The sequence below is a fragment of the Cynocephalus volans genome, chromosome 13, assembly GCF_027409185.1.
Source record: "Cynocephalus volans isolate mCynVol1 chromosome 13, mCynVol1.pri, whole genome shotgun sequence".
Lineage (NCBI taxonomy): Eukaryota > Metazoa > Chordata > Mammalia > Dermoptera > Cynocephalidae > Cynocephalus > Cynocephalus volans.
In genome coordinates, this window is record NC_084472.1 from 56,061,898 (window position 1) to 56,133,986 (window position 72,089).

General features: G+C 39.0%; 1 protein-coding gene across 1 annotated transcript; it reads left to right on the forward strand.

The window, feature by feature from the left end:
* The first annotated feature begins 6,605 nt into the window (after positions 1-6,605).
* CDH20 (cadherin 20) lies at positions 6,606-58,412 on the forward strand. Its single transcript, XM_063076971.1, has 11 exons — positions 6,606-6,851; positions 14,693-14,987; positions 15,545-15,664; positions 18,392-18,559; positions 22,674-22,861; positions 31,913-32,166; positions 43,209-43,345; positions 45,387-45,508; positions 49,184-49,301; positions 53,660-53,911; positions 57,907-58,412. Exons 1-11 carry the CDS (start codon positions 6,606-6,608, stop codon positions 58,410-58,412), a joined length of 2,406 nt encoding a protein of 801 aa, XP_062933041.1.
* The last annotated feature ends 13,677 nt before the right edge of the window (positions 58,413-72,089 follow it).

The following is a 72,089-nucleotide window of genomic DNA, read 5'->3' on the forward strand; positions in this document are numbered from 1 at the left end:
ACAAGATATTAACCATTTGCCAAACATGCTAGAAGTTTCATATATAGTTTCCCACTTAAGTCCAACAATAACCTTGAGAGACAGTGTATAATTACCTCCAGTTTGTAAATGACAGATGAAAGAGTTTAAGCCACTTGCTAAGACTGCACAGATAGTAAATGGTAGGGTTAAAACTCAAACTCAAACACTTTTGTCTGGCTTCACAATCCATTCTTTGATTAAATATATCTGATACTCAAGACCTAAGTACCTTTTCCTACCATAACAGTATCTGCAAAAAAAAAAAAAAATTAAAAAAATTAAAAACTATTAAGTCCTTAATTTTAGATAGAAAATTTACCTTTGCTAAAAATTCTTCATCCTATGGATTAATCCTCATGGCCCAGGGAAGACTACAGGATTGTTCTACTTTCCTAAAGTTCTGTACAAAAGCAAATTCATAAGCGAAAACACTGAGAAGCAACTGCTTGCAACTTCTTCCCAAAGAAAAATGTTAGCCAAAGGATTAAATTTTAAATGCATGTTTTTTTTTAATAAACAAGCACAAATTTAATGCAATTATAAATGCTGAATAAGACTAGAAATTAGTATGTGGGACAACTGTCAAAAATCAAAATTGATCATTCATGTCTAACTGGAGTCAGAGAAATTGCCCATGGACTGGGCTACAGTTTCATTAGCTTGATTAAAAGTGAAAACTGGAGGAAGGGTAAAGTAGGTCAAAAACTTCCTGACTGCTTGAGGATTAAAACATTTACTAGTTACTAAGTATATGTGAAAGGATCAGTAGAATCTATTTGCCAGTCTTGGAGTATATGAAAAGAAAGACAGGACACCCTTGACTGGAAAAATTGATCATAATGAGATTGAAAAGCTAAGAGGAACTGGGCATGATCTGTTGCAAAAGGAATGTGGAAATGCCTTTATTCGTGACCTGAGCTAGGGAATTTATAGCTAGAGGGTCAGAAGACACAGCAGGTTTTATTATGGGACGGACCAATCAGGTTTTTCAAAGCTAGCTTTGAACTGTATAATTTAAGCTTTCTACCACTTCTTTTGTTCTGTTCCTTCCACCCACAAGTGTGTGTGCACACACACACACACAAACACAAACACCCTTATGTAAAACTAGATATTGTTCCTAAACTGCAATTAAGCCACCCTATGCCTTCCCCTCACACATATCCACCCTGCAGTTCCTTTTACGAACTTCACAGTTCCACTTATAAAACAGCACTCCCTCACATAAACTGTGTGGTGTAGAGAGGAGATGGGGAGAAAGGAGTGATGGGAAAGGGAAGATTTTAGAGAACTGACAATAGCTTGAGTGAGCAATATAAGAGCTGCAATTTAAGACTCAGGATTTCCACAGTTTTTTAAAAACTTAGAGAAGAAGGAATTCATAGAAAAAAAAACCCAAAAATTAGAATAAGCAAGAGTGATAACCACCTTTTCTAACAAATCTCTGTGTAAACTAAATATACTTTGTTTTTCTTCTGTTCAATTAAAAAACAAAAACAAGCAAAAAAACCCCCATATTAATACCATTATTCCTCAATTCTAGACACACAATTAACTTATTAACAGCTTCTTTGTGGGGTGGGGGAAAAAAATACAAGCACATTAAATATGTACACACAGGTTTTAAGATACATCCCATTTCTGAAATGTTAAGTTGGGGGGGGGGGGTGTTGTGGGGCAGGTGTGGCTTTAGGCAGGAGAGTGGAAGTGAGAGCAGAACTCAAAATCCAGAGAATCTAGTACCTGGACTACCTCTGCTGGCTCTGGTGAGAGTTGGTTACTCATAGATGGGTGGCTCTGGGTGGCTGTAGATAGGCTGGTGAGTTGATGGCCACAAAAGAGGTATGGAGCGTCTACTCACCTAATGACTGCCCAGAAGGAAATTGTGATGAATGGAACCTCTGTAGGAAACAAAGACAACATCTGGTCAGAGAAGTGTCTCACCTTTTAGTGTACAAAACCATACTGTACGCCCTTTCCAAAACCAATCCCCAGTGATGGACTTTGGTCTGTAGCACAGATATGTGCACACAGATCCAGGAATGTTGAAACTCGATTTGTTTACAGAGGCACTGAAAATATTTTCTTTATGGAATTTCACAATGGGAATACTGTTACTTGTAAACCATACATAGTCAAATATATTGTCATCACATGAACTTTTCACTCCAATTTATACCCATGACCACCTGTGTTGTTCTCTAGGGGTTCTGTACTCTATACTGAAGGGTTTTGACTCCTATGTGAAATGGTTACGTCATATTTCACAAGAGAGACCCTTGATTAGGAGGGGGACTAATGTTATGACATTGAGATGTATTCTGATTTAATGCTGACCACTGTCATGTTTCATTGCAATATCTAAGATCTCCCTAAAGTCTCTCTTTTCTTTTTTCTTTTAAGTGCATTTTGAGGCTCTTTTTATAAGTAAAAATGATAGCTTAAGAACTTTAGCTGCCTAAAACCATGACATCACTGTCTACACATACCTCTGTAAAAGCATTAGGACACATCAGAACTTTAAAACACCCCCACCTTCATATGGGGGAGTCACTAGCAGAGTCGACTGGCTGCTTGTACAGAGATGTCATTTGAGCTTTGCTGAGTAGCACTTCCATTAACCAGAAAAGCTCAGGAAAACTGGAATAATGAGTAAAGAAATCAGAGGAAGACCATAAAAGCTCAGTTCATTTCAAGGAGAAAGCAGTATCCATCCCTCCCCCCTACATTTTAAATATCACAACAATTTAAGTAGCAAAATAAACAATTTACTGGGAGCACACTTTATGTACAACTTTAATTTCTTCCTACTGTGTTCATTACCAAGCTGTTTGCTTTCTTTAGGGAGGATGGGGGTAAAAAAAACTTTTAAAAGACTCATTTAACACAGAAGTCAATTTCCATTAATGTATTCTTCATGTGGCATATGTAGTCTTCTAAAGCAGATCTATATATACAAATATACGTATATCAGTATCTTCCTTTATAAAAACAGCAGCAATTATCTCACCCCTAAACACATAATCGCTATTTATATCCAGCAGGAAAAAAACATGACTATGAGAAACCTATCATTTATAATTATTGCAGACTGGTTAGTATTGCTGGTAGAACTGATTTTTCCTTTATTTGTATAAAAACAGCTCTAATCATGAAAAGAATAATGTAACTATTGTATAGCCCAGCTTTTAGTTTCTAAAAAGTTAAGCAGGGAGTGTTTTTCATGCATTCTTCCTTGGGAAAGCAGAAATAAAGTGTTCCATCAATTGTCACTATCAAGTTGTTTGACACAGAAAGAGTTTACAGGCACGGCAGTCTTTGTTACCTTGGGTTCATAAGGAGGAATCTGAGAGGGCACAGGGACCACCAACTTTTGCACAACCACCAAGGGCTGCACAGGCCCTAAAGACCCCCCAAAGCCACTTTTGTATGTGTTCAGTGAAAGAAAGAAAATGAGAACTTTGCACTAGTGTGCGGGAGGCCAAAATTGGCGAAGGAGGGAATGAGGGCTGAGACAAATGAACCACCCACAAAACATTCATCACAAGCTTCCAACAAATGCTTTTTGTCTTGAGTTCTTCAGATCACGCCTATAGGTAAAAATAGGAAGCACTGATTGGCAATAATACATGACTAGTTTGTAAGAAACTAGGAGAATGGGAGAATGTAAGTGTCACTCCTCAAAATCTCTCAAATTTTCCTTAAGTCTTATTCTGTCCATACAATTTAGCCAGTGGAAGCAGGATAGGGGACATTTGCACCCCCACCTCCCCACACACACATACACACGCACAAGCTGCAAAAACTAGCCAGAGAACATAATCGATATGTGTGCTTAGGCAAAATGTACATATATGAAACACAGACATAAAAGGAAATCGTTAAATAGATTTATATAGAGAGAGAGTTCTATCTTTGAGAAACACAATCCATGAAGAATTTTTTCTGACTGTTGAGTTTTCTAATAGGTAGCCCTTCATTAAACTTCCGCAGATGGAAAAACAATGTGTGGTTATTATGGAATTAGGCTGAGCCAGAATCTGCTATTGAATAGTAGTTATCACAGATGTAGAGACCTGTAAAATAATAGATGTACAAGGGTACTTCAGAAAGTTCATGGATGGAAAGATTCGTATTATCTTTTAATTCTACTTTTCCACGAACTTTTTGAAATATCTTCATACATTGGAAACCCTTTCAAATTTTTGGTCTCAAAGGTGGCCATGAAATAAATAAAGGTTTCAGGCTCAGCTCCATCATTTTTTCAGATGACTGAGGTAATTTCTGTGACCATTCAAACATCAGTTGACATCTTAGTCATTTACAGGACACTTTTATCTACGTTATCCCATCGGATCCTCATGGTAGTACTGGGAGGTAGGTGAGAGAAGAATGATTGTCTCTGCTTAACAGATGAGGAAAATAAAGTTCATAAAAGTGAACAGGTCAGAGGTCATGTAGAACCAGGAACCAAACTGTGTTTTAATCTAGTGCTCTTTGAGAAATTATACATGTTTGTGTCTTACAATATATGGAATATTCCCTTTGTGGCTTACTAATCACAGTATTCTGGCAATAGCTTTTTTTGAGCGATGCTCTTTATTTAGTTCACCTTCAAGGTCCCTACAACAGCATAGCTATTTCTCATCAATCTTTTTCATCAGTTCATCTCCCAGGTTAAGGTTCCTTCTTCCAGAACACCTCCCCTTAGACAGGGATCAGAGAAACATGAGCTGGGTTTCTGTCCAGTCCAAAGACAGAAGGAATTGCTAATATCTGGTAACCCACCTTCCAGCAGCACCATCGTTCTTTATTAACAAACGTGTCACTCTGAATAAGGTACACCTGCCTTGCTTTTTCTTAACATTCAATCTGCCTTTAGAGCTAGCATTCACAGGAGGCACAGCCTCCCATTCTGTTACAAAAATTCTATAGTCTCCTCCAGCTTTTTCCTCTTTATCAGTTCTTAGTGAAGTGATTTATTATACAGAAATGAAATGACATACTGTATGAAATGATTGTATTTTTAAAATTCTTTTGTTCATTTCAATAGTGAGTATTTGAGAGAAAGCTAAAACCAGTTCTGACGATGACAGGTGGAAGGTGGTGATTGAGTTAGCATCACTGCATTCATTTTAAACCACTTGTAGAAATGGAACATTATTTAGTTGCTCAGATCTGAAATCGTCAAATATGCACATTTGTTTTGAGAAGATGACAGCAATTCTTCAAATTAACAGTGAAAATGTTAAGCCCCCAGAAGACATTTCAGCTGTTTTGACAGAGTGGCTTGAGTGCTATGTCACCTCATTAAACCCAGTCAAGTAAGGGAAGAAAAGGTTGATGAGGTCATAGCCCAGGAGTGAGGTCACCAGCTAAATCTGACTTCATAGCAACAAAAATTTGACTGATGAAAAGTTGTCCCCAGGTTAGAGATTAACATCCCTTTGCCTAAATGAGTCTTTCAGGTCAAGGAAGGAAATTTGTAAGCTAGACTCTCTCAGCTTGCTCACAGTGGCATGTGACTAATAGCACTTTGTAGTCTGTTGTGAGGGATATAATAATTAACTGGCCATTCAAATCCTAGAAAGGTCACATTAGCAGCCCCTAAAGGTGCTTCAGAGCCAAAGCAGTGGAGTGTGAAATTTTAATTCTACCATGAGCTCAGAGAATGATTAAAGTCAGAAGTAGTGAAGTGGGGGAAAGTGGGAGGGGGAGGGAGGTTGGGGATAATTGGGTGGGGGGCATCGGGTACAATTGCAATTTGTGGTAATGGGCATGCTGCCAGTATGGATCTGGCTGTCACATCTTGGGCACGAGGAGTGACAATCAGCTTTATATCTCATGAATATTCATAACAAATAAAAAAGAAGGAAGTGATCTATGGATGCTTAAAAATGAAGTTCAAGATTCCTAGCATTATCAATAAATAACAGGGGTAGGCACATATAATTGTGGGTAGCCAAAAAAAAAAAAGTTTGATTTTGCTATTTTTTTAATAAGTCAACAAAAGTATAGTTGGGCTAATGAAAATACTAGTTATTAACTGTAAATTTTGAAAATGAATGCTATGTTTAAGAGTTCAGGAGGCTGTCTGATCATAAATACTTCAAAGAGCATGCTATTAATTCAGGCCAATCAATAATACAGCATAACCCTCCAGTTAAGTTACTATTGAGAAGAAATTTATGCACTAGTTTTATTCCCACTGAATCCATATCCAAAGGTTTGGAAATATATTATAACAAAATAGGTTGTCTTCTTTTTATCAAAATATTATTTATTACTCAAACATTTCTAAAGCAATAACCTGTTATGACTCTTTAACTGATTTAGTAGAAAACTGAATATTTACTGACATTTCTTGGAAACTTGCAACCAGCCCACAGGAAGGAATCCAACATCATCACTATGTGTTTTTTTTAACTTGACAGGAAGTCAACATCAAGCAGATTGACTTGAATCGGGATCCCATTTGGGAAGCACAAGTGTCCAATAAACTGTGTTATTTTTTTATTTGGAAAATAGTCGATTTCCAGTGTCTTATCATCCTATATTTTATTTTCTGAAAACCTGGCAATCCCATGTGGACTTCTGGTAGAATGAGCAATGCAAAGAGCTGGCTTGGACTTGGCATGTCCTTGTACTTCTGGGGACTGATGGACCTTACGACCACCGTTCTCTCGGGCACCCCACCACCACAAGGCGAATTAGAAGCTTTCCTTTCAGACAAGCCACAGTCACATCAGCGAGCCAAAAGGAGCTGGGTTTGGAACCAGTTTTTCGTTTTGGAAGAGTACACTGGGACTGACCCTTTGTATGTCGGCAAGGTAAGAAGGGCCAAGTAGAAAGGTAAATTGTTGGGGTATCAGATATTGAAATTGGATATGAATGGGAATTGAATATGAATGCTCACCTCACCTGTGTTTGAGGCCTGAGAACATTTCTAACTAGTAGCATGTTACTTGATACCCAGCTGAAATTGAACTTTTGCTTTGTCAGATACCAGTCAGAAAGAAAAGATCTCTCTCCTTGTTCATGCCTCTGTTCTGACCAAGAAAAACTAGGAATCGGGTTATGGAGGAAAAGCCTCAGATCCTGCAAGTGCCATTCAAGTCCCCAAAGATGCAGCACCAGCTTTCCGGGAATGACAGAATAGGGAAGAAAAAAACTGAGAAATGTAAATGGGGAAGTAGAGGCTTTTTTACTTTGCATTTATTTTTTTTTTTTTTCCTCAAAGCATTTCCACGTGTATATTCTAAGGGCCAAAGTTAATGGAAAAATAAATAAATAAAACAATCTTCGTTTCAGAAGATTCTAGCATGTGCTTTAGAATGATTGGAGACAATCAACAAATTTGTTTATAAACGTTATACTCAGATCCCCTCGATTTATCTATCATCATTTCATTTTTAATCCTGGCTTTCTCCTGTATTTACTTTATTTGGATGTTAATCAGAGACCATTTTGTGAAAGCAAGCAAGTGAGAGAGAATGGGAGACAAGGAACTAATTAGAAAATAAATAATTCATCCGAATGATAGCTTATACACTTATTTAGCACAGAGGCTCAGATTCAAACACATGTGAGTTCAAGCCTAGCCCAGCCAGTTACTTCCAGAGCAACTCTGGGCGGGTCACCAAGCCGCGTAGGCCTCCGCTTCCTCAGATGTTGCATGGGGAGAATACGACAACTCCTGCTACTTCTCAGGGTTGTCTACACAGCTCTTTCCTCAACGCCCACTCACTTCTTAACCCAGTAATTTGACCCTGTTTCCACCACACACTACAGCTGTGTTTTCACCACTCCTCAGGACCTCCCTGCCACCCAACCCAATGGCTTCACTTTAGAGACCCTCCAATCACACCTTGGACCCCACTGACTGCTCCCTGCTTCTTGACCTACTCCCCTCCCTCCACATCATGACCACTACCATCCCATTTTTCCCCTTTTTCCCAGCCTCCTTTGCTGGTCCTATCCTTCCACCTGACCCCAGTCATTGGTGGGCTTGGTGGCTTTGCCCTGCGCCTCTGCCTCTATGCCAACAAATGTAAAACCTTCATCTCTGGCTTAGACCAAGCTTCAGACTCATAAATCCTCCTGCATATGTGACATCTCCATGTTTAAGACTCAGAGGCTTTTCAAACGTTGTGTGTCCAGTAAGGAACTCTTGTTTTTCCTGCCAAACCCAGCCTGCCCCTGTCTTAGCACTGCCATTGCCCAGTTCCTAAAACCAGAGACCTGGTGGCCAGTCTCCCCTTTCCCTTGCTCCCACATTCTCTCCATCTGCAGTTCTTTTAGTCCTGTGCCAGAATAAATCCCAAATCCTTCACTTGTCTAATCTCCACTTCCACCATTATCTCTCTCCTGGGCAAATACCCAGCCTCCCAACCAGTGTCCTCAGGCCGCCCGCACCTCCTTCCAACCTATTCCACACACATGATCTTTTCAGAAAGTAAATCAGATCACATCACTCCTCTACTTACATCTCTTCAATGTCTTCCCATTGTATGAGGATACTTCAAAGAGTTTATGGAAAGATTTGTGCTATCTATCAATTCTGTTTTTTTCTCCAACATATGCTGAGCCCTCCAAGCTCCTCCCTGGGGCTTACAAGGCCATTCCTTTGTGGCCCAGCCTGCCTCCTCCGTCGGACCACACTCCACACTGCTCCCTCCCTTGCTCTCGAGCTCTAGGCACACGCCCTCATCCTCAGCAGTTCCTACAAGTTGCCCCACGGTGCCTTCGCCTTCGTTGTTCCCCCATAATGAAGTGCCCTTCCCCCGGCTTCTCTCATGGTTGGCTCCTCTTCGTCCTGTGGGGCTTGTTTTGAATCTGAGCCTTCCTTGACTATTCTCTAAGGTCTGTTAAACTCTCTCACCACCATTATTGCTTTCACAGATCTAATCACAGCCTACAATATTTAATTTAGTTTTTATTTACATGTTTATTGTCTGAAGCCCTGACTAGAAGCCCAGTGAGAGCAAGAACATTGCTCCCATTCCCCCTCGAGGCCTAACACAGCACCTATCACATAGAAAGTGCTCAAAATAATACTTAAAGAATGAATAAATGTATTAATATTTCATGGCTCAGTAAAGATTAAATAAGCTAACACATGTCCAGAGCTTAGCCCAGTACTTGGTCCAGAATAAGGCCTTAATCAACCTTACCCCATAGTAGTAAATGGTAGTGACAGCAGCAACAGTGGTACAGGCATATTTGTATAGTGTTTCTTCCAACTACACATACACACGTACTGCTAAAGTTTAAGAAAAGAATAGTTTTGTATTCAGTAATTGCTTTGTGTGCGTGTACAATTTAGGGCTCCCTTCCTCCCAAGGATAGAACCTGAGATGCTGCTCCCCGACCTTGTCTATACTTCCCCAACACTGAGTACCGAGCACAGAACCAGCCACACAAAAGTGCAGAAAGACAAGGGTAGTTAGCATTTACTGGCTACCACAGTGCTGTGTGTCATCATCTAATCTTTACAACAATGCTGTGAGGTAAGTATAATTAACTAGATTCACAGACGTTATGTTTATTTCCCAAAATTAAACCAAAGGTAAACAGGTGCATTAGTCCATTCCTGTTGTTTAAACAGAATGCCTGAAAGTGAGTAATTCATAAAGAAATTAAATTTATTTTGTGCAGTTTTGGAGCCCACAGTACAGGGGACACATCTGGTGAGGGCCTTCTTCTACAGCAACACAGGGTGTCACTTGGTGAGAACGGGCTGAGCAAGAGAGCAAACCTGCTCACTCGCTCTCCTTTAAAAGCCATCCCAACCATGCCCATTACTCCATGAATGGATCAATCCATTCAAGAGGGCTCAGTCCTCACAATCTAATCATCTCTTAAAGGCTCCACCTTTCAAATACTGTTATTGGATTTCCCACACTCTTAACACTGTTACTGTGGGTAAAAAGTTTCCAATACATGAACTTTTGGGAGACACATTTTACCCACAGTAGCAAGTAGAACCTGGATTGAAATATCCATCACTCTGAAACTGAAGCCATGGGTTTTCCTTTACATTGTTTTGCATGTGGTCTATGGCTTTAGACATAGCCCTGAGAGCACACAGAAGAGTCGATGGTGTTAAGGTGGGGACAGGAATCTAAGCAAGCCTGACCTCTTCCTGAACCCTCTCTCTGATGCTGGTGAGTACTTAACTATGTAGCACCCTCTACTACTCACGATTAGTGCTCAACCTTTCCTAATTACCCCAACCCAGGACACGGGACACCTATGCACCTCAACAGTCATCTGGTCCAATCAACACATTGGCAACCCTGCATCGGCTGTGTTAGCTCCACATGAATAATTATCTATTTTTTATATTGTATACTATATATTATATAGTTATATATTCACTTATCCACATATTTTTCCCCTTTACTTTGTTTTGAAAGAGAATCCATCCACCTTTCATTCTCTTTACCCCAGGGGCATTCAGCTTGTCACCTTGAGCTCTGGAAGATGTTTGTGTAAAGAGCCTGCCAAAGTATTTGCTTACTTCAGAAAGGAGTGAGGCAACAATTATCAGCCGTAATTGGTACGGCCTTATAAAATCCACATTGAGCTTTCCAGGGACAACTCGGTGTCCAGTTAAAGCTAGATTATATTGACATATGCAAAGGGGAGGATGCAGAGAGCTTGTGCTTGTGCATGAATCTGTGGGTCCGAGACATGTGAGGTTAACAACTACACGGAAGCTATCTAACCACAAGTCGTAAGCATCTATTGCATTCCCAGAACTATACGAGGCACTCCAAGAGATAATAAAAGGAGTAAAACTCACCCATGTCTTCAACATCCTGTATCTACTAAGGTTTTTCAGAACCTGCATGTATATCATTCATGCAGAAGAATGAAGATCTTAAAGACTAAAGAATTATTAGGATAAGTGAAATATTCAGCTGTCTTTTTCTGTGTAGGAGACGTTTGGAGGAAAAAAAAAATGCTTTCCCTGTATGTACGTAACTGTGCTACCAATTCCATTCCAGAAGCTTCTTACCTTCCTCCAAATAGCCGGTGTTGAGTGTTTGAATTAAATATGGATAAATATAAAACACATTTTTATTACACTGTCAATGTGCTGAGTGACTTGGAGAAAAGCTGTTAATGTCTCTCTTTTGCAATTTTCACAACAAAATGTGTATTCTATGGCTGGTAAACCCGCATGTTAAATGTGCATTACTGTGTTGGTTGCTAAGCTTGTCTCTCTCAGCTGTGTATTCACTTTTCCATACTCTGCTTTGTGCTGCTGGGGCTGGGATTCTGCAAGCCACAACTTATTTTCCAAGTGGCTCCACTTCCTGTTAGTCTCTGCACATAGAATGTACTAGAGGAGCACAGGAGGTAGGAAGAGGGAGAAGGGACTTGCTCCTTTTACCCTGCCAGCATTTGGTTCCAGTTTCTGGGTTTCTCCACACTCCCAGTCTCATCACATCCCCTCAGAAATACCAGCACCACTGGAAGGCACCCCGTTCTCAGAGCTTTGACTCCCAGGTCTGCAGTATTTGTGGGGGTGTAGAGGGTGCCTCCTGTAAGCTCCTGAAGCCCCAGTCCCAGGACACAGCACTCCCTCCACAGAAGTCTCAGGCCCAGCCTCGAAGGGCCCCTCCTGCAAACATTTAGATGCCAAGAGCCCCAACCTCCACCCTCTGTTCCTCCAGACAGAAGGGCCCTGGCTATTTCCTGGAGTTAATATCTCTCTGATACTTCAGTGTTTCCTTTTTGCCATTCAGTCCTCCATATTTAATTCTCTCTGTTAAAATACTGTGTAGATTCTCTTCCCTGACTAGATCCTGAACTGGTACAATTATATTCCTCAGAAATCAGTTCTGTGTGAGCAGATCCTGGCCCCTTCATAGCTGATAACTCTTCTTGCTCATAAGAGGACCCACTAGCCTTTCTGTGGGTGTCCTCTCTCTCCCTCCTCTTCCCCAGCACCCACCCAAAAGATGTTTTCTAGCTCCTTTAAAATGAAGACAACATGGATCTACAAAAAGCTTCAGCCCTATCTCTACACCATTCTTTCAATAACATTTTATTGAGCACATACTACATGTCAGAACCCACACTAAGATGAAGGTCACAAAGTCCCTGCCTTCAAAGAACTCAGTCCAGAGAGTTCCTCAAAATCCTGTCCCAATACAGATGAAAGGAAAGATAACAGATCTGAGCTTCAGCCCAGATTCTGTTTGACATCAGCCAACCTGGTTACCCTCAGGAACTGGGGTCTCCTCTTTGGCAGCAGTGCGTTTCTGTATTTATTAAGCACTGTCCATGGGCAGAGCACTTACACTTGGCCTGTGACACTTACAAGGGTGCTTAGTTTTTAAGGTTCACAAGACAAAACTTTTAGGTAATAAACAGAACTCAAAACAGTCCTGGGTATGTACTTTATGTCAGCTCCTATTTTTCCCCCTTAGGTAATCTGCCACGCCCTAAATTAACCTATTTCATTCTAAGTCCAATGTCACACACCTTATAATTACACATGTATTTTATATATATATATATATGTAAACACACACATATGTGGGGCTTCCTCAAAAAGTTTATGGAAAGATTCATATTATCTTTAATTCTGTTTTTCCACAAAAAAATTTTTGAAGTATCCTCATACAAGTGTTTGTGTGTATGCGTGTATTTTTTTAATTTAAAAAACATCCTGAGGTCCTTGTCCTTTGCCTCCCAATTCCATTCCTCTGCCTGGAAGACAGTTCCAAATGAAATGGATTTTCATTTCTTTGTGCCCGTGATCGAATAAAATGGCTTTCTCTTCTATGCAATAAGAGCTGGGCACCTCTGCTTTTTTAACTGCATAAATAGAAGATTTGGCTGTAAAATAATAATGATAATAATACTGTATATGGAATGAGGAAATGTGAGACCTTTATATTCTAAATAGAATACTTTAAGTAGAAAAAAATCCCCAGCTATTTTTTCGGTCAATTTTATTCTCATTTCCCTTCTCTAGATAAGACACAGCTGAGTTCCTCCAGGCAGCAAAACCATAGCCTGAGTGATTTGGCCATGAGTCAGTCTGAGATCAGCTCAAAGCCAGCCACAGCCTCCAAACCCATCCCTGTCTGAGGATGCTGTGATACATTTTAAGGTGTCTTCTTGGTGTCCCTCTTGTTTAATCTCAGAGTAGCACTGTCTCAGCCATGCTTCAGGCGCACTTCTGCAGTTTTACCATTGGACAATGAACAACAAAAAAGCCAACAGGTTGTTTTTTCCTTCTCTGCTCCACTCCTGGAGGTTTGAAGGGAGTAGAGAAGAGATGGGTGTGTTAGTAGCCTTTTCTCTACGCACGTATATCATCATCATAATCAGCCCCATTTTTAGCATTCCTATTATGGGAAAGGCACTGTGCTAGGTGCTTTACATACATTAATATCTAATGATCTCAACAACCCTTCAAAATAAGTATTAGTGTTGTTCTCCAGATTTATAACATGAGGAAATGAAGAGTTATAAACATTAAATAATGTGTCAAGGGCAATCAATTTATAACTGACATAGGCAGTGTTTGGCCCAGAGTCATTTGCCTTCCTGCCCTGAGCCTAACACTAAGCTCAGGAACTTCATCTCTGAACTACACAAAGTATTAACAACCCAGGCAGCCATAGAGTCAGTGGTGGCCCAAATTTTCTGTTCCCCCCTTTAAAAAGAGGCTGTTACCTTAGGATAGCACAAAATTTCAAGGTTGTTGCCACCCATATGCATTTCTAGGCCTGAGATAAAAATAGTGCTCCCTGGACTGGCCAGTTAGCTCACTTGGTTAGAGCAAGGTGCAGGTAACACCAAGGTCAAGGATTTGGATCCTTGCAATGGCCAGTGACCAAAAAAAAAAAAAAAAAGAAAGAAAAATCTGACAAATACTTTAAAAAAAAACAGTGTTCCTGGAACTCCTTTTGAGAGTTATTATTATAAAGGAGTCTGGGAGCGAATGTAGTTGGATGGGGAGATAAAAGTATGTCCCTAACTCAACCACCCAGATAAAGATTTGAACAATTCAACTATGAACACAAGAACTAGTTCCACCAAAAGGAGAGATACACTAGTGTGAAGAACAATAACCAGCAGTTCAATTCTATCTGACACCTGAAACATAAGCAAACATGGTCCTGCTGAATCAAATTATAGAGCTGGGACCAGAGTTGCAAGAGTCCCTGGAGGTCCTTTGGTATTCCCACTACAGTGACTTTAGCCCATTTATAAGTAACTGAATCAGTTTTTCAGCCAAACTGAATTGTCATAAAAATTTCTGATACTCGAAAAATTAATTTATAACATTTTTTAAAATTTTAAGTTGTTTAGGCTTGTCCGTTTTGTTTTTGTTATTTTTTTCTCAAATGGTAAAGCTGTGTTCCTCCTTATTAGACTGGCTTCTATGTCACATTGGGGATCTATACCTTCCAGAGCTCCTGTTTTCTATACTTCCCAGGGAGAGGAATTTTTTAAAAAATAATAGTAAGTTCAGGATACAAAGCATGATATGGAAAACTTTACTTATACATTAACTATATTTGCTCTTTGATACAATTCCTGTGTGAAGGAGGGTCACAGATTTGTACCAAACTGAAAATCAATTTATTGCCAATACCTGTTCACATCCATAATGAGATTTTGGTACTTTTCCCCCCACCAGCTTCACTCAGATATGGACAGGGGAGATGGATCTATCAAATATATCCTCTCAGGAGAAGGCGCAGGCCTCGTGTTTACCATCGACGACACCACTGGAGACATCCACGCCATCCAGAGACTCGATCGAGAGGAAAGAGCCCAGTATACCTTAAGGGCCCAAGCCCTGGATAGGAGAACAGGCAGGCCGATGGAGCCAGAGTCCGAGTTCATCATCAAAATCCAAGACATCAATGACAATGAGCCCAAGTTCCTGGATGGACCTTACATTGCCACTGTGCCAGAAATGTCACCAGTGGGTAAGCTGGTGATTCACCAATTTTCACAAGCAGCAACTGCTCTACAGAAGTCCTACATATCTCTGTCTGTGTATACATATATCTTTATACATGTGCAGAGAAGGAGAGAATGTGAGGAACAGCTCACAAATTATAAAACTGAACCAAAAATGATAACCAAGTCCTCCAGCAGAAAGGAAGCTACTTAGACATTGAAATCAGCTATAGTAAATAATAATAATAACAAGCCTGGTATTGTTTTTCATTCGTTAAAAACAAGAGCGGGGGGGGGGTTGGATAATGTTTGATTCAGAATGAAGTATTTTGATATTATCAAAGAGCAATGAAGAACCCAAAGGCCGTGTTGTCCTTCCTGGCTATTAAGAATTTAGAACACAAATAACTTTCGTTCCCACTAATAGGCACAAGGTAGGAGTTATGGAAGCTTCACTTAGAAAGGGGACTCTCCCAACAAAGCAAACATATCATCTGCAAATGCTTTCAGATTGACCATTCAGGACTGCATCTAGCCTTTAGCAATTGGACTTGAACAGGTCTCCACCACTTCTCTTCCTCAGGTACCTCTGTTATCCAGGTGACAGCCACAGATGCTGATGACCCGACCTATGGCAACAGTGCCCGGGTAGTGTACAGCATTCTCCAGGGACAGCCATATTTTTCTGTGGACTCCAAAACAGGTATCTGATGCAAGAGTCGAGTCAGAGGTGTTTGTTTTATTCCTTAATAATTTATAATTGCTACTTAGCCCAGATCCAACTCGCCTTTTCAAGGACTCTCCAGGGAGTGTATTAACCAGGGAAGATTTTTATAAGCTTTAGGATTAAGAGGACAAACTAGCACTGCCCTGATGGATAAGAGCAGCACTGTTCATAGACAGCGTGTAGTACCTGATTGGAGAGGCCAAAGGCCTGACTGCACAAAACTACCTCCTCACTAGGCTTCAAAAAATTCTATGCTTATATTTATTTCCAGTGACTAAGGTCTTTTATAACTCCAAGAAGACCTTAGAGGATTGACACATCCACCTGGGCTCAATACAGAACTGGAATCATTTATTTTGAAAGTAGAAAGAGCCTTTGGGGAATCAGCCAGTCCATTGCCATTTACTTAACAGATAAAGAAACTAGGAATTGAGAGCTAACAAAGTCCATCTAGTTGTAGATCCATCCCTTGTCGTGAGATCTGATGTCCTTTCCACTGACAGTCTGTACTAAGCAGAGAGCAAGGCCAGAGTGAGTGGTTTCTAGAGCAGACAGGTTTTGATGATGGAGGAAAGAGCACATGAGATGGGGCCCCCAAAATGGTTGGGAAGTTCTAACAGGAAGGACAGCAGAGAGAACTGAACGGGTAAGGAGCAATGTAGCAGAAAAGGATAAGCCAACAGAAGTTTGGTTTATTGTTTCAGTTTTACCTGAGAATTTTGATTACAGAATTTTTCTGTTTTAATATATGAAGGATTCTCTTTAATACTTTTTTTTTTTTTTTTGGCAGCTGGCTGGTATGGGGATCCAAACCCTCGACCTTGGTTATAACACCACGCTCTAACCGAGCTAAACAGCTAGCCCTCTTTAGTATTTTTGAGTTAAGCAGAGTAATTATTATTATTATTTTGCACATGTGCCAAGCTGTCTTTTAAAATACTTTCACAAACATTACCATACTTGAGCTGCCCAATAGTCTTGTGAACTATCTACATATATAGGAAGTATTATTACTCCCATTTTATATAAAGGACAATAGAGGACCTAAGAGTAATTAACGAGGAACTTAAGTAAAGAAACTTACAGCCACAGAGGTAAAGTCAATGGTGTATACTCAGCACCTTTATTTGAAAGAGAAAAAAAGCATTTTCTATTATTAGCAACCCAATAGAATATTGTTTTCCCAGAAGTCCTAAGAGGAATCAGGCATTTAGAAAATTGTATCATGAAAGGAGAAAGTGAGGGAGCGTAAATTAGTAGGAGAGAAGAAAAAAGATTGCAGTTAAGAACTTCTATAAAACAGTAACTTTAACAATTCTACTAATGGGGGGAGGGAGAATAAAAGGGCTCCCACAGGGAGGAATAATACAGGCAGGAAGAGGGCAATGTGTCCTTTGTATCCTAAGAAGAGTCACATTATTTTGACATCTCCCAGGGGGCATCTACAGTGTTAAGGTCAAAAATATATGAAAAGATAGTTATTGCTGTGCCCATGGTCATTTTTTTAAAAAATGCTGCATATTTCACTTTAGAATGTTACTACTATAATGCAATATATATGTTATAGGAGTAAGTGGGGGACAGGTGGTTGTTCCAATCCATTCTCTTTTTATGCAAAAGGTCTGTTTAGCCAAGGGCCATGTTATCAACCTGCAGTAAATAAGCCTTTAATCTTGGCCCAGAGGGTATAGAAGTCAACTTTTCTAAGTTCAAGTGTTAAAAGGGAGATAAAAGATTACTGCACGTCCCTGGCAGGATCAAAACAACATATTTCAGGGCCAACCCTGTGGCTCACTTGGGAGAGTGCGGCGCTGGGAGCGCAGCAGCGCTCCTGCCGCGGGTTCGAATCCTATGTGGGGATGGCCAGTGCGCTCACTGGCTGAGCGCAGTGCGGACGACAACAAGCCAAGGGTTGCGATCCCCTTACCGGTCACAAAAAAAAAAAAGAGAGAGAGAGAGAGAAAAAAACACTCACACACATTTCAGTGGATTTTGGTTTAGACCCTCTTATTAAATGAAACCATATCATCACACTGTGATGCTGCTACTTAATGTCTGGAAGAGTTCATCTCTTACACATGGTAAAAACAACTCACAGAACATCTTTCATGTCCTAGCTCACGAAATTCAGTGAAACACAGAAGTAAGCAGGACATAAAACAGAATGAATATAAGACAGGAAAACCAAATCAGAATTCCAATCCTGCTTGGGAAAAAGCAGAATAGGAGTGAGTTACCTAAAAAAGAATCATTTACACTACAAAGGGTCTGGGGGCTGAAGAGAGAAAGAGCTGAAGGAGAATTATCTAAAAATCACAGATTTGTAGACATTTAAGGCTTGGTTTTCTGGACCCAAAGGCCCAGGGTTTTTTGGTAGGCAGAGCAGTTTGAAATTGCCTTGGACTGCACTTGCCCAAGTCGGTCAGAGAACCACTGCTGCCACCTCCTGGTCTCTTTCAGTAATGTTGCCAAAGGAAATCAGCCCCCTGAGCAATTCCTGCCCGAATAGTATTTATTCACCATTTGTTTCAGCACAGCACTTTATTGAAGCTGGGATTTTTACCTCAAGTTTAATAAAACACAGGTGACTTGCATCTTGGCTCCAGGCATTAAAAGTGTACAATGGAGAAAGCTAGAAACCAATCTTTTAAACACTAGACTTGTGGTTTTGTTTTTAAAGACAAAGTCATTTCTCTCCTGCAGGTATAATTAGGACAGCACTCATGAACATGGACAGAGAAGCCAAAGAATACTACGAAGTGATTATCCAAGCCAAGGACATGGGAGGGCAGCTTGGAGGACTAGCTGGGACCACGACTGTCAACATCACCCTCTCGGATGTCAATGATAACCCACCCCGCTTTCCCCAGAGTGAGTAGCGAATCAACAAGAGCACAGATCTCATGCCAGAGGGTCGCACCTGTTACAGAGGTGCAGGGGAAAGGCCAGTCTGTTTCCTCATTAAGTTCAATTGTTCCCAAGTTCCTTTCCTTCATTCATCATGCAATTCCCTCATAACCATTTCCCTTCTAAGCCCGTTTCCCACAGCACTAAACCAGTGTTTCTAAAACTTTTTTATTATCTCCTCCTATGGAACCTTTTTAGACTTTTTCCCTGATCACCACATCCACCCACACACATTTGTTGGGTAGGGTTGAACTTTGGTGGGCCACAAACCATTGTAATAGCTAAGATTTTTTTCACCCTGCCCCCTGCCCTCAAACCCCTATTGCCCCCTAGTGAGCGATATTACCCAATTGAAAATACATGCACTTAAATTAAGCCAAAACTGTAGATGAACACACCCACCCATCTGACCATCTTAAGCAATCAAGCACCACGCATTGTAAGGGCATTGAGCATAAGGGGTGCAAGATGCTTAAAACCCAATCATTGCCCCTGCGAAGCTTAAAATCCATTTGGGCAGTACACACTCTATACACAGGAAAAGTTAACCAATAAGCAGCATTTGGTGGACCACTTGGATAGCACAAAACGATGCCTTCGCAATAAACTAAGATGAATGAAGTCTTCATAGAAGGATGAGACATCAGCAGCGGAACAGAGAATATAAAGGATTTATAGAGGCAGAAAATAAAACACTCCAGAAGGGGAAAACCATTCGTTCACGCAAAAAAATATTTATTGTGGGCCGAGCCCGTGGCGCACTCGGTAGAGTGCTGCGCTGGGAGCGCGGCGACGCTCCCGCCGCGGGTTCGGATCCTATATAGGAATGACCGGTGCACTCACTGGCTGAGTGCCGGTCACGAAAAAACGACAAAAAAAAAAAAAAAAAAAAAAAAAAAATTTATTGTAATCACCATTCTAGGTATGGGACACAGAATAATGTACAAAACAAACAAAATCTCTGCTCTCTTACAGCTCATTTGAGTTGAAACCTGCATGTAAGAAATGTGTGTATCTGAAAATAAAGTTGCTAAAGTCATTTTATATTCAAAGACCCCTAAAATAGAGACATGCTTTTTCAAATGTGTTTCATTTCTAATGGAAGACCTGAAAAGCTTTTGAGCAAGAGAGAGACACAGAGAAAGGCTAATTTGGTAACCATGTAAAGAATGGGTTGGCAAGGGCAGAGACCAGAAGGAGGGGACTCTGTTAGGAGGCTTTTAGAGTGGTCCAGAATTGAAATGATAAGGACTTAAGGAAATGGCAGGAAGAGTGGAGTGGGACAAATAAGAAAATGTTGGCTCCTGCCTCTTGATTTCTTGGCTAAGGAAGGAAGCTGAGGCCGAGGGTGGAGTCAAGGATGACAATGTTTTAAGTCTGGATGACAAGGAGGATTGTACTGATAGAAACAGAGGAAGCATAATGGAACCAGTGGCAGACAAGAAGGGAGACAAATTCAGATTTGAATATGAAGTGACAACAGGACAATCAGGTTGAATGTCCTTAAGGAAGGTGGAAATACAGAGCTATGACTGTGAAATGAAGCCCAGGAATAGAGACGTGAGTTTGAGAAACAGAAGCCTGAAGGGAGTAGTTGGAGGAGTGAGAGCAGCAGACACAATTCCATGTGAAAGATTTAACCAGAGAAATGGGTTTTAAAAAAACTAAACTAGAAATAGAAAGAGTCAAACCAGATTATCAGCTGAACAGCTGCATTTCGAATCAGCCAGACTAAGTGGGCCCTCCATTTCATCTGTGTAAATACAGCGAGAGCTCAAATATTTACATGCAACTGGTACACACAAAGTCCCCACAAGCATTCATGAAACAAAAGGCGGGATACTAGATAAGCATTTCGCAAGTGGTACAAGTAAAGAGGTTACTGAGTTGAGTGGTCCTACCATGCAGAACACTACAGCACCGTGGAAGTTTGTGAAATGCCATATGGATTAACTGTTGCTTTGCTGATCCTGTGGGTTCCATCGTTGTTACTTCATGAATGGCTCACAGTGTGCATGCTATAAACCAGATTCTTGAACATCCTGGAACTTTTAGGCTTTCTTCAACTTGGCACTAGAAAGTTAACTCTGATGGAGGCAGAAGGGGCAAAAGAATCAAGTTATTACAGGGTTTATAAGTATATGCATTTGGACATGTTGTAGGAAAGTCATGTCACCCCAAACACAGCAGCTTCACAATAGCATAACACCATACGATAATAACCGTGGTTTTAATCTTTCCCCCAAACCAACATCTTACCATTCTAAAGCATGCATTTTGAGTTGTCGTTTTTCCAAAAATATAGTAATAAGGGAGAATCTAAGACAGAGTGAAACTATGGATTATGTTTTATGGAAGACAAAATGGAAAATGTATAAAAGTAATTTAAATCTCTGTGTCTCTAAGCATTCTTCACACATTATCACTTCTTCCTCTAAAATGGTCATTATTTTGAACTTTTTAAAGAATTTGCTTTATCTCATCATTAAATATTCCCCCATCATTTGCTAAAGTTAAGTTTAGATGATCTCACTATACCATAAACTTATCATGGATAAACTCTTCTGGCTTATTAATCTTCTGACTCCTCATTGAAGGAATTCCATTTTCTTTCTTTTTCTCAAATATTACCATAACTGATTCTAGGATGTTGACAAAATGACACATCTACTATTTTACACTGAACAAGCTCAGTCACCTTTAATTGAACAACATATAATAGAATATCAAGATCTCAAGCTATTTACTATAAATAAATGCATCACATGTAGAAATCATGTATTTGTTTAAACACTTAACACAGCTTTCCTGGTGTGAAGAAAATTATAGACAGATGCTTTTTTGTTTTTCTCAAAAGTTCTGCAATAGTAAAGTATAATCCATCTACAGCTTTAGAAGTGAATGGAGAGAGATCATGAAATCCAAATGCCTTCCAGCTTAGTACAGATATTAGAGATTTCCCTGCTCATATTTGTAAAGGACAGTCATTATTTCTTCTCCTGCAAAACGTAGGGTGCTGTGAACTGGCTCAGTGCCATCAGCCTCCCCGAATCTTTGTGAAACTCAAGCCCTCATACCCCATAGCTTACAATACATATTAGAATAAAAGAAATCAAGTACTTATTGAAAATGTGATTGTGTGATTTTTCTGTTAGTCATTCACATTATGATTGACAAAATAACAAAGAATGAAAAAGTTGAGCCCCAGAGAAGGTAAGTTAGCAAAGATAAAATTTCATGGAGATGAAAATGAACTAAATTTGTGAATTCAGGATATCAAGTCAAAGAGGAGAAGGTTACCAACTCTGAGCTTATTCTATTTTGGAACAAGAAAACAAGCAGCATCATGGGTCTGTCCATGAACAGGCAGCCAGGGGGCAGTCTCGGGTGCAAGGACACATTGATGGACAATACATGGAGCCTGTGGAGCTGACTCTCAGTGCTGTTCCTCCTTCATAGATCACTGGTCTCTGTTAGCTCTAGGCAGGTGGTTGTAGATAAGAGGCACTCAGCACACTGGACAGGCCATGAAGAGAAAGGTGGGCATTTGAAATGTAAACAAAATAAACATGTATTTTGTGACTACCAGAAGGAATTGCCATTTGGGGAAATATTTCAGTTCATCACGAAGTACTAGAAAACTGGAAAGCAAGGTACTGCCAGACTAGCTGGTTAGCTCAGTTGGTTAGAGCGCAGTGTTATAATACCAAGGCAGTCAATTTTCGGATCCCCTTATTGGCCAGCCACCAAAAAAAAAGAAAGAAAGAAAGAAGGTACTTCCTACACTCTGAAGGCAGATTCACTGAGATGATTAGCTTTTATACTGTCTCACTCTTAGGATTATGGTCAAGCTATTTTGACTCCTCCTTATCGAACATCCAGTACAGATTATGATCTGTATGACTATTTGGTCAACCTCTCTGGACCCGTTTTTCATCTGTAGAACTCACATTTTAATTTTTGAACCAAGAAAAAGATGTTTTGCACAGCATGCCTGATATACTATGATAATGACAAGGCTTTTTTTTTTATATAGTGACAGATTATCAAGAACGCATATTCTTGCTTTTCTTTATAGAACATTATCAGATGAGTGTGTTGGAATCAGCTCCAATTAGCTCCACCGTAGGGAGAGTGTTTGCCAAGGACTTGGATGAAGGAATCAATGCAGAGATGAAATACACTATTGTGGATGGAGATGGTGCAGATGCCTTTGACATTAACACAGATCCCAACTTCCAAGTCGGCATTATCACTGTGAAGAAGGTAATCTAATTCCTTTTTCCAAATCGTTTTCATGGATGCTTTGAATATATATAAAATGCTAGTAAGAGCTATTGTACTATTGATATGTATTGCTTCAAGTCCTTTGATAAAAGCTCTTTCCTATTATTTAGAAAAAAAACTGATACTCCTTGTGCTTATATTCAAAACACTAGCTGTGCCATCATTTTACAGAAAAGGTATCAGGTCATAATAAAAATATAAATATGTCATTTCTCCAGCTTAGCCACTTAAAAAACTTGTAGCCTAATTCTCTGATATCAATGACTTGATCAATATTTGCACTTGAATACTTGAATAACACACATTCTTTACCATAATGTATCACAAATAGCAATAAAGCAAGACATAATATTATGTGTGAATCAATAGGTAACATGCAGGGATTTTTTTAATTGCTTCTTGAAGACCCATAAATGCTACTTAAACTTGAAAAAACTTTATCAAACATAGCAGTTGAGTTATTGTTATTCCTTGAAACTCCTTTGTTTCATGATAAGGTACCAGGTTTTCTGAATGTAAGTGATTGATCTTTTCTGTAACATAAAGAACATACGGATATATACTCAGCTGGAAGATAATTTTTTTTTTAAATTGAAGCTTTAACGCTCTTGTAAATATAGACCTGATGAAATACATCAACTAAAAAGCACATTAATGTAATCTTCCTTCTCTATTTTAAATGCATTTAAAAACTCAAGATATCCTAAATTATTTATTCAACAAATATTTATTGAGTGCCTACTGGTGCCAGGCATTGTTCTAGGCATTTAATGTAGAGAATAAAGAAAACAACCAAAAATCTCCACCCTCATGGAGCTTACATCCTAGTAAGGGGAAGAAAATAATCAAAATAGCAAGTCAATAAAGTAGTATTAAGACACTGATAATGGCTATGTGGCTGGGGCAAAACAGAACAAAATAAGTGAGATCAGGAGAACCAAGATGACTTCAACTTTAAATTGGACAGTTGGGAATGACCTCACAGAGAAGCGACATTTATGCAAAGATTTACAGTGAGCAGAGTCACATCATAGAGTTGGGCAGGTTAACAGTGCACAACCCTGGGCAGTGCTCTATAAATGACTTCTGGTGAGAAGTATACATGGAGAGGAGAGCATGGGCATGTAGCTATTGAGGAAAGTGTTCCAGACAAAAGGACAGCCAATGTAAAGGCTCTGAGGTAGAACCATGCCTAGTGTGTTTGAAGAACAGCAAGGTGGTTTATAAGTCTGAGTAGAGGGGGAAACTCTTAGGAGATGAGGTCAGAAAAGTAACAAACAGACCTTATAGCCTGATTGTATGGACTTTGGCTTTTACTCTGAGTAAAGAGGGAAATGACTGGAGGATTTTAACAGATGTGTGACATGACTGGGCTTTTATTATAAAATAATTACTCTGTAGGCTGTGTTGAGAAAAAACCATGAAGAGGCAAGAATGGAAACAGGAAGACCAGTTGAGAGGCTACTGCAATAATCTGAGTAAGAGATAATAGTGGCTTGGCCTAGGATAGTAGGAATGGAGGTGGTGAGAAGGGGCCAGAATCTGTATGTATTTTGAAAGTACTGCCCACAGGATTTCCTACAAGATTGAATGAGGATATGAAAGAGAAGAGTCCACTGACCAACAAGAAGAATGTAATTGCCATTAACTGAGACAAGGAAGTCTGCAAGTGGAGCAGGTGGCAATGGGTCTCAAGTATTGGGATTCAATTCTGGACATATGGCATTTGCAGTGTCTACAAGACACCCAAGTAGAGATGTGCAGTGGCTTTGGTTACAGGAGTCAGGAGTGTGGAAAAGAGTTCTGGGCTGGAAATATAAATTTAAGAGTCATAAGTATTTAGATGGTACTTATGGCAAATAAAATAGAATGAGATTTCAAGGGCCTGAGCAGAGACATAAAGAGGACATTCAAATGAGCCCTGAGGCACCCCAACATGAAGAGATCAGGAGAAAAGTAAGAACAAGCAAGGAGACTGAGAGACCGGGGAGGCAGGACGAAAGTCAAGGGAGCATGGTGTCCTGAAGGCATGAAGAAAGTGTTTCCAGGAGAAGGGAGCGATCACCTGTGCCAAACGTCACTGGAAGGCAAATAAGAACACTGAAAATTAACCATAGACTTTTGGAATATAGAGGATGTTGATGACTTTGACAGAAGCAAAAAGTTCATAACTTAAAATGTGGCATAAGTTAATGTGTGCTTGCAATCACTTTATTCTTTGTTGTTTCACAGAATTGAATTAACACTGCTTTAGAATAAAAGAAGGAATGAGTTCATATGCTTGTTCTGTATTTATTTAAGGTACAATCAAATACAACACAGGAACAGATATGTCCAGAATTCCACCAACCAGAAATCTTTATAATCAGCACACAGTGACCTCAAAACAGTGCAAAATGCTGAAATTAACTTCTGATTAGTCAAATAAATGTAGATGTAATTTAAGTATTATAATTTCTTATTTTATTCTCATTCTTTGAAAATTAATAACATACACTAGCATTATAAAAGGTGACTACAAATAATAACACCAATTTAGCATAAAACATAGGATTAAGAACATTCCCTACTATATGGCATGCCTCAAAACAATAATACATTGCTAACCATGACTAGTAAGTACAAATTAGGTAAATGCTCCAAGTTTTGAATAATTATTGCTCCTTTAATGCAAAAATTCAGCAATCACAAAAAGAGCTTTGGAGAGTCTCAATATTTTAAAATTTTATATCTTAAAATAATATATAAGATAATTCAAAGGAATAAAATAATACTGCATTTATTTATGTCAAATTATCACCATATAGTGTAGACCTTATTACAACCATTCATTTTTTAAAATCTATTAACTATTACAATTCTGTATCAGAAAGAGACTTCAAAATGTCTTTTTCTCCAGCTCCATTACCTGGACAAAGATTAAACCTCATAAGACAGAATACAGTCTTTCACTGTCATTACTAACACCATATCCATGTTTAATCAAAACATGTATCAATTCTGCCAAGGTCATTTTGATTTCTCTTCTGAACTTATGAGCTGCCAGAAAATGAAATGAAGAAAAAGGTCAATAAGTTGGGTAGATGGACAGATCACATATAATAAATACTTTAGAAGCTATTGACTGTTCAATCTATACCTTTGAAACAACATTCACTGAAACGTCTGACCCACACCCATCTTCCCACTTTGTCATTAATAACATCACATAAAATTGAAACAAAAGCTCTGCTTTTGATTTATTTCCCTTAGGTCTATTATTTATCTAAAAAGCACATACTTCAAAAAGAGAAATTAAGTTAAATTGATAGAATTGGGTCTTCATAAAACCACACTGATTACTACCTAGTACCTTGAGTCCTTTTACCTTTTAAGTAATCAATCAATTGATTTTCAGTCTCTTTACTTAAATGCTTAAAATATAACTTGAAATATATAATTTTCAGAATATTCTTTATTCTGTATGAGCATGATGTTGTGTCATTTTCTTGTCTTCAGCATGTCTTTCATCTTCCAACATATAATAAGTAATTGTTTAGTCCATTCTCTTCTTCAGCAGATAACAGTGAACAAAAATTCTGTATTTCATCAAATCCAAGATGCCATGAATTGTAAATCTCATTACGGTTTTATGCACCACTTAAAAAAATTCTTGTCAATTTATTTATTTATTTAATTATTTATTGTCCTTTTTTTTTGTGACCACGCTCAGCCAGTGAGCGAACCGGCCATCCCACGGCGGGAGCACTCCCAGCGCCGCACTCTCCCGAGTGAGCCACGGGGTCGGCCCTTGTCAATTTAAATGATACAATGCTCTCCTATTTCTCAGTTTATAGTTTTTTAGAGACCTCTTGTAGACACAGGCATATCTGCTTCACTAATATCATATTTACTCCTTGCTGTTGTTTCCATGCCATTCTGACTACCCAACAACTTTTGTTTCAATGCCGAGTCAACAATACAATCTTTCTGAAGACACTTTAGAAGGCAATAAAGTTCAACACATCCATACCAACTGTGCAGAACTCAACTGGAGTACACCATGAAGGGCTTTGACCAGGTCTGGCTTGCACAGGCAGTAACAACTACATCCCATCATCTCTTGTTGCACCTACTACAATTGTAAGATATCATCAATTGAGGAAGCATCCCTATTTTCAAAATATCAAAATATGAAAAAATGTGCATCTTAGAATTACTGAAATATGGAAACATAAAATCTGTATATATTATCACTCAACCACAGTTAATACACTGAGAAACTTTTTGAACTATTCAATGTAACAACATATTTTTGCTACCTTTTGGGTTTTAGGCCTTGCTAGGCACTGAGGAATAAAAATCTAAGTCATTGCCTTTGCCCTTGAGTTTGAGAAAGGGGACCAACATAGAAAGATATGTAAGGAGTCTTCAAAAAGTTCATGGAAGGACTCATATTATCTTTTAATTCTATTTTTTCACGAACTTTTTGAAGTACCCTCACATTTGTAATACAAAATAAGAAGGGCTATAATGGAAGTATGACAAAGTGCTATGGGAACAGAGGAGGAAATAACTAATTCTGCTTAATTAATAATTAAAGTTGCATTACTATTTTGTGTCACAATTTTTATGACAATTTTTAAGGATATAATGGCTTTTTATTTTTGTGGGCTCCAATTCTAGAAAACTTGAATTTGAACTTGGGTTCTCAGACATTACTACTCTTTTACTTGCCATTATGAATACAGAAATAATCCTTTGATGTTTAATAAGAACAAAAACCATTCAAAAGGGAAAGACCAAACACATATCAAGTGTGGGTAATTCAACAGTTTGGATATTTGGGGCAATGTTTTCTTTCAATTTTAAAGGTGAAAGTGAAAGAGACAATAATCTTAAATAGTTTAAAAATCAGTAAGTAACTTATTTAAAAAGAGATCCCAACAATAATTAAAAACTCATTTTAGTCTTTTCAACAGATGGTGCTGAAACAATTGGATATCATATACAAAAAAATGAAAACCGAACCTCAATTATACCTCACAAAAATAAACTCAAAATGGATCATACAGCTAAATGTAAAAAAGCTAAAACTATAATATTTCTAAAAGGAAAATTTTTCTGACTCTGATTAGGCAAAGATTTCTTCAACATGACACCAGAATTCCAATCTACAAAAGAAAAAGTGATAAGAATTCATCAAAATTAAGAGTTTCTGCTATCCTAAAGACACTGTTAAGAGAATGAAAAGACAAATCACAGATTGGGAGAAAAATTCACAAATCACATGTCTGATAAAGGACTTGAATATAGAATATATAGAAAAACACTTCAAGAAGATGTATAAAGATGCATCACATCATTAGGCATTAGGGAAAATACAAATTAAAACCACAGTGAGATAACACTTCACACACAATAGAATAGCTAAAATTAAAAAAACTGACAGAACCAAGTACTGACAAAGATGTGGTGAAACTGGAACTCTCATACATTCCTGATGGGAATGCAAAATAGTACCACCACCACTTTGATAATTCATTTGAAAGTTTCTTATAATGTTAAAAATACACTTACCATACAATCCTGCAATCCCTCTCCTAGGTATTCAACAAAGTGAAATGAAAACCTATGTTCACATAAAAGCCTGTATACAAATGTTCATATCAGCTTACATATCATATGACAGTTCATATCATAACTGTCAGAAATTGCAAACAGATGTACCTCTAATGGAGAATGGATAAGTCCATACATCCATACAACGGAATACTACTTAGCAATAAAAAGGAACGAACTACTCATTCATACAACAACAATGAATCTCAAATGCATTATGCTAAATGAAAGAAACCAGACTCAAGACTGTATACTGAATAATTCCATTTTTATGACATTCTTGTAATCGAGACAGAATATGGACCAGGGGTTATCAGGGACTGGGTGGGAGGGGAGAGGTTGACTACAAAGGGGCACAGGGTGAGGTCACAAGAGTGGTGGAACAGTTCTATATCTTGATTATCCTGGTGGACACATGACTAAATATGTTTGTCAAAATCCACAAAACTTTACACTAAAAAAGAATATATGTAAATTACAATTTAAAAAATTTATACCAAATTAGAAAAATGACTTAAAATTAAGGGGAAAACAAAATTTTTGCCTAGCTCAAACCTAACATAAACAACAGTGTCCACTTTGGGTTACCAAACACATAAAGAAAGAATTTTAAGAGAATATAATGTAATTTATCAGGAAAGAAAAATGTTTAGGTTTAGGAAGCAAGCATAAATAAATTGGTAAAACTAGTTCTTCAAATATATCATAATCAGAGTGGCATATTTGCCTATTTATAAAAACCGTTCCTTTTTACTAACAACTAGGCAGGCAAGCTGGTGGAAATGGCCTGCTTGGTTTAAATGAATAAGGTTGATGACCCATGAAACAAAGAGCACAATGTCTGGCACTAAGTAAATACTGAACAAGTGGTAACCAAACTGTCACCTCTCACAGAGTGATGGAGACACAAAAGATTACTCAGAGCCCATGTATTCAGAGCAATGAGAAGCCTGAAGGGACTGCACCAAGGAAAACTCCTTCAAAAGAGGAGAGCCCAGGCATGGCCCCGAGTCAGTTTTTGCTTCAGTTTTTATTGTAAAGACAAGAAGGTTACAGAAGAAAAACAGATGGTTAATCAATCATAGTGAAAACATAAACAAACTGGCTATGTGACAATCTTCCTTAAGGCATGTGTAGTTTAAAATAGTTCAAGCAATTTACCATCAAAAGGAGTCATAAAACTAAGCCATGTGATGTCCAAAAAGAAACAATGAGATAATCACCAAAGCACCTAACTCCCTAAGAAACTCAAAGAAACAGCTTAGGGAGAGATATGGAACGTCCCCCCAGTGCTAACTAATCTAGCAGAATATCCCTGAAGATTTTAATTTACATACTTTCCCATCATTTAGGTTTAGCTGAACTAAGGACAACTGCTCCCCAAGCAATCGCTTTTCACTGTGCTTCAATTCTCTTATCTACATCAAAGTCTTAGTCCTGTGAAAGTTTTCTGGTCTTTCTCAATCTTAGCATTTCTATGTGTTTTTCTAAAGGGTTGGGGTTTGGCCCCCCTATACTAGAGTCTTTGGTTTCCTAAACTACAGGCTTTGGCCTTCTATGCTAAGGACTTTGGTCCTCTAAACTACAGGCTTTGGCCTTCTACACTAAGGACTTTGGTCCTCTAAACTACAGGCTTTGGCCTTCTACACTAAGGACTTTGGTCCTCTATAGGCTGTGGCCTTCTATACTAAGGACTTTGGTCCTGTGAAATACATGTGCTTTATTTCTATCTCATTAATAATTTCTTAGTTAATATCCTCTACATTGCAAGCTGGTGGAAATGGGCTGCTTGTTTTAAATGGAAAAAGTTGACAACCCATGAAACAAAGAGCGCAATGTCTGGCACTAAGTAAATGCTGAACAAGTGGTAACCAAACAGCAGCAACAAAACAAACAAAAAACTTTTTTGTCAGCATTTGAAAATAACGAATTAGTTAAAACAACTCCTATTGATGTTTGTTTCTCCAAAACAAAACAGTTGCTTAAATGGGCACAGGCTTCCTTCTAATATGAAATATGCACCAATTCAGCATACTTTATGAAAAAATGCAAGTAAATGTTTAGCTAGAAAATTTGACTCATCACCATGTCAACATGTGACTTTTAAGTTTTAGTAACTGCTTTGCTATCCACTGTAATTATTTTATAGGACTTATTTTCCAAGCTTTCTGTTATCATTGATGTTTTGAGATAATTGTTATTTAAAACACTTAAACATTTTTGTCTGCTTTAAAAAAATGAATTATTCTTCAGAAATAGCATTTAAGTTCACTTTCGGCCCTAAAGTGCTGTATTTATTTTGAAATAAAACATTCTGAAGGTAAGGGATAGATCAAAAAAAGGGAACAACCAAAAAAATTAAATTTTAAGAGATGGAATTTTATCGTTTTTTTTTTTTTTTTTTTTTTTTCGTGACCTGCACTCAGCCAGTGAGTGCACCCGTCAGTCCTATATAGGATCCGAACCCGCGGCGGGAGCGTCGCCGCGCTCCCAGTGCAGCACTCTACCAAGTGCGCCACGGGCTCGGCCCAAGAGATGGAATTTTATAGACAAAATTAAAGTCTTGTGGATGAGCCCTGGATGAGGAATTCATACATTAGGCCAGCATGTTAGCTCAGACGCTACATAGCCACATTAGCTTAGTCCAGTCTTCTGAGCTTTCTGTGTCTCAGTTTCTTAAACTATAAAATGAGGTGTTGAATTAGTGTTTTAAAAGAGATTTGTAAAAGGGATCGTCTTGATGAACTAAATAAACAAATATTCACCTGACAAAGTGCCCTGAGAACCCTTGCAAGGTACTTATAATAGCTTCTTGGAAAGAATCAGTACTGCCTTTGTACTCAAGAAGAATTTCTTTTTTAAAGGAACAGAAAAGCAAAAGCATAGGCCTCAGTTGTGTAGATATTCTGGAAAAGAACACAAACTCATTCTTAATTGTTATGACATCTTTTCAAATGAGCAAAAATCTCTAAAGATAAAGATAAGGTGACCAACTGTCCCGGTTTGCCTGAGATAGCAAGAGTTCCGAGGAAACAAAACTTTCTATTTTATAACTGGGACAGTCCCAGGCAAACCAAACCCAGGACAGGGGGGTTCCCAAGACCCTTTCTATAGACCATACTGATTACAGAGTAGACAAGACAAAGCTGAGCGTGCCCAGTGTAAATGTCTTTCTTCATCAAACTGGCTTCCTTAACTATCTCTGAGGTGTCTAGCACCTTCCTCATCTTCCTCACCCAAGGTGCTAAATCTGGTATTAAGATGAAGAACTATGGAAAAGAGAAAAATTTCCCTTGTTTGTTCCTTTACATCTTTTCTACTGTTTTTATGAATCTGAGAAGCTTCCCACCAGCCATTAATACTGAACATCCTTTTGAACACTGACATGTATTCTAGTAGCTGATCAACTTTCCTGTCGTTACTTTTCAGCCCCTGAGTTTTGAAAGCAAAAAAAGCTACACCTTAAAAGTGGAGGGAGCCAATTCTCACCTAGAGATGCGTTTTCTGAACTTGGGCCCGTTTCAGGACACAACAACAGTACATATCAACGTGGAAGATGTGGATGAGCCCCCTGTATTTGAACCTGGCTTTTATTTTGTGGAGCTGCCTGAGGATGTGGCAATTGGAACGACCATACAAATCATTTCTGCCAAGGACCCAGATGTGACCAACAACTCAATCAGGTTTTTCCACAGATTTCACCTTTTCTTTATATCCTGGACTCTCCCTCCTTTGTATGTAATTTTCTAGCACTTCTTCTCTTTGCTTCTTCCTTCTCTACCCCATGTCTGGAAACTCCTTTTCTTTGAATATTTTTCTGTTTAAATAACATGGCCTTGTCACACTATTTAGCAGTGAAGTGTCATTATGTCTACAGCTCACTTTCAACTGGTTCAGCTACACACATACACACACACACTCACACCTGAGTTCTCAATTGTGGTCCTATGAACATTTGGGTCTGGATAATTCTGTGTTGTTGGGGGTGGGAGGGTGTCCTGTGCACTGAGCGATGATTAGCAGTACCTCTGACTTTTACGCACTAAATGCCAGTAGCACTCCCTTAGTTGTAACAACCTAAAATGTCCCCAGATATTGCCAAATGTCCCAGGGAAGTGGCGCAAAATCACCCCCAGCTGAGAACCACCTATTCAGGATAAAGCACAGTCAGACATACAGATGTCAAAACATTAAAAACTGTTGACTTTTAGTGGTAAATATAAAGGAGACCACTGTACAGTCTTTCAACTTTTATGAAACTTTCACATTTTTTTATTTTTAAAAAATGAGGAAAACATATACCATATATATTTCCATATACTATAGAAAAAGCAGACATAGACACACTGCTGTTTTCAGTGGCTTTGATACCATGTAGACTGGCCAGATAGGCTTTGTATTACAATCATTACAATCCCACATATCTGTCTCTCCAAGATATGTTTTGAAATGACAGATTCCAACCAAGATGCTTCCCCCTGAAGGAGGAGAACTGCTGTTACAACCATGGCCATTTCCCATTAACTCTGGAACCAAAGTGCAAACAGCTGGTGGACAGGTTGACACCTCAACCTTCCAGAGCAATTGCCAAGCCTCTGAAGCTTGACACAAAAGATCAGAATTCCAAGGCTGTTTGAGGCCATCTGTCACATTAATTGTTGAAAGCCACAGAGTAAAATGAATCTGGGGCTTTAGTGCAGATAACACATTTTAAACACACGCCAATTTATCAAATGCCTTTTCTGTAAACTGGCTACTTCCCTCACCTGGTGCTATTGTGTATTTAACGATGATGTGTTTGCAGTTTAAAAGAAAGGTTCTCTCCAAAGAATAACTATACGCGAGGGAAATCCGCTTCCTCTAGCCAACTAGTAAACACTGTACATATTCAGGCATTAAAATGGCTGAAATTATTTTGTTTGGATTCTGATATTTGATTTCTTTAAGGCAACTAATCTGAGTTATAACAACTTTATAGAATTAATTTCAACCATAAGCTTTTTAAATATAAAATAGGGGACCCTGATGTGCTGGCTCTGTGGTTGAGTGCAGATCTGGAGCTCCTAGAGTCGCTCTGGGAAGGCAGGAGCAGTGGCTGCGGCAGGCGGGGAGAAGCCCAGGCAGAGATGCAAAGCAGAAAGGGGTGCAGAGAAGTAGAGGAACAGCAGACCTAGGGAGTCAGGGCGCAAAGAGAATGGCTCTCAGTGAACTTTTGGAGAAGGAAAGGGGCCTGAGCAGCTGGGGCTGCATTCTTGGGCCAGGGGCAGCGGGACACCAGGCACTCCCCAAGCCCCAAGTCCCAGGTGCCAACTCCTGACCCTGTGAGCCCGGGTGGAGGCTGAGGTGTTTGTGGGATGCAGGACCCCCACCTCTACCCTGGGCAGCTGCTGTAGGCCAGGAAGGGAGTGCAGGCTGAGCTCAGGACCTGGGGCCTGGAGGGTGATAAATAAAAATAATGACATTGGATGAGAAGAATTTAGTGAAGCTGATAGGTGCCTGGTTTCTGTGGGCTCAGGTTACAGGACAGCTTCTGGATTTCAAGCCATTCCCCAAGGTCTCAGGCCCTTCCTATAGTCCCTCCCCTGGAGGAAAGTTACTGTTGCTAGTTAGACCTATTTTCATCACCAACCAGACATCTCAGGGGGATGACTTATGCAAATCCATTGACCGGGCATGCTAATAGAAAGGGGTTATATAACCCTAATAGCCAAGCATGCTCAGTAAAATGGAATTTATATTCATTAGACAACATGAATACATATTATATAGCCAGACTTTACAAAAGCTCAATCCTGGCAGAAGGAAGGGTTGTCACTCACTTTCCTGGGGCCAACCCACATTTCGCCAGTTGAGATGTGTATCTTTCTTCTGTATCAAACTTACTTTCGGCAAGGGGCTGCTCACTCTCTTGAGCCAGCCTGCACTCCGTACTAGACTGTGAATGTTTCTTTCTTTTATATTGAAGGTGGTGTGGGCCCTGCTTGGTCTCTGGAGCTAGGCCGCATGTGCACACTCTGTGAAATATGTATCTTTTATTCGTTACATTAAACTTGTTCTCACTTTCTACTGTGACTCTGCCCTTGAATTCTTTTCTGTGGTGGAGTCAAGAACCTGGTAAGAGGACGGGATGGGTTGAGGCCGGCTATCGGCCCTTCCCAGACCCCTTCTCCTCCAGCATCAAAGCGATGTTATCCCCAAAACAACCACAACAAAAATGAAGCAGATTATATTGTAAATTTATACCTTCAGAAGCCCAGAATATATACATTCTGATCAATTAATTAATCTATTGATATAAAAGAAGATACTATGGAGAAAACTTTAGAGAATAAAGCTTTATGAGGGGAAACTGAAATAAAATAAGTACAAGCTTGAAAAAACCAGATCCCATTTCTAAAATAGAATATCCTATGGGTACTTCCACATCTTCCCAGATTCTGACTCTGGACCCCTATGTGATAAACACTGGAAATAGGGGTCTGTTAGGGGACACCACTGAATAATAAACAAGCAAAAGAGACTGAGCACAGGAAACACACACACACCCCTAGAATGTATGTGTAGTGTTCAGGACTGAAGTTGCTATCTCAAGACATCTAGGAATGAAAGAGAAACACCAGCAGGTATAGATCCACTACTGGCACGGAGCAAAACGTGGTAGACAAAATGAAGAAATCCTGTCTGGCTAACAGAAAATGCTCCTTCAGATGATGTACTAGTTGAAAACCATCCACTGGCCAGCACATCAGTTAGCATCAGGGAGGTTCATAATTGGAGTGCCTGACTATTCTAATAGAACCCAGCCAGGATGAATACGAGACTGGACAGGCCAGAGGCACAAAACAGGGTCCATAGGGCTATTCTAGATCCCTAGAGAAAAACTGGCAAGAACAAGGCCACATGCCTGGAAGTAACAAGACAAGGGCTCAGGCACAAGGGCAAAGTAGAATTCCACTTATCAAAACTGGGGATAATTCTCCCTGCATTTTGGGTGCAAAGATCAATTGGAATTCATATTTCCAGGTATAAGTCCCTGACTTTGTACTTTCCCACAGCAACCATTCACACATTGTATACATGCACTGTATACAATGGTCCTTGGCCCAAGCCGAACATCAGGAGTCTAAGACTCTTAGAGAGAAAAGCACCTAAAAGTCAAATATCTGGCTATCATTTAATAAACCTACTGGGAATGCTCTCCTCTGTTATCTTTCTGTGAACTGCTCATTTTATCCTTACTTTTCACGAAAAATTTATTTTCTTATAAAATAATTTGTATATATTATATGCTGTGTGGCTATCTAATTCATCTTCTGCATTTTTGTTACAAAGAACAAATGAGATTTATTTTCCTAAAAGAATCCATATTAAATCGCCAAAAAACAACACATCGCCTGAAGTTAAAATGTTGTAGATATGATATGATCATTGCACACAGTACAAATGTACCCAAATATCATATTGTACTCCATAAATATATACAATTATCATGGGTCAATTAAGAAAAATAAATTAAAGAGAAATAAGAGATTAGAATAGCGGTTACCAGAGGCAGGGAAAAGGATAGGGGCAGTGGAGGGGGCGCAGCCAGGGAAAGGTTGGTAGATTGGTACAAAGTTATAAAGCTAGAGCTAGATAAGAATATAATAAGTGCTGGTGCCCTACAGTGACAAGAGCTAATAATACTGTATTGTATATTTCAAGATAGCCAAAAAAGAGGATCCTGAATGTTATAATCACAAAGAAATGATAAATGTTTAGGTGATAGATATGCTAACTATTCTGATTAGATCATTATACAAACAAACTGTACCCCATAAATGTGTACAATGAAAAAAATAAGAAATTTTTTTAAAAGACCATTTAACATTTTTTCATGTTCAAAATAAATTTTTTATTTTTTATTGAAACATTGATTTTCATATTTATGGGGTACAGAGTTATATTTCAACACATGTATACAATGTATAATGATATATTCAGGGTAATTAGTATATTCATCACTGCAAACAATCATTTATTTATGATGTGAACATTTGATCTCCTCTCTTCTAATTGTTTGGTAACATGCAGTAAATCATTGTTAATTATAGATTTCCAGATCAAGTGTACACAATAGAACTTATTTTTCCTATCTTAGCAGTAATTTTACATCCATTGACCAGCCTTTCACTAGTCCCCCTCCCTCCTCCCTTTTCTGGCTTCTAGTAACCACAGTTAGATCTCTCTCCTTCTCACAGTTTCATTATTATTTGTTTTGTTCTCTCTTTTAGCTTCCACATATGAGTGAGAACACGCAGTACTTCTCTTTCTGTGCTTGGCTTATTTCACTTAACATAATTTTCTCCAAGCTCATCTGTGTTGCTTGGCAGAATTTCATTCTTTCTCATGGCAGAATAGTATTCCATTGTGTATATATACCACATTTCCTTTACCCAATCATCTGTCAATGGACATTTAGGTTGGCTCCATATCTTGACTACCATGACTAGTGCTGCCATAAATATGGAAGTGCAAGTATCCCTTTGATACGATGTTTTCAATTCCTTTGGGTATATACCAGTAGTAGGATTGCTGGGTCATATGGTAGTTCTATCTGTAGTTGTTAAGAAACCTCCATACTGTTTTCCAAAATGGCTGTACTAATTTACAATCCCACCAACAATGTATAAGGGTTCCCCTTTCTCCATATCTTCATCAGCATTTGAGATGATATCTCAATGTGGTTCATTTAACATTTTTTAAAGATTATTAGGACTTCTATAGTCTCCTTTCTAGAAAGTTGATGTTGTATTTGTGTGTATACGCTGGTCATCATTTATGGGTAAAACCCAAAACAAAGTCTCTGGATCTAGTTATATGTGTATGAAAAATACAATGCTTGGTTTCCCTGAATGCTTAATAAATGCTGTAGGAACTTCTGGCAAGGAGGACACTGAACTATTGGCAACTGAAATAGGCCTCTGCTGGTGTGGAAATGGCCTGACCTCCTGTGCAGTCCTACAGTGTGTGTGGATTTAGTGAGCCTGCTCATGATGCCCTTCCTCCAAATTACTCCCAAATTCAGAGAACATCCTCAGCCAAGTAAACAGGCAGGGAGCCCAACAAACACTAGCTACTGTTTGCTTAAGGCATTTTTGCATGTGGATGTTACGCCTATTCTGCTCGTGGTAGGTGAGAATATTATGGTTAGAGAAAGGAAAGCCACCTGCATAATTCACTAGTGTGTCCCAGTTTCCTCATTTTCCATCTGTACCTACACCTTTAGTTTGTTCTCCTGCCTCCTGAAAACTGGCCCAGTGTCTCACTCAAAGAAATAAAGGCCATTATTCCCTTGATTCCGGCCTCGTTTGGGAAACCAGACAGGGATTCCACTTGATGAGGCAGGCTCCTGCATGTCAAACAAGCAGTGCTGCCAGGGGTCCTGTGGGTTAGTTATTTCCATCACTCCATCTCCCATACCATCTGTGACATCTGCTATGGTGTTATGGGTTTGAGGACAGAAAGCTGGTTCATCACAGGCTGCTTCTCCCCTCAGCATTATGTTCCCAGCTTAGAGAGCTACCGTCAGGGTGATGGCTCCACAGGCCAAATGGCAGGGCTTTTCTTAACTGTGGAGAGCTGAAAGAGAAGACTGTCATGAGCCAACCAGTATTTTTTTCCAAAGAGAAAATTCTACTTTTAAAATAGCCAGTAAACTTTAAAACTAAGTCACAAATTATACCTACAAAAGAAAATAATGATCCACTTCATTTTAAATGAAGTTTGTAGGCAAGCATGTGTTTTTTCTTTATTAAAAAGTCAACGGTTTGCTGTCATGGCTTACCTTAAGAAATAAAGTTTTGTTTCTTTAAACAATCTCATACAATCCATGTGTCCATAAGGCAGCCTGGCCTGGTGCCAGGAACCTGAAGCTGACTGCCTAGGCTTGATTTCCCTAGAAAAGGACTTTTCTAGCCCTTACTCTTCAGCTAGCTCTTTAGTTTCTAACTCTCTGAACAGCCATTCTGAATCTCTGCAGAAAAATATATATGTATTTGAAACAAAACATTTTACCAAACAATCAATACATCTGCATATACTGTACATATGTATACAGGCACACCTCGGAGATACTGTGGGTTCAGTTCCAGACTACCACAATAAAGTGAATATCACAATAGAGTGAATCACACAAATTTTCTGGTTCTCCAGTGCATAGAAAAGTTATATTTACACTATACCATACTCTGTTAAGTGTGCAATAATTGTGTCTAATAAAACAACGTACCTTAATTAAAAAATTAATACCTGAACTAAAAAATATGTTATTGCTAAAAAATGCTAACGATCATCTGAGCCTTCAGTGAAACATAATCTTTTTGCTGGTGGAGGGTCTTGCCTTGATGTTGATGGCTGCTGACTGATCCGGCTGGTGGTTACTAAAGGCTGAGGTGGCTGTCACAATTTCTTAAAATAAGACAATGAAGTTTTTTTAAAAGACCACTTAACATTTTTTCATGTTCAAAATAAATTTTTTATTTTTTATTGAAACATTGATTTTCATATTTACGGGGTACAGAGTTATATTTCAACACATGTATACAATGTATAATGATATATTCAGGGTAATTAGTATATTCATCACTGCAAACAATCATTTATTTATGATGTGAACATTTGATCTCCTCTCTTCTAATCGTTTGGTAATATGCAGTAAATCATTGTTAATTATAGATTTCCAGATCAAGTGTATACAATAGGACTTATTTTTCCTATCTTAGTAATTTTACATCCATTGACCAGCCTTTAACTATTCCCCCTCCCTCCTCCCTTTTCTGGCTTCTAGTAACCACAGTTAGATCTCTCTCCTTCTCACAGTTTCATTATTATTTGTTTTGTTCTCTCTTCCTTTCACTTGAACACTTACAGGCCATTGTAGAGCTATTAATTGGCCTGATTTTAATACTGTTGTGTCTCAGGGAATAGGGAGACCCTAGGGGAGAGAAAGACAGGAAATGACCAATCAGTGGAGCAGTCAAACACACAAAACAATTGTCCATTAATTTTGCCATCTTAAATGGGTGTGGTTCATAGTGCCCCAAAATTACAATAGTAACATCAAAGATAACAGATCACAGATCACCATAACAGATATAATAATAATGAAAAAGCTAAAAATATTGGGAGAATTACCAAAATGTGACACAGATACATGAGGTGATCACATGCTGTTGGAAAAATGATGCTAATAGATTTGATGCAGGGTTGCCACAAAACTTCAATTTGTAAACAATGAAATATCTACGAGGCACAATAAAGTGAAGCATGATAAAATGAGGTATGCCTGTATATATACATATATTTATATATATATATACACATGTACATGAAACAAAAAGTTTCACATCAACATTTACCTTTACTGCATGTGATAATCTGGCATGCATATATTCTATTCTATTTTAGCTTCTTTTAATGCTAGTCATTACCCACCATATTGATTTCACAACCTGCTAACCTTCAGTTTGAAAAGCAATACACTAAAGAAACTGCCTAGTCCCACCAAAATTGCAGTTTATCCATTTCAACAACATTAAGATATAGACTGCAATTGCTGACAACTTAAATAGAATTTTGAGCCCAATATATTCCCCAGTTCCTATTTATATGATTTCTAAAAACACAATACTTATAACCCTATATATATATGGTTTCAAATCTTACCTCTGCAAATTACTACCTATATGACTGTATGAAAGTGACAACTTCTGTAAGCCTCATTTTCCTTATCTAATAATTGAGATAATAACTACCTCTCAGAAATGTTACAAAAATTAAAAAGGAAGCTATGTATTAAGTACATAGCAAAGTGCCTGGCATTCGGTAAGTGGCAGCTATTATAACTACTGGTCATTTTAAAAGCAGTGATGTTTTCTTGTTACTGAGTAGTTTAAGTTCCTTATACATATTTTGGATATTAGCTCCTTATCTGATATATGATTTGCAGATATTTTCTCTTAATTTGGGCGTTGTCTCTTCATTCATTCAGTTGACTGTTTCCTTTGCTGTGCAGAAGCTTTTTAGTTTGATGCAATTCTATCTGTCTATTTTTGCTTTTGTTGCCTGTGCTTTTGGGGTCATATCCAAAAAATCATTGCCCCAACCAATGTCGTGGAGCTTTCCCCATTTACTTCTGGTAGTTTTAGTTTCATGTCTTACATTTAAGTATCTAATCCATTTTGAGTTGATTCTTGTATGAGGGGTCAGATAAGGGTCTAATTTCATTCTTCTGCATGTGGACAGCCAGTTTTCTCAACACAATTTATTGAAGAGACTGTTCTTTCCCCATTATGTGTTCTTTGCCCCTCTGTTGAAAATCAATTAATTAACAGTAGGTGTGTGGGTTTATTCCTGTGCTCTCTATCCTGTTCCATTGGTTGATATGTCTGTTTTTATTCCAGTACCATGCTGTTTTGATTACTACACCTTTGTAATATATTTTGAAATTAGGACAAATAACAGTATTAAAAAATGGGCAAAAGACATTTCTCACAAGAAGACATACAAATGACCAATAGATATACAAGAGTACTTCAAACAGTTGTGGGAAAAAATGGAATTAAAAGATAACATGAACTTTTGAAGTACCCTCATATAAAAAGGTGCTCAACATTGCTAATCATCAGGGAGATGCAAATTAAAACAACAGTGAGATATCACCTCACACCTGTTAGAATAGCTATGAGCAAAAAGATGAAAAACAAGAGTTACTGAGGATATAGATAAAGAAAAGGGAACCTCCAGTACACCGCTGGTGAGAATGTAAGTTATTATAGCCAGTTTGGAAAATAATATGGAGGTTCCTCAAAAAACTAAAAGTAGAATCACCATATGATCCAGCAATCCCACTTCTGGGAATATATCCAAAGGAACTGAAATCAGTATGTCAAAGAAGTATCTGCACTCCATGTTCATCGTAGCATTATTCACAATAGCTAAGATATGTGCATAACTGAAATGCCCATCAAGAGATGAGTGGGTCTTTTTAAAAATGTGGTATATACAAGGGTACTTCAAAAAGTTCATGAAAAATAGAATTGAGATAATGCCAACCTTTTCATGAACTTTGATGTATCCTCATACACACAATGGAATACTAGTCAGCCTTTAAAAAGAAGAAAATTCTGTCACTTGAGTCAACATGAATTAATCTAGAGGACATTATGCTAAGTGAAGTAAGCCAGGCACAGAAAAACAAATACCACATGATCTCACTTATATGTGGAACCTAAAAAAGTAAAATTCATAGAAGCACAGAGTAGAATGGTGGTTACCAGAGAATGGGGGCAGAGAGGATGGATGAAGAAAGGGGAGATGCTGGTCAAAAGGTACAAAGTATGAGTTAGACAGGAGGTATAACTGCACAGTATGGTGACTATAATTAATAATACTGCATTGCATATTTCAAAATTGCTAAAGGAGTGAATTTTCAATCTTCTCAAAGGAATAAGTATGTGAGATGATAGATATGTTAATCAGCCTGATTTGATCATTCTACAATGTATACATATGGAAACACCACATTGTACCCCATAAATACATATGATTATTTGCCAATTTAAAATAAAATAAAATAATAATTATTATTACTGACCTTTGAAGAACTACATAAGATTCTCAACAATGATTCTTAATCATAGCTATATATCAAAATCCCTTATAGAGGTTTTTAAACATATAGATGCCTGAGCCTCCTTATGCAATAATAGTTGAATCTCCCAAGATAAGGATCAGGTGAGATAACACAAAGAAATAAGTTTACTAAATCATATTCAACAGGAATAATAGATCTTACCCAGCACCAACCTAACTAATGACTCAAACTATACAGACAACAAAATACAAGTCAAGCATTCTTCGCTTGGAGAAGACTAAAGCTGTCAGGCATAGGTGCCTGTAAATACATCTTTTCCAGCATAAACATGCACACTGGTCCAGACTGAACACGAAAGATGGAGTCAATAAATGAAGTGCACTCTCTGACAGAAAGAGCCACTTCTGTTGTGGAACACCTGCTTGTTATACACCATTGACTACATAGCTTACATGACATTTTCCAGCAGGCTGTATCCCATAAATTCATAAACTCCAGGCTTATTTACAACCTAGACAGACCTGGTTCATCCTGCTAAAAGCATTCCACAAATGAGGAATTTACTATTTTCAGCTAGTGATGACCTGTGTTTGCCAGGAGGTCAGTCATCAGCACTTTCACAAAGGGCCTACTGCAAAGTATTCCTTCCCGACAGGTATTACTAATTACAAGGACTGGAACCACTAAACTATGCCCTTTTCCCTTTTCGAGTTTCAGGTTAACATTTGAGAATTTATTTGAATAAAATTCCTTTTGAACAGATGTCTGTAGTGGTGTCCCAAAATCCTTGGGGCGGTTTTAAGCTTTAAATAGGGCAAATTGATGTTGAAATAGCTTAAAACTGCCCTAAGACTCTTGGCACCCTAGTTCATTTTCTGAATGAGAAAACTGAAGCAGTAATAGTTTTTTCATTTTGAGAGGTTTTGGGTTTTTTGTTTTTGAACATGATAAAACCATAAATGCAGTCTTCCAAGTATTCGTAACTACAGAAATGGTTGGGCCATGTTCCACACAGCATGCACTCAATTCTCTCATGTGCTTGTATGTTTATCTAAATGTAAATGACATACATAATCCATGTTTTTGCAGATACTCCATTGACAGAAGTAGTGACCCTGGAAGATTTTTTTATGTTGACATTACAACAGGTGCCCTGATGACTGCAAGACCCCTAGACCGGGAAGAATATTCTTGGCATAATATCACTGTTCTTGCTATGGAAATGAGTAAGTAACACAATAAATTAGTCTCCGTGTAGTGACAAAATGTAAGTGTTGTAGAAAGTGGAAATTTTTAGAAGTTGTTTTAACAAAAATTATATTCTTTAAGGGAAGAAATGGAAATCATGGTTTATGCAAATGAATGGATGCATTCAATTCAAATACATTTTGAGTATCTCCTGTATACTTATTCCTGTGCTAGAGATAAATGCAAACAAAGCATGCAAAAGCAGTAAAAGATAGCATTCTTACCCCCAAGTAGCTATGAGAAAAAGGAAAGAATCCAGAGAAATCTAATAGGCTTTCAATTTTTAATAAAATTATAAATACACAAATATAGTATAAAATAGTATTATTATTGGATGAAAGGAAGCATTAATAACATAACACTTATATTACACATACACATACACACATACATGCCTATAAGAATTTGAGATATCTGACAATAAAAGGTAGATTTATTAACATAACGCTCTTATAAATGGAATAAAAAATTAATAAAAACTTGATTGATATATATTATAAATTATACACTTAACAAAGATTAGATTATATACTACTACATTTAGGGTTTTTTCATAATACCTAATGATGGTAAAGGTTCAGGGAAATGGTAGTTCCTAACCTATTGGCTATATAACTAGGCACAGCCATTCAAGAGGGTAATATGACAATATGTATTAAGATTCTCCAAAACATTCATACTCTTTTTCTCAGGATTTCTGTTGCTAGTAATTACCTTAAAGAAATAATTATAGATATCAACAAAGGTTTATATACCAAAATGTCCACTGCACTGTTATTTTAAAATATGGAGGGAAATGGGAATTACTTAAATGTCTACTAATAAGAGAGTGACTAAATAAATTATGGTATAACCTAAAATAAATGAGAATGTCATGTAGACATTAACACCCATGCTTTCAAAATATACTCAGACACAGCATAATTTTGTTCTAAAGTATTAAAGTTCTAAATCTAACTTTTTAATTTTGCTTAACTGCAATTTGTGTGCGTGTGTGTATGTGAGTATATGTGTGTATATCTTCATATTTTGGAACACATATATAATGGATATCTCTGCTGGCAGTATTATGGAATATATTTATCCTCCTATGTTTTTCTGGAATTTTCATTATTCCCCCTATAAAAAAATACCACTGTTATAATAAAAAAATAAGCTTTAATTATGTTGGAACTTTCTGGTAACCAAGCAATAGAAGTACTTAGGGGGAAGACATAGTAGATAGAGCATAGATATTTTTGAGAAAGAAACAAAAAAATGAACCAGAATAACAATGCATTCTGGGATTTAGTAAAGTTATTTACTAAAAATAATTTGAGTCCTGTAATTTTTATTTTATCTCTTGGGGTGGTGACCAAAACAGAAAAAGACAGGAGGGGCACTACTGGGGATGTGGCATTGTCTTTGTGTGGCAGTGCCAAGCAAAAGACACAGACCAAGATAACACATTTCCCCATGAGTGACTATGAGCAACTTCTCCTGCCCCAGCTAAAGATAGGAATTTGGTGTGTTTGATCTTGTAATATCTCCTTAGTCCCTAAGCAGAAGTAAGTGTGCAGTGTTATCTGTACTGAAGTGAATAATTTGAAACCTTTGGAAATATAATTCAAAGAACTGATTATTCCACAAAGATAAAGCCAAACAGTGCCATACAACATGCATCCGATTAGAAATGGTCTGTTTTAAAGCTCAGAATACAGAATTGACCTGCCTTTAATTCCAGAACCCAAGTATAAGCCAAAGCAGAGATTCAAAACCTCTTTTTAAGATTCATTTTGTGACACCCTCAAGTCTTGTTTTTCCCCTCATACACCTAGTAGCAAACACACTCTCTAACACCACATCATTGTGTCCAAGCTTCTAGGCAACACAGGCATCCTATGCTTGTGTTACCACTTCCATGGAAATTTATCTATTCCTTTAAAATCTAGACTGACGAAGTAAATACCTACTTCCAGCAAATAGCTGCTTTTCTGCAATACTGAACTCTCACCTTTGGTTTTCTTTGTGTTCTCTTAGACAATCCCTCCCAGGTTGGAAGTGTTACTGTCACAATCAAAGTCTTAGATGTGAATGACAATGCTCCAGAGTTCTCCAGATTCTATGAAGCTTTTGTCTGTGAGAATGCCAAAGCAGGGCAGGTAAGGTGGCCTGTAAACTGTGCACGTTGGTTAATCCCCAACATATGGAAACAACTGTTACAGATAACCAAATTTGCCATCAAATACATTTCGACTCTGAAAACTAACAGTTTACAAAACAGAATCTCTGACTTCTGTACATCAGCTTTCAACAGTTTGTTTGTTAAGACAACTATTTGGAGCCTACATTACATGTTATGATCTAAACTGTGCTTTGATGGTGACTTGAGTCACAGGGTGGCCTGTATAAGGCATCTTCCCACTAGAAACTGAACCGTAGAGTATCAACTGTACTACACACGTGCTCTGGGTCCTGGGAGTGAGTGACCACATAGATCAGAAAGAAGAAGAGTCTTGTCTTTTCTTGAGTGTAGCACCACACCAATCCCTGAAAAAGAGTTTGCAGTAGGGAAAGTTTATTTATTTTCTGTATCTTCCCACCTCCCTCTCTTAATTTTGGGCAGCAATTACCTCGCCCTATTAGAGTGCTTTGTTACCTAGAATTATCTACCCTCTCTCCTCTCTCAGTTAAAATACCCATTTTCTTAGTGCTGCTCATATCATGTAAGTTTTGAGAGGAAAGTAATCTGAAAGAACAAAGTTCTACTTATTTGAAATAACTGTAGTTCCATAATCTTCAGAGACATAGCTGTGTATTTTTTAAGTATGCTTTTAAACCTAACTGAATATTTGATCAGATTCCAAGTGGTGTAGCTGAGAAATATCTAGAACTCCATTTGGAGAGGCCATGTATTAATATGTGTCAGACTGCTACCCACCCTACAATCCATCCTTCCATCCCCCCATTCTGCTCCTGCCTTTGTAAGATGCTTTCCTGCTCTGTCTATTACCCAGTGATTCCCTAACAGTCCTAATTTACTTCCCTTGGAGTACATCCTGTGATCCTATGCATTCTGGTGGTGGGCAAATGGGTGAGGATGGCCAAGATATTGAAAATCCTGCTGTTTGATTTGGGCTCTGATAAATGTTTTGAAGATTTTGAAAAGCACACAGCTCAGGAGGTATACCTGGTTTATAAAGATTCAGGCCTCCTTGTGTTTACTTGTGGGACACTGTCATCAGCTCTGTGTCTGCCAAGTCCAGATCTGTGCTTTCCTCTTAGTGAGCAGCCATGAAAGAAGCCCACAAAGAAATCAGACAACACACTTGGTGATAGCTAAGGGCAGAATGAAACCAGCTGAGCAGAATACTGCATGACAAGTGGGGCTGCGGAAAACTATGACCTGCCAGGAGAACAGTGAGCAGGAGAGCAGGCCATGGTAATCCCGACCCCAATCCAGTGAGGCAGTGTCCACTCATTCATTTTTTCTAGCCCCCTAATCAACCAGCTCTACACCTCAGGCCCCCCATCTCACCAATATACACACAGTTCACAGGTCAGATGTTCTGCAATGACTTTTCCAACCACGTTTGTCTACTGATAACATTCCTCAAGAAATGTGTTACCTCCATATAAATAATGTTTGGCACTACAAGCCAGATGAAAAGTACAGAATTTGTCTCTACGGAAAGATGAGGCAGGAGGGTGACTCTCCTGTGTGAGCAACGCTGACATGAGGCTACGGGGGGCCAGGGGGGTGTTATCTCCACTACTCTCCTGACCCCTTGCCTTCACTACGACTCCAATCCCCCCACATTCAGAATCAATGGTCGGGTTCTCCATGAGTTATGCCCTGAGATAGAACTCTAGTATAAGGTGTTTATTAAGGAGTGCCCTTGGAGCCAATGCCTGTGGGAGGGAAGGAAAGGAGGCAAGACTTGGAAAAAGGAGAAGTCCTGTTGTGATGCAGATCCACTAACAGCCTCAGCTGACTTCACAGAGAGATCTCGAACTAGAGTTTTCCCGAGTAGAGATGGGATGCCAGGCCTTGATACTACTGTCAACCTAAAGGAAGAAACAGAGACAAAAATATATAAAGCAAGGACTTTATGTAGGCCAAAGTTGAGGCCTGCAGCCCGGGAGTCACAGATTCAAGTCGCCTTGAATATGTGCTCTGCTCAGCAGCAGTTTTCAGACAGACTTTTACAGAGAAAAAGAAGTCAAGGGGGCAGTTCCAAAGTTGTTTGCCCAAAATTTACATTGGTTCATTAAAATACCAGAAACTACTGATTGGCTATACATTGCTCTTTGCATCCAGAATACTGCAACAAAGAGTGAGAATCACACTGTACAACTTATGATAACATTTCGGTAATTTATACCTGTTGGTGGTGGCAGCTGGTCTGGGTACTGTTGCTAAAACATGCCTTTTAGCAATTATCCCCAACGTGGTCAAGAGGGACATGACTAAAGCCCCATGCTTATATCTCTCTGGGTCTGATAAGGTTAGCAGACCCCACACTGCTCAGATTTCTGAACTACTTTTCTTTCTCACTATCACATCAGTTAGTCACTGGATGTGGATTGCCCTGGAAGGATGCAGTGACCGGGGGTAAGGTGGCTCTCCGAGGTAATCCCTGAAGAGACTGACAGATGAGGGCCAGAGCAACAAGTCCTTCAATGAAGGGGGATCTGAGCAACAGTGTCCAGAAAGCCCCTTATTGGGAGCTTCCCCCTCTGTATTTAATCTTCATCATATCATGAGGCTAGCATTATCTCCTTTAATTTACAGATAAAGAAATACAGACTAAGCAAGCCCACCCAGGCCCTCCAGCTGACATTTGATGTTCTGGTTTCTACCCTAGCAGAAACATAGCCAGCTTTTAATAGCAAGAGTGGCAATTCTACAGGGCCAGCCCAAGAGGGGTGGGAGTAGTTTGTGCTATTGGTTGGTAGAAAGCAAAAACAGAGGAAAATCAGCCATTCAACCCCTTTTCTATATCCTGCCCCCTGCCCCAGCCTGCCTGCTAATGTTCCAATTGTTTGGTTCACACTGTTTTCTTTAATATATTTTTCATCATCATCATCATCATCATCATCATCTCCTTCGCCTTCATGGCAACGTTTTCCTTTGAAGAGCATTATGGAAAAGGCCAAATTTGGCCAAAGAGCTCAAGTGGAAGCCACCCCACCTCTTGCTGTCCCCACCATGAGCTCCGCTTCTGACTCTAGTCTATTCTACACATTCCACCAGGGGATCTCATGCTCTACACCTTTGCCAGCTCCCCTACTGCCAACAAAGCATGACTGCCCTGGGACCCACTCCTTCACATCTGTTTTCCATTAACCCAACATACCCAGTGCTGATGTGTCTGCTTACTTCCCTTCTAGGTAGTGGTTCTTCTTAAACAGGGGCTCACAAAGTTAGCAACTTAACCCTCAAATAGCCACCCAATCATGAAGTAGACAGGGTAAGAGGATGAAAATATGGGGGACATGTAGGACCTTGTGGCACAGTCCTTTTACTCAGTCTTTTATTTAGACCACCTAAAAATGGCTGGCTGTGGTGTGGGAATATGTTATACTGATGTCTAACATCTAAGGTATTTAGGTAACATTTACCCTATGCCTATTAACGTACTCAGGCCCTACAACAAACCAAAATTAAATCTTTAGTTGTGTGATGGCATGGAGGTTTTCCAGGTATGTATCATGATGTCCTTCTCATTAGTTAAAACCACCACCACCATTGGGTTTCAGGGTTTAGGATTTCACTGGGCCCTGAAGCTTTTCCCTTTGGCTTCAACTCACTTGATTTCATGTCCCTCCTTCAGCTGATCCAGACAGTGAGTGCAGTGGACCAGGATGACCCACTCCACGGCCAGCATTTCTATTACAGCTTGGCTCCTGAGGCTGCTAACAACCCCAACTTCACCATAAGGGACAACCAAGGTAATCAGGTGGACAGAGGGCTATCTATGCTTTTCCACAGCTTAGGCTGGATACTTTGGGTTACTGTACTATGCAAAAAGCATCAAGAGTAGCCTGCTCTTAATAACTGGGAGGACATTAATGCCAATTTGTAGTGTCTTTTAAAGTTTTGTTTCAGAATATCAAAGACAGAAAGTGCCCTCTGCTTACTCTAAAACTTTCATTCAGTCAGTCAACAAATGTTTATTGAGTGCTTGTTCTATGCAAGACTCTGTTTGAGGCACAGAGGCAAAAACCTTTCTATTTTCTCACAGATAGCACCCATGTTTATATGTTCTGTCACAACGGAAAGAATCTGAGAAAGATGATAGAAAGTGACCTAAATACAGAGAAAAACCTGAGGGAACCTTTCTAAGCTAGGATAAAAGGGGGAAACAGTGAAAAGCTCTCAGAACAAAAGTGAGACAAAGGCTAATAGAGATAGCAAAGGGCAAATACAGAAACACAAACAGCAGTTTTGAAACTGAAACAACTTGTCTACGGCCATACCACCCTGAACGCGAACTTGTCTACGGCCATACCACCCTGAACGCGCCCGATCTCGTCTGAAACTGAAACAACTTTTCTACTTTAGAATGATGTAGAAAGACACATCTAGGTGGGGTTCCTGTTGCAGAAAGTGCTCCTCACTACAGCTTTGCTGGAATGTAATTCTAGACTCCTTTCCAATAAGCATTCAGATCAGCTAAGGAGTTTATAGACCCAGCACACTCTTCTTTGGGCACAGATGGGAAAAGGCGGGGCTTCTGTTCTCTAGCCAGATGACGTGCTGCAAAGAAAGGTCAGAACAATTGGAAAAAACAATTTAAATCTGTCAAATGAACCCCTTCTGTTAACTCTGCTACAAGCTAGACATATAACCTTGGGGAGGTCATCACTTTCCTGGGCTATAGTAGCTTCACTTTCATTCTAATTCTAAAATATTTATTGTTGCTCTGTAACAATCTAAACAAAGAGTAACAAAAAATCATGATTAGGCATGCCTGGTCTCAGTCTCAAACATCAATTATTTGAGATTTAAAGTATTAACTTAGCCTCCCATGATAGTCTTCTGCAATAAAACTTGACAATCTCAAACCTGTTTTATTCTAAATGGAAAACATTCTTCCAAGACATCCCTTCAACATCTATATACATCATCATAAAATCACTAATTCTGGAAGGGCACTATGAATTATAATAACATAAATAATATAATTAAATATCCTGAGATTTTTATTGTGTCAACATTTTCAACCACTGATTTATCCACTTCATCGGGAAATCCTTCTTGCAAAAACTTGGTTTCAGCTTCCTCAGGACTGGTTTTATAAAGGAAACTCTAACAGGGCAGTGTGGGGAATAACACGTTATATTGTTTCTCCAAATTTTCAGCTACATGTCACTTATCTTTTCACTCTGGTGTTTGTCAGAATCGATACAGAAACAATATGCAGCAAAATGGTGCAAATTTCTTAAAGATGACTTTGAGCACCAATTCATGGAACCAATACCTTTAAAAGATGGGCCACTGGAACAGGATAACTATAAAAAGACATGACTCATCTCTTGGAAAGTTTCCCAAAAACAGAAGTCAGCACATCTTCAACAGAAAGCACAAACTCCTAATTTATCCCACGAGTATCCTTACTGAAGCTCATTAAAAAAATTGACCAACGTCTGATATGGTGGAACTACTGCCAAGTGCCCCCCACTCCCATCCCAGAAGCATGATGTCCTTTTATGAACAAAACAGGGCACTATCTCAAGTAAAGCCTTTTTTCATTTTTAGCCCCAAATATTATTAAAAGGATTGGGTGTATATGGCACTTTCCAGTTTCAAAAGCATTTTCCCATACTTTGCTTTATTTAATATTTATAATAATTCTGTAAGTTTTCAGGAAGTTACTAATCCCTCTGCTTCTTATTGTCCCATTTGATAGATGAGGAAAGTAAGCAAATGGCCAAGATCAGAGAGTGAATAAACATTAAGATTAGGACTATAAATTGGGTCCTGTTTAGCCACACACACACACACACACACCCACACACACAAAGTGTTACATGTCACTGTTTTCAAATGGGTTACTAAAGCCCTAATTATCACATTCAACAAAAATTTTCCAAGTGGCTACCATATACAGGACTCTGCAATGTGATGCTCTAATTTTTTTCTTTAATCTTAATTCTTAGATCAAGACATATACAAAGTACAGTAAGCATAATATAATACTTTTATGAAATTCAGCTCTGGTCAGTATTTCTTAAAGTATTATGATCTAGCCTGAATTAAATCAAAAAGTAAAAATTTAAAAAAATTCTGTTTACAGAAAAACTTAGTTTCTGAAAATAAAAACAAAAAATTAAAACTATGAAGCAAAATTAATAGTATTTAGTTATTAAGTCTGGAAAACAGAAAGGTGGTGGGTTGTGTGGAAGGTGGAAATATGAATATCATCCTCAGGTTGGCAATCAATTCTCTTCATCCACTGAGAAGAAAATGTAAGAGGAATATAGCCAGTACCCAAGTAGAAAGAGATTACAATTATTTGAATAATTTTTAACAATTAATGTTACTAAATAAGTGGTTACATAACGCAAAGGAAAGAGTGCATGCTTTGGAGTTCAATCCCAAGTCTCCTACAACTTAGGTTAGTGACTTTGAATAAAAAAATCACTCTAGGCCTTAATTCTTTCACCATGACAGTAAAATTATCAGTGTCTCACCAACTGTCACCAAACTGTTATGAAGATTAAATGGCACTGCATATAAGTGTAAGTACCTGGCACATGAGTGCTCAATAAACAATAGCTGCTACCATGAAAAAGCAGGAGGAGGAGGAGGAGGAGGAAAAGTTAATTAAAGGATAATTCACTAGTCAGAATATGCTAGGTTATGCTACAAGAACAAACATCACCAAATCTCAGTGGTTCAGCACAACTAAAGTTAACTTTTTGCTCACATAAAGCCACTGAGGATCTGAGTGCCCCAGAACAGCTGTCCATCAGGTATAGCTCAGTGTCCTACACTGCTTTGATCTCTGTCTCACATACTCTTTCTCAGTCCCTACAGCAAGGCAAGAAAGCACGAAGGATCACAAACAAGCTCTTACACGCATCTGCCTGGAAGTGACGCAAATCACTTTTGCTCATTAACTAATGGAAACCGCATAGACATCCCCAAGTTCAATAGGACAGGAAAATATAATCCTTTATTACATCCAAGAAGTGAAGGAGAACCAGCAATACTGATGATCATTAGTAATGTTCACTTTGGCTAGGTTCTCAGAATATTTTGTGAACTTCTAGACTCTTCCTTGTGAAATGTGAAACACATCCAGAAGAACTTCTGCGCTGATGACATTAGCTTTGAGAGTCATTTTTTGTACGTCTTACCACATCTCTCAAACTTTTTCTCTGCCAAAAATGATCTCAGCTTTGCAAAAATATATCTGCTTTAGAACCCACTCCAGGAAACTTGAAACAGATTTAAAAAATGAAAAATCCTATAACATGACATTAGGCAAATATAAATATAAATACACACACACTCCAGCCTTGTAGAAACACATCTAATAATTTGACTAATCCCCTTTAAAACTGGAGGAAAAGTAACTAGTATTGCTGATCAGGAACAAATTTTCACCCAGTTGATATTAACTGCTTAAACTTAGACCGCCAAGTTGGGAGAAATAACAGGGTGTGTCATATGACTAGAAGATTTCAAATAAGCTGCTAAATGAGCAGGTTCTTCAGGAAGCACAGGAGGAGTTGGTGACTGCATTTCAGAGGCATAAAAGAAAATAGCAAAAGACAAGAATTTCAGCCAAAGTGGCAAAAATAATCTGCCACAGCCACATGGGCTCCTCAGCATTCTTTTCCTGGAGGCACAAAGCAGCACTGGGGCCTTGGCAAGCTGCTGAGTGGGAACAAACGGGGACCACAAGTCACCCGTGATTGTTCATTTCTGTCAAGCTTTCCCAGGGACATTTTTGTTAAATCTGAAGTCTGACAGTTCGCCCTGGGCACTTTATGTCACAAAGGGTAAGACAGACTCTTACAAAAGGGTTTCTCTCCTAGGCCTCAGGGTTTTGCCTAGAAATAAGCAAAAATCTTGGTTTCTGAATCCACATGCTGATCCAGGCAAACCTGCCCTGGCCATAGCTGAACACCTCCAGGGAAAGCTTGACTATCTTTCTCTTTCCTTCCCACACCCTGTCCCTGCCCCATTGCTTTTCTCCATCCAAACAATTAATTCACCTGTTGGTTCTTCCATTTTCTTCTTCCCTCTCATTCTGCTTCTTCCCTTTTTGAATCCTGGAATCCTCTTGCTTCTTCAGATAACACTGCGCGGATTCTAACCAGGAGGTCTGGCTTTCGGCAGCAAGAGCAGAGTGTCTTTTACCTGCCCATCCTGATAGCGGACAGTGGGCAGCCAGTGCTGAGCAGCACAGGCACACTGACCATCCAGGTGTGCAGCTGTGATGATGATGGCCATGTCATGTCCTGCAGCCCCGAGGCCTACATGCTCCCAGTCAGTTTGAGTCGGGGTGCCCTCATTGCCATCCTGGCCTGCATCTTTGTCCTCTTAGGTAAGTAAGTGGCTTGTTTCCGTTCTGTGGAATCCTCCAAATGTTTGCTTAGATATGCATCAGCTGCCACCCTAACAAGGCTATTCAGAACTAGTCTTTCACACCATGCTTACTGAAAAGGTGTAGAGTGAGGCTGGGAAAAAGTAAAAAAATTGAAGTCAGTCCCTTCCTTTAAGGCCTCTTTGGGAAGGTCAAAGCATCTACTATGAGCCAGGGCAGCATGCTAGACTCTGGGATTAAGATAACAGATATGTCCCAACCTTCACAGAGTTTACTTCAGAAAAAGTAAGTTCACTTTGACATCATAAAACCAAAATTACAATTTTGGACAGGATATGATGATCACTTCTTCTAATCCCTTCATTTCAGATAAGTAATAGCTAATTGACAGAGAGATAAGTGACAGGCCCAAAGCCAAATGTCATAGGCAGAGCCAGAACTGAAATGCAGGTGGGCCATATATTGGGCACCCCTGTGTCTCAGCAGTACTGCCCTTCTCCTAGCTGCTCATCCCCTGACTCTAGAGTTGGTAAGTGTTACAGAGAAGGGAGGAACAGGGTGTCCCAGGAGGACAGGGGTAGGTGCCATTTCAAATATAGTGGTCAAGGAAGTCATCATTGATAAGGAGAACTTTGAGCAGAGACCTGTAGGAAGTAATGGAGTGAACCACATGGATTCTGGGGAAATAAGCTGTTTGGGGCATTAGCACCTCTCCCAGGCACTGTGGCCTTCTAACAAGGAGCAGTGACTAAACAGGGCCAGTTTGCCTCTCATAGTGAAATAAAAAGATGTGACAAGCCAGTGGGAGAGCAATTCTGGGGTAGGAGATCGCTCCTTCCTCCTCTCAAGTCATACTGCAAAGCAGCCACCCTACTCCCCTGTACATAAGGCCATCCATGCAACTGTTTTCTAACCCCACAATCAAAACAAACAAAAAACCATTTAAACCAACTCCTGAAACCAGGAAAATATCTTTATATATATAACCCTACTCTTCTTACTGAATTAATTCATAGCATGTTCATCCTGCTTAAAGAAAAGTATACTTGGTAGATAGTAGTATTACTCAATTTACAACAAATCCCAGCTTCCTGTGATGGAAAAAAGTAAAGCACAGGAGATTTGAATTAGAATAGATATGCAGATATCCATATACATTCTTGATCCCAAGTCCACCTCTACACCAAGAGACTAAGTCAGACCAAAGAAAGAAATTCCAAATTGTGTGAAATGTCAGCCCTTGAACTTCTAGTTATGTCTGAAGAATATGTTGCTCAAAACACATTTTAAAATACAACATGCGGTCTAATTTTGCTGTTCTAGTTCAGTCCTTTGTGAAGTGAGTAGTAGTATAAATAAGTAACCTTTCTAGGTCCTTGGATCTCTGGATCAGAGAGAATTGTTATGGGTTCTGGGCCACATCTGTAATTGACAAATGAAACCTCTCTGTAATTCCTGGAGTGTCCATAAGGTGGCATTGGGAGTCCTTGACTGCAGAACAAGACAGCCTGCAAGAAGCCTTTGAAGAAATTTGCTCCTAGGAGAAATCTCTAGACTGGCTGTCCTTACTTCTGTCTTTGGAAAATGTCTATGTTATAGGTTCACCCTGGCCCACGAAAAACCATCATTACAGAAAGACTGATTTAAAGAGACTGGCTTGAAGAGGTTCTCAAGTTAGAAATGGTGTGCAAAGGACAGTTTATTTTGTCACTCCCAAACCCATTATGCTTTGTCTTTTTAATTGTACAGAATAAGTAAACAGTTTTCAGGAGCTAAATTGGGCAGAGTTGTCATAAAATCCTCAAAGTTTTAAGAACACTTAATTCTAAGGGTATATATCCCTCATTAAATATAATTCATAAAACTAAGATTTTGAGTTGTAGTTGTCAACAAAATACTACATTTAGTGAACAACTAAACCCATTAATTTTGATTTAGTCAGTTTTTTTGGTTTTTTTCCATTTCTCAAATAGGTATCTAGTTCCTAGAAAATCTCATAAGCCCTATACACTGTGCCTATAGAAACCTAAAGAATAAACATCCCTAGAATGGATTCTCTTCTATCAGGGAAGCCTTTCAACTGAATAGGACTATTTTTCCCAAAATCTGATTTTCAGGTCATTATGCAATACTTGTTAGACTACCTAAAAAATAAGACACATTGCAATCTTTATTTTTCAAGAAATGGACCAGTTCTATAAACTACCCAAATCTCCATCACCATCAGAATCCTCTCCAGCAGATACTAAGACTTATCTAATTTTGCATCCTGGCATTTTCCAAAATTTTCCCCTACCACTCCAAGGTCACCTTCGTGAAGCCCTTCCCAGTCTTACAAGCGGAATGCTCTGGTCCTGCCTCTGTACTCTCTTGGGAACAGTTGTGACCCCAAAATAGATGTTATCACTGTCCAATTTGTATTCATCATCAGTGTCTACAATTTCCTTAGATTGTAAGCTCATAAGAGCAGAAACCAGGTCATATGCAATATAATTTTCCCCTTGCTTAGCATACAGCCTAAAAATATTTGGGTTTAGTGGCTATTTACTGAATCCCACAAACACGGCATGTTCACTTAGAATCCCATTTATCTAATCTGCTGGAGTGTGATTTGGATTAAGTCACACTCCAGTCTTTGATGTCCAGTTCACGTCCCCACTTCCTTACAGACCTATTGGTCTCTCGCTGACATCACACAGTCCTTCTAAGTCCATGATTCATATTTTTGTACATACAGAAAATATATACAAGAGTATATCATTGTTTCTTGTGCATTTTGCCACCCAATCTATTTGGGAGAATATCAGCTATTAACATCATTAATTGCAATTAACAAAAAGGCCAATCTACATTCAAATTTTTTAAAAAATCATTTTTGTGAGTTTTATTAGTCACTCTGAAATCTCTTACTGTACATGTGACTGTACTCCATTTTTTCTCCTTGGATAAAAAGGGGTCTTATTTTGCAATGCTGTCAAGTTGTCACTGTTCACCAGCTGTAACAAAGCACACTAGGGAAAAAAAAAAATCAATAGCACTTCTACAGCTAAAATCTCAGCACACTTCCTGGAAAACATTTTCAGTCAGCAAGATAAACAGCTCAATGGGATTATCTCTCTCTCTCTCCTTTAAACCCCAGTGAACACATCCTGGAAAAAAATGCACTTGTTGGGATAAAATTTTATCCAAACCTGCAAGGGCACATCCAACAGTGCGATGCTTCTTTAATAACATGATGAATTATATAAAACGTCACTGCTCATTCCCTCCTTTCCATGAACACCTTTGGATCCAGAAAGCCACAAGCCCCTCTCTCTAATGAAAGGCTTTTCTGAGGAACCTGAGACTATGGGACCACAGGAGTCATTTATGCTCTTATCTTTCGGAGAAGGTATAAAAAGACTATGACTTTGGCTCATACTTAGCATATGTGTCTTTATGCATATTCGTTAGTATATGATTATATTTATAGAGTAGAACCCTATTCAGACGCTACTGTAAGAAAGCAGAATTCCACCTACATTAATAATATTTCCCCATTATAATAAGAGGAATTTATATTCATTACTGTATAAACAGAGTACGTGATCTGATCCTTAGCGGATCTTACTGCATGGCAGGCCATAATGCATTGTGCTTTGGTAATGGAATTTTATATTGGTTGGTTGAGTGTCTACACATACACACACACACAAACACAATTTCGAAGCAGCAAGCTGATGTAAAGAGATTTTATAAGCAGTTTCTTCTAATTGAATCACGTGAAGAAAATATACGGCTTCATTCGTCCACAAACTCTCAATCTAACACGGCAGAAAGAGAACGAGATAAACTTAAATTAGAATTCCCCGTGGTTTAAAATATCCAAATGCTGTTTCTGAACTCACCGCTTAGTAAACTCTTCCCATACTTGTGGATAATCAAGAATACTTGTAGTCACGACACACACAGCCAGGTCTCACCAGCACATATCCTGTCCTCTTTGTTCCCGGCAGTGCTGGTGCTGCTCATTTTGTCCATGAGAAGGCACCGGAAACAGCCGTACATCATCGACGACGAGGAGAACATCCACGAGAACATCGTCCGCTACGACGACGAGGGTGGCGGCGAGGAGGACACCGAGGCCTTTGACATCGCAGCCATGTGGAACCCCCGAGAGGCGCAGGCGGGAACCGCCCCCAAAACGCGGCAGGACATGCTGCCCGAGATTGAGAGCCTCTCCCGCTACGTGCCTCAGACGTGCGCCGTGAACAGCACCGTCCACAGCTACGTGCTGGCCAAGCTCTACGAGGCCGACATGGACCTGTGGGCCCCGCCTTTCGACTCCCTCCAGACATACATGTTCGAGGGGGACGGCTCCGTGGCGGGGTCGCTGAGTTCCCTACAGTCGGCCACATCAGACTCGGAGCAGAGCTTCGACTTCCTCACGGACTGGGGGCCCCGCTTCCGGAAGCTGGCGGAGCTCTACGGGGCATCGGAGGGGCCGGCGCCCCTGTGGTGACGGAAGCCTGGAGGCAGGCGCGCGTCCAAATCCAGACGTTCTCCGCGGATGCTTCGCGGACGAGGTGCAGCCGACAACAGGAGCAATACTGTGCAGGAGAGTGAGGATGGGGTGAGCGGGCGGACGGAGCTCTCTTTGGATCAGCTTTACTTGGTTAGAGTAAGTTAAATAATCTAAAGGAAACCCAGAAAGAGGAGGGCAGAATCTCCAATTACTTTTATTTTTTCCACTTTTTAGTTTTTCTGACACTGTATTCAAAGGCCTGGAGTCCAAGGTATTATGGCAAGCTTGGCTTCTTTGTCGTTCGCCAAGGCCTTTGTTGCTTTGCCACCACAAAAAGGCTCTGGTCTTAAATACAGAGATGGCAATTGAAAGCAAATAGAAAGTTCTACTTACATATCCATTTTTTATCTTATTTTATTGTCCTTTTAAGAGTTTTGCTGGCTCATCAAACCGCAGAAACCAACCCACACAAAAGAACAAAGAAAAATTGTTCCTGGGTGAATTTAACCTACGTGTTCTGGGATGGATGGAATTTCTTTTAACCCTTCTGAGACAAGATTAAGACTGAATCAGCCTTGCATGGGGGATGGGTGGGAGAAGGAAGAGACACTGACTTTGTGCTCAAGTTTAATGGCCAAACCAAGAATTATTGGCATTACACTATCCAACGCCATCAAGTTAGAGTGCTCCGTTCTCCTCTCAGTTCTTTGACTGTGCCCCTGCAAAATTGTTTGGAATGAAACCAGAAAATCTGCCTCTTTTGCACTGTAGATGTCTCTTCCATGTGCCAAATGTGGAGATTAGATGCTACAAACGAAAGCCAAATAAAAAGAAGTATCTGATAAAAACATGGGTTAGAGGGCTTTCCTAATCTGTGTGAGGTCAATCCAAGGGATGTTTACATACTGTAGATAACCTACTTGAACAAAAATCAGTATTATAGAGAATAAATGGATGTAAGAAAATCACATGTATAAGTTTTGTATATTTGTTAATAATTTTGGTAATAAATATGATGTACTGAATCTCATGTACTGAATCTCAGTACCTTAGCACTTCTTTTAATAAAAGTTAAATAGAAGGGAAAGTCGGTTGCAAATTTGTTTAATCACTGAGCAGGTAGGAGATGACTTGGTGCTCTTGATCTAGCCTCAGGTTCCTGGGGCTGGGGCTGATTCATAAGGCAACAGCAGTGGCAAAGAAGTCTGAGGCTATGCATTTTATTTGTCACTGACCAGATGAACATTGTGGATCAAACTGTTAAGCTTTTAATGAACAGTCTTTCTTCCCCCATCTCTGAAGAGAGCAAAGGATGGTTTATTAATATCAATGATGCAATGGTGAATTTAGCAAGCATTTTTCATTTTGTGAGAGGGTGTTACATAGCCACCAAGAAGGGCTACTGTGCTACTTTCATCTTTGTTGGGGCAAATCAAATATGTTCTACTCATCAACCCTAGATGAGCTCGAGAAAGTTGGGATTGTATTCTATTTATCTTTACCTTCCCTACAGTAACTTAGTCCTTTGCATATAGTAGGTGCTTAGTAAGTGCTTAGTGGCTACAGGATGGAAGAGATCTCTTTCTTCAACCTTCTATTACTAAAGGATATTTTACACAATTATCCTCACAATTGAGGACAAACTGTGAACAAAATAGTTTCTTAAAACTCTTGGACATAGCAGTATTTCTCAAATTTTAATGTGTATCAGAAGCACCTGGAGCACTTGTTAAACTACCTCATCCCCAGAATTTCTGATTCAGTAAATCTAGGCCAATTTGCATTTTTAACCAGGTAATGCTGATGCTGCTGGTCCAGTGACCACATTCTGAGAACCTCTGGTATATGGTTGCTCTCTCTCAAACGTATGAAGGTTAGATTATCAGCTCACTTGCATAGGGGCCCAGTCCCTCCACAGAGTGGTGTTGTGAATCTCCTTTCCAGTAAAAAGGACAGTTTGGCCCAAATGTATGAGAAGACTGCTGAGGTTCTGGCAGCCAGCAGGATGTACTTTTGTGCGTATTACATGGTACACTAACAGCCAGGCAAATTCTCATCTTCAGTCTTCAGCATGCTCACCCTTTTCTCCCATGAAAGACAGCAGCTCTCACACATCTTCTCTGAAGGTAGGGTGTTATGTAAAAACAAATAATAAAGCAAAAGAAAAAGCATGAACTGTAGTCCAAACTAGGCTCAGCAACATACCAGTTATATGAATGTGGGCAAATTAAGTTCTATAACATTCTTCCCTTCTACCACAAGCCCTGAGGATAATTTTGGAACTATTTCACTTTGTGATGCATGTATTACAACTGGGAACAGCTGTTATCCTAACCACAGGGGGTTACCATGCCCCACATCCTGCAAATGTGGTCCCCATGATAGAGGGCATAAACTGATTTAACAGAATCTCTTGAATCTTCTGGTCCCTGGGAGGATGTTTAATGGAGTAACACAGGAAGTGTGAGAGAAGCACAAAATAGAAAATTCATTTTGGCTCAGACTCTAAGCTGATAGAGACTCCTCTCCTCCAAATGAGTTCTAAAATCCCTTCCTGCTTCCACAGTTTACCGCAAATGCTGGTCCCTCCAGAACAGAAGAAAGAAAATCATCATCACCACTAAAAAGACAGTGTGCTCAAGTTAGACCAGAGAGCTGTAAAATTATTCAGTCATGTCTTTGTTAACAAGTAAAGCAGCTAGCCTATAATTTACATGTTGGAGGGAAACAGGAACATCTGTAGAAATCAGTTAATAAGTCTGTCTTAAACTGTATTCTGAATGAGAACACAAGCAAAGATAAGAATTAGCAATGAATTTTCTGAATCTGAAAAGGAGGATATCTAGACAGGGCAGATAGCACAGGCAAAGATGGGGTGGTTCACACAAGAAAGAATCTATAAATCCTGAAAACAGAATTCAGACAAGTCAAAATCAGTACAGGTACATTGATTAAAGGTTGTCACTAGTTTGCTAGTAATGCAGAACTAGACCTTGATGTCAGAATTCACATCTATTCATTACAGTGCTGGGATTACGTCAACACAGGATACGCTGTACAAGCAATTCTCATTGCACATCTATTCATTCTCAAGTCCATTTGTCACTTTCATAATAGCATTAAAGAACTTTAAGATATTATTATGTATAAATACCTGAATTTGGAAGCTTCTGCTTGATTCTTAAGAATCAAGATTGTGATATTGGGAGTGGGCAAAATTTGGTTAAGGGGTTCTCTTTATAAAATAATCTACTAATGAGACTTATATACGTCCTTTGCAATTCATGTTGTGCAAAAAACATGAATAATAATTTAAATCATATTCACTTACTTAACAACCCCAATTCAAAACTCAATTTTTCTTAAATCTTTCTACCTGGGACAGGAAGCCAACAAATCCTACCCCCTTCTTTGACCACACTCTTGGTTTTATAAGGATAATCAGATGGCTGGTGATGACAGAGTCTCTTCCACTCTGACACTTTAGCTACTGTGGTACCTCCCTGGATCCCATGATGCCAAGGGCTCTACCTCCTATCCCAGAAAGCCAGAGACTGCTTCTCTGAGAGTATCCACTCTCAAAACCTGGTACAACTAGCTACAGAATCTTTTCTGATTCTTTAGGAGGAATGAATCCTATTTTTTCTATTATTATTTCCATTTCTTCCCCTTCTTTCCTATCACCTGTTTCAGTCACCATTGCTGCATTAAAAAAAAAAAAAAAAAACTTAATGGTGTAAAACAATCACCATTTTAATATGTTCACTGATTCTGTGGGTCAGGAATTCAGAAAGGGTACGTCAATGACACCTTGTCTCTTCTCCACAATGTCTGGAGCCTCATCTGGGAAGACTCAAAGGCTGGGGGTGATTCAAGCTCTGGGGCTTAACTCACCCACATGTCTGGAGGTTGATGCTGGCTGTCCACAATGACCTCAGACAGAATGGCTGTCCCCCAGGCCTCTCATGTAGCTGCTTGGGCTTCCTCACAGCATGGGGACTGGGTTCCAAGAGTGAACAATCACAAGAAAACCAGGCAGAAGCTGAATCACATTTTATGACTTCAGAAGTCCCATAGCATTACTTCTGTGGTAGCCATGAACCTCCCCATACTGAAGACAAGGGAACATGGATTCCACTTCTCAGTGCAAAGAGCATCAGAGCTGCATCTTAACAAGAAATAATGTTGTGTCCATTGTTGGAAAATATAATATGCCACATCATCTTTTCCTTTTTTCTGCCTTGCCTTTCCCCCATTCCAGGAGTCACTTTTGGATCCATTCACCATTTCCTTATTCTCTTCCACTCCCTCTCCTTATAGAATATATTCTTATTCCATAGATATATTACTCTTTTCTGAAAATCAGCTTTATCCCTACCACCAAGTACTTTCAGAAGTAAGTGAATATTGTATAAAAACACCCAGCAAAATATCTGACATATCTTGCACAGGTGGCTAGGACTCAGCCTTATAACACCAAGGTCACAGGTTTGAATCCCTGCACTGGCCAGCCACAAAAAAAAAAAAAAAAGAAAGAAAGAAAACCTGATGTACAACAAACATATGATATATTTTTATTGAGGTTTAATTGACATACAATAAATTGTACATATTTGAAGTATAAAACTTGATAAGTTTTGACATATGTATACACCCATGAAACCATTACCACAATGAAGAGAATGAATGTTTCCATCATCTCCAAAGTTTTCTCATGCCCGTCTGTAACACCTCTCTCCCAATCTTGCCTATCCCCCTCCAACCCCAAGCAACTCCTGATGTGCTTTTTATCACTATACATTAGTTTGCATTTCCTAGACTTTTATACAAGTGGAATTGTATAATGTGTACTGTGTTCTTTGATCTGGCTTCTTTGACTCAGTGTAATTATTTTGAGATTCATCAGTGTCATTGTGTGTATCAATTGTTCATTGTTTTTTGTTGCTGAGTAATATTCCATTGTATAAATATACCACAATTTGTTTATTCATTCACAAATGAATGGTCATTTGAGTGGTGTGCAGTTTGGGGCTATTAGCAGTGAAGCTGCTATGAACACTCACATATGAGTCTTTTAAAAAAAAAAAACAATAGGTCCAGTTTTATTTAATCTGTTTTTTGATGCAACTTCAAAGACTGAACAAGGTATTCAAAATACGAAGGTAAATTATTGTTCTGGTCCTTTAATAAAGTATCCCACCTCAATAGGCTTTGAGCATTACTTAAAATCAATGTCTAGAAACATTTTTTAAAACCAGAAAATTATGGAAGGTCTTATGAAAAGTTACATTGAAGTTTGTCAAGAACCGTGAAATGTCTGAGATTTCTACTCAGTTTGGAAACTAACAAGTTAGACTATCATGGCTTCATGGGTGCTGGCAAAAGACATGAGACTCCTAGGTTAGAGACTGAGGATTTCATAACTCACAACACGGCAAATGTCATGAGCTTCGTGTTCACATTTGTTCTCCTTGCCCCCATATCTGATGTGAGCAATGCAGAGTGGCCAAGGTGGAAACTGAATGCAATAAGTTTGCATCACAGCTGAGGAACCCCAAGGTTAGGAAATCCCTAGTCCCATAAAGAGACTGCTTGCAAACCTACCCAACCTTTGCACCAGAGAGAGAGATTATCTTTATCTTCCTGTTCAAGAAACAAATCTTTGCTCTTAAGAGAGACACTGTCTTCAAGACTGTACACCATATGAACACCCTTGAAAATAATTTTGAATGAAAGTTGTCAATGCCTCTCCTCATAAGACACGTAGAAATGCTGGAGAAACCCATAGAAAATTGCTTCCCAACAAAGTCCTGCCCATGGACTTTGTCAAATACCAACTTTAGTAAAGATGTTTTTTTTTGTGACTAAAAAAAAACATTGAAAGCTACCATGAAACTCTGCCATTTGGACAGTATTTTGCCAATAATGCTTTGGTGGAAATATCATAATTGGAAAAACAGTTGATCATTGTCATGATGTGGAGGCAACGTTCGCCCTGACACTGTTGCTTACAAGGAAATATTTCCTAAGGAATCTGAGGCTGTTGCCACTTGCAAATATCTTCTTTAAAATAAGCCAGTGAGCAATCAGTGATTGCTTACCAATAGCAGCTGGGAATAGTCTATGATTTAGTGAAGAGTTCCATCATCAACTGGTGACATATTGGCTTAGTTTCCAAAAAGGGAAATCTGATAGTTCCCTTTCCCTCCCTCTTTCTACCCAGGGAAAACATCAAAACAGATATCTTGGTCATTTACCCTCTCTCATAGCCTCCAACGTGCTTTTCAGGTACCCACTGGGACCAAGTGGTCTCCAATTCTGCATTCCAGTTTCCTCACTGAGGACTGGGTGAAATTCTTCAGAGATGGTCAAGTATTCAGAAGCAGGTCAGGATGTATCGAAGGAAAAACCAACTTCTTTGACTGTCCTCACCACTGGAAACTCTGGCAGTCTTCACAGGCACTAAGCTCACCTGAGAGAGTTGGCTGCAATCTACACATTTGTGCTCCCCAAGAGGAGCCAACACCGTGCCCCATCCTGTGTGCATCTTGGATGCTACTGCACCATCTTGGAACTGGAACTGCTGCTGGAGGGTGTCTTACTCTGGTGGTGAGTGATACCCATTCATCCCAGAGACTAAGCTTTCTCCAAGGCTCACGTATGAGTCTTTATGTGGACATATATTTCCTCTTCTTAGTAAATACCTAGAAGTGGAATGGCTGTATCATATGATAGATATACGCTTTAAAAAAAAAAAGAAACTGCTAAACTGTTTTCTGAAGTGTTTTTACCATTTTACATTCCCACCATCAGTGTATGGGAGTTCCATTTCTTCCACATTCTCACCAACACTTGGTGTGTGGTCAGTCTTTTTAATTTCAGCCATTATAATATGAGTGTTGTAGTATCTCACTGTGGTTTAGTTTACAATATTCTAATGACTAATAATGTTGAACATCTTTTAATGTGCTTGTTTGCCATCTGTATATCTTCTTGGGTGATGTATCCAGGTGTTTTGTCTGTTTTTAAATGAGTTGTTCCTTTCTTATTATTGAGTTCTGAGATTTCTTTATATTTTCTGGATACAAGTCTTTTATAAGACATATGCTTTGTAAAGATATAGCCCCAATGTGTGACTTGTCTTTTTATTCACTTAACAATATATTTTAAAGGGCAGAGGGTTTTTATTTTGATGAAATCAAATTTATCAATTTTTTCTCTTATAGATGATGCTTTTGGCATCATTCCTAAGAAATCTTTGTGTATCCCAAGGTCACAAAGATTTATTTTCATGTTTTCTTCTAGAAGTTTTGTATTTTGGGTTTTACATTTAGATCTATAGTTCATTTTGAGTTTATATTTATATTGTTAGGTATGAACTAGGTCATTTTTCTTTTTGTTTTCCTCCTTTTCTTTCTTTTTTTTTTTTTTTTGCATTTGGATATCCAATTTAGCACTGTTTATTGTAAATGACTGTCTGTTTTTCACTGCATTGTCTTTGAGCTTCGTTGTGGATTAAATTGTGTCCCCCAAAAAGATACGTTCAAATCCTAACCCCAAGTACCTGTGAATGTGGTATTATTTGAAAATTGGATCTTAGTTTATAGATGTAATCAAGTTAAGAAGAGCTCATACTGGATTAGGTTGGTCCCTAATCCAGTGTCTGATATCATATAAAAAGAGGGAGCTTTGGACACTGAAATGGAGATACCAAGAAGAGAATATCATATGACAACGGAAACAGATTGGAGTGATGCCTCTGCACACGAAGGAATTCCAAGCATTGCCTGCAAGCCCTAGAAGCTGGGAGAGAAGCATCGGTCCAGTTCTCCCTCAGAGCCTCTAGAAGAAACTAAGCCTGTCACCACCTTGATTTCAGACTTCCGACCTCCAGAACTATGAAAGAAGAAATTTCTGTTGTTTTAAACCACCCAGTTTGTGGTAGTTTGTTATAGCTGCCCTAGGATATATAAATACATGATGTATACATAAATGTATGGAATACATTTTTTTAAATCTATTTTAATATAAAACTAACTAAATATGAGTCCTTTTTGTGCTTTTCCTGTTTTTACTGAATCTACAATACATACACACATGTGCATATACCAGTTTACCTATTAATTAACTAGGTTGTTCATTTGGCAGGATTTTTTTTTTTAATTTGAACTCAGCCATGACACAGGGTTTGGGTGAATAAAGAAGGCCTCTGAATATGCCACTGTCATCTGGCAGCTCACAGGCGGCAGCAGCCCTCTCTCTCGCTGACTTGGCAGTGTGTGAGCAGCTCTCTCACAGTTCTAGGCAGAGAGTAGGGAAGAGTGAATCACCAGATGGCTGAAAAGTGACACTTCCATTCATGTGACTACACTGATATGGGCCATGCAGAGAGGTTACAGGGAATGGAAAGAGACTGTGCTCTCTGGAAACAGCACTAAGTGCCCCATGGTCCTCAGGCACAACAGCTTAAGGACAGCATTCAGGAGGTGGCCCACCAACAGCACCCACATCCAAGTGGTGAATATACCAATCTAGTGAATTCCCCCACCATGACTCTGTAGGTGAAGAGCTGCACTGCAAAGTGAAAGAATTAACCTTTGAAGAGCAGGCTGTGCAGTTTCCTTCTGTCTCTCACCCTTGATATTCTCTGGCGGCCCCAGGAACCTGATGCAATCCTCTGTGTTTCCCTACCAGGCCCACGTGCAATGAAGTTCACGCATCCCAATTGCTATTCTTCACTGGCCTACTGAGGGGCATTAATGGTCTGGCCGGGCTGTCCAGGACTAGCCTCAGCAACCTCACATTTTTACCTTTGCCAATGACTCCTTGGGGCTTTGACTGATGGACAATATGATGGTGCAAGATGAGATTCTCAAATGAGAGGCATTATCTGAGGATGAATGTTAATTATATCCAAGAGGCACCCAGGGCCACATCAGCATGCTCCAGGCTGACATTGCTGCTGCTGCTGCTGAGCTACAGAGTTTAGGAAAGGGCATGGAGAAGGAAACTGCCAACTATTGAGCACCTACTGTATGGAGGCACTGTGCTAGGTGCTTTCACACACATTACTGTGTTAAAACATAAGCAAAGCAAAGACCTAAAATAGGAAAAAGAAAAGGCTATGTGTGAAACACTCACCTTGGATGTGGGTGGCGTTTGCTCCTCCAAGAAAACTAACGTATATAGTGATCTCTGGAAACATTACTAATCATTCATTGTTGATATTCCTTCTATACCACAAGCCTAGAGAATTGAAGATTGGCCTTAACAGTGACCAACAAACCAGGTAAAGACACCTGACATGAATCATCTGAGAAGTAGTGAGTGATCACGCTTTCAAAGTTCCACTCTTAGGGGCCGAACCTGTGGCTCACTCGGGAGAGTGCGGCGCTGGGAGCGCTGGGAGCGCTGGGAGCGCTGAGGCTGCAGGTTCGGATCTTATATAGGGATGGCCGGTGCGCTCACTGGCTGAGCGCAGTGCGGGCGACACCAAGCCAAGGGTTCTGGTCACAAAAAAAAAAAAAAGTTCCACTCTTAGGTTCTTCCCCGAAAGCATGGTTTTATTACAGTATATATAAAGATTTTTTTTAATTGTTGTCATTGGATAGGTCTTTGTTATGAGGGATCTTATATAACCCAGGTTAATCCCCTCTCAGAAGGGCAGGAGGCTATTTCTGGAGAACACTGGCACACTGCCACATTTACAGTATGTCCCTGCCTCCAGACAGGGTACAAATGCTCTGTAAACTCAAGGCCACTTACCACATCCAGACTCCTGCATGGATCTAAGCATATGCCATGTACATCTCAGGCATATTTGGCAAATGGATTATTTATGGGACTTGGCAGAAAAGTCTTTATCAGGGTTTTTACTCACAGTCTCTGTGACAGCACCCACTGTGACATTGAGCAGGTAAAGTGAATAATAATATATCCACTTGGAAGGTCAATTTCTGCTCATATTTTTAATTATTAAATACACCGTTATTGAGCATTTCCCAGTAGCATAGTTTCCCACGGTGAAGGTAGATTGTTCATTATTCAAACTTGTTCTTTTGTTACAGATAACAACACAGCACAAGTGGAAATCCTATTGCTAGTATTAACTAGAGCATCCCCTTTCTGAAGGAAAAAGAAAAGGTAATTTGACTTCTTAGAAAGGAAGGCTACTTATTTGTTTCTTTTTTCATTTCAGTGCCTTCCTTGCTGTTAGAGTTCACTGGTAAATCTTGAGGCTCCACTAAAATATAACTTTATTAGGGATCATTTTTTAGTGTCACCTTAACTGGTTTGTTTCACTTCTGACAAAATACTTACCTATGAAGTAAAAGACAACGATAGGAACCTCTCATTTGATCCAAAATAGAAAAGCAAAAATAAATATGAGGTTGCAGAATAGAAATTCACAACATAGAAGTCTCTATAGGCACCCACCAGGCCAAAGATAGACTAGACTTAAAAATGCCAATACAGGAGAAAAGTGACCATCTAAACGAGGTTCATATTAATTACATTATTTGACCATCCTTGGCCAAGTTTTTAAATAAGTCCTATATGGATAGCAAGCTTAAGTAGATAAGTTATTTTCATATTCTTTATATTAACAAACACACTTGGGAGCCTAAATTATTGAATACTAATCATAAGATTATTCAAGGCCTGACCATATATCCTTTGTCCTTCTGTTGGAAGTGTTTGATTATAAATAGCATTATTACATATGGTCATGTTCTAAGAGCTTGTTCAGCACTATATTCTGTTGTTTGATCCAAGTTCCATACTGCAGGGGAGAGTTCTTCCTCTCCTGAACTGAAAAGAATAATGATGGAATGTGTAGTGACTCTGAAACCAATGAAATCTGCATCCTAATGTGGTAGTCATTATGGCTGTTCACAGATATTTCAGTTCTCCTGTATTATGGACTGCATGTTTTTGTCCCCCAAAGTTCATATGTTGAAATCCTAACCCCCAATGTAATGTTATTGGGAAAAAGGCCCTTTGGGAGGTAATTAGGTTTAAATGAGGCCATGAGAGTGGAAGCCCTATGATGGAATTATTGTCCTTATTTTAAAAAGAAAGAAACTAGAGCTCATTTTCTTGGCCATGTGAGGACACAGCAAGACAGCAGCTGTGTCCACACCAGGAAGAGAGCTCTCACCAAGAACTGAATCTGCTAGTAACTTGTTCTTAGACTTCCCAGCCTCCAGAACTGGAAGGAATAAAGGTTTGTTGCTTAAGCCATCCAGTCTACGGTATTCTGTTATAGCAGCCCAAACTGACTAAGACATCCTTCTTCCAGGTACACAATAGGACTGCACTTCTCCACACCTTTATAGTTAGACATGTCCATGTGACTCCATTTAGCAAATGAAATATGAACATAATCCATAAGAGCCAATGTGGGATTTGCCATGTTCTTTCCCCACTGCTACAGTGACATTTAAAGTCTATGCCATGATGGAGCCTCTGCCTGCTTGGGTCTCTCAGTGACTGTATTGAGTAGGGTCCTCCTGCTGGCCTAGAACCTGAGATAAAAATGACAGCTCTCATATGACAGAGACATCGACTTCTATTGTGTTAAGCCATTGAAGCTTTGGAGTTATTTATCACTTCAGCATAACTTAGCCTATACTAACTAATACAACGATAACAGCAACAATTGTTAACTTCTCCTAAGAAGAGACACTAACCTACTGGTATGACTGGTAGAATGATGACCACTGATGCCTCATCAAAAACAAATGTTGTCCAGGTGTTATTGTTGTTTTCCATGAATAAGAATGTATTTCACTGACCAACTCACCTCCCATTTCTCTTCAACAGCACAAATTTTTGAGATTAGAGACATAAAATAGCACTGTAGTCTGTGGTTCTCCTCCTCCGCCTCCACCTATCAAATGTGTACTGATCCTTCAAGCTCCCTCATAAAGCCTTCTGAACCAGAGACAGTTCCTACCTCTTCAGAGTTCTCATATTCAGTGTTCATACCTCTCACAGAACTCAGCACATTTACTGGTACTGTAGCCATTGTTCACCTGTCTGTTCAGAATCTTCCACCCTCCAGACACATTTTCAGGTGTCCTAGAGATGCAGGGAAAGTGTAACCAAATTCACATTATAATTTCAGGAGAGATGTCTGCCTTCAATTTCTGACTCCTCTTGTGTCCAAGTAAGCTATTTTGGAGAAGTCAGAATGAACCATAAAAGGTACCATTTTTCTGTTTTCCCAAGCTTAGAGGAAACCTAAGATGCCTATATTCCTGCTTTCTTTTCTCATCCTGTGCCTCAGTTTCTCCAAAGTTAAAATGAAGCCCAAACCAGAGTATCCTCCAACAACACAAAAAGTCAAGAAAAAGTAAAATGCATCTACCTCATAATATAAAATTTCCCCACATCTCTCTTTGAAATTTAACATCATATTACTTCTGCTACAGTCCTACTTCAAGTTTTGGAGTGCCTGTATTTAACTCAGGAAAGAGGAGTAGAAAACCATTCTTTTCTTTTTCTTTTTCTTTCTTTTCTTTCTTTTTTTTTTTTTTTTTTTTTTTTCTTCCTTCTTGGGAATATATTGCTTCATTTTCTTAATATCCTGTTCTGTTGATTATGTTAACATTTGTTGTTTGGTTGGTAGAACATTTGGTTTAATGCCTCCAAAATTCATGTCCTTTCCAGAATTTTAGAATGTGACCTTATATATACGGCCATTACAGATGTAACTGGTTAAGCTGAAGTCATACTGGAGTAGAGTGGCTCTTAAATCCAGTATTTTCTGGTGTCCTTATAAGAAGAAGAGAAAAGAGACAGAGATAGTCAGGCACATATGTGGCCATATGACAACGGATGAAAAGAATGGAGCTAAACAACTGCAAGCCAAGAACTCCAAAAACTGCCAGCACCCACCAGAAGCTAGGTAGGAGAGAAGTATGAACAGATTCTCCTTCTGAACCCCCAAGAAGGAACCATTGCTGCTGACACCTTCATGCTGGACTTCTGGCATCCAGAACTGTGAGGGAGTAAATTCTTGATATTTTAAGCCACCAGTTGGTACCCTGTCAGGGCAGCCTTAGAAAACTAACACAGTGTCATAATGATATTTTTTCTACCACTCCTGAGTTTGCTTGGCATTTTTATGATGAGTCTTTACCCAGTGGTCCCAAACATTCCTGAATTTTATTTATTTTTTAAATTAATTTATGTAGTATCAATTGATACATAATAATTGTACATATTTATGGGGTACAGTGTAACATTCCAATACATGTGTACACTGTATAATGATCAAATTAGGGTCCTGCATTTTAAGTCTTAATGCTTTTCAGACTTCTTCTCTGAATTGGGTAAAATAGGGTATGAGGCCTTAAATCTTTTTTTCTCCAAATAAAAACCCTTCAAGATCAGAAGCAGTGTCTTGTTCATCTTCTTATCCCTCCTCTGGCAGCTTTTTGGAATCTAGAACATCACCTGGCTCACAAGAGGGCCTCAAAAATATTTAAGAAAACTATAGAACTAACATCAGACAATACTCCTGTTCTTTTGGCACCTTTCATCTCATACTAAATAGTGATTTAGAGCAACTGAATTACTAAGTCTGTTAGTATTGGCTCGCTTTGTGGCCAATCATCAAACAATAAACTAGGTCACTTTAGTAGTCAATCTTAATCATTCCATGTA

Excerpts from the sequence above, each read along its gene's own strand:
- CDH20 (XM_063076971.1), top strand. The coding sequence starts at position 6,606 with ATGTGGACTTCTGGTAGAATGAGCAATGCAAAGAGCTGGCTTGGACTT. Across the intron at positions 15,665-18,391 it reads TTCTGTGGACTCCAAAACAG|GTATAATTAGGACAGCACTC; the intron begins GTATCTGATGCA and ends TCTCTCCTGCAG. Across the intron at positions 18,560-22,673 it reads CCCACCCCGCTTTCCCCAGA|AACATTATCAGATGAGTGTG; the intron begins GTGAGTAGCGAA and ends TTTTCTTTATAG.